Here is a 72,089-nt window from a genome sequence, read left to right as displayed (position 1 = left end):
CGACTACGGTTTGCAGTTTCTTAACACACCTCTTTTTGTTGATAATGAGGCCGCTATAAATATAACAAAGAATCCAGTACATCACGCTAAAACTAAACATATAGAAATTCGACATCACTTCATCCGAGATTGCTTCGAGAAGAAGTTGATTCGAATAGAGAAAATCCACACTGTCGAACAGAAAGCTGATTTACATACCAAAGCTTTTGATAAAACAAGTTTTAAATATCTATTAAAACTGAACGGTATGAAGCTTCTTTCAGTGTCGGATGGAATTGTTGGCGTTGATGAGAATATTGTTGTGGATGAAGATGAGAAACAATCTGCAATGGTTTGTCGATTTTTTACCTGTTTTGGTATTTAGGGAGTAGATATAGATGTAGATAGATTTTCAGAAAAATACAAAAACAGTAAAAATTCAAAAATACAAAAACAATATAAAATCTGAAAAAGAGTTTGTGTATATAGGGAAAATGATAGTACATCCGGTTTGACAGTTACTGTACGCTAAAGATTTGTAAAGTACAAAGAGTTAAACAGTCTCACTGATAATGTGTCGATAGGTTTTCGCACATTTAGTAGATTTATTCGGGATATAAACCTAAAATTTCAAAACGAAACTTATTTCGTGGGGAACACTACTTGGATATATAGGTACCCTTGAAATCTCGTTTGAAAGGTCCCTCTTTCTGAAATACTAGGTCTTTATACTCAGTGATATCTGGGGTATTATTCCAGGACTTCTGCTGAATGGAAGTTCTGACCTAGTCCCCGAATAATACTTTCCGCAAATGCTTGAAACATAGCATCGCCCTCAGCTACTTGATTAAACAATAAAATTGATAATCAGTGCTGTTGAAACAAAAGATCCTCTAAAGGGGACACACCGAAAAGTCGAAGCCGTCATCTCTCTGCGTATACGGAAGTATCGACCTGAGCTCTCACGGCCCTCACATTTAACCCCTTACAGATATCAGCTGTGGTATACTCACCTGTAAGACTGAATATTGGGATTCTGGATACGGGAGTATATTCAAGAGGTGGGACACATGAATGAGTTAAGTTCCTAAAACATCTAAATCATATCCTGAATGAATTGAAATGTGTGTGAGAATTTAAAGTGGATCAGTATATCGACAATTTGCATGAATTGTTTAATTCTGAGTATGAATTAAAGCTTAACGGTACTGGTAACTTGTCTGATAAGCTGATATGATTCCCTGACACGCTCACCAAAAATAAGTTTGTAAATAGTTCATTTTTGTTTACTATTCTACAATTTAAGATTCTGTATTTCATTTCCTAGTTTAGAAACTTTATTAAAAATCCAAAAAGATTTTATTTCTGCTTTATTTTCTGACAAACCAAAGTGGAGAGTTGATTGTTGGATTCTCGAAAGTTGAAGAAGATGCAGGAGAAGTTCTGGACTGGAGAATGAGGAGAGCTTATCTTGATGAAGTTTGGGTTATTGAAAAGTAAAAAACAAGTTCATTAACTTGATACTTGTTATTTTTAGAAAAAGTTTGAAAGTGATGATCTAAATCAGTTTGTTTTGTCTGAAATCAACCAAGGTCATTAAGTTGAACTTGGTAGATTAATTGAGTAATCAGGGTCATTAACTTGGACCTGAATACTTGAGTGGATTTCTAAGCTGATAGATTTTGTGATTTATTGTTAAAATCAATAGTTTGTAATGTTATTGGTTGAGTAACAGGTTGTAGATTCTATCATCTTCGAGGATCAAAAAGTCAAAGTTTAAACCAGACAAAGATCTTAGATTCCAGCATTCCGAGAGGGGGAGTCTGTGAAAGGGGGAGTCTAGAGTTCTGGATCAACAGTTTAAGGGGAGATTGAAGATAGAGACAGGGAGAGTTCCTGAACCTGAGAAGACAGAGTTGGAGAAAAGACCAAGACTGAAGACTCGACGCCGAAGACTTCGTCAACATCCAAGGGGGAGTCATCTGTTGGTGCATTATATGTCTGTTAACTACGTCTGTATCGAGTCTTAGGTCTAGATAGGTTAGATTGGAGCACGGAAATGAAGAGATAGGTTTTAGTTTGTTAATTTCGCTCCAAATGACACTTGTGTCATTTGAAGCGAAATCAGAACATTGCTATTTCGCTCCAAAACGTATTAGTTGGTGATTTCGCTCCTAGGGTATTTAGGGGTTTCGCTCCAAAGCTTATTCATGGGGTTTCGCTCCTAATGTGATTATGCTCCTGTCGTTTGGAGCGAAATCAGGAGCCTATAAATATCGGACTTGTAATTTCATTTGTAACGTTTGGAGCGAAATTAGGTCTTGTGCTAGGTGTCGAAACGCTGTTAAAATTTACTCAGAAAGCATTAATAGAGAAGGAAATTGAAAGGAAAAGCTGTTGTGACTTTGTTTACATTGATTCCGCCTCTGTACACGAAGATGAACTGCCTTAAACTGACTATTTAGGGTCGGACACGGTCCAACATGAGTCCGCTGAGTGGACCATGAGGTGACTATGTGCCTGACGCCAAAATCTGCTAGGTTTGAGTCTTCCTGCATCACTTCACACATATCAATGGCTTTGCAAACCATTGGTGATCTCTTTTTCCTTATTGCTACATACCAGGGACATACATACATACTTAACGGATCTTGTAGGATTCTCAAGAAATTCTTCGATTTCTTCCGGAAGCATATGATTAATCATCTGCTTCTCACGTTCCGTGAATAGCCGGGACTTGTTTCTCGAGAAGAGATGGGAAACATGCTCAATATAATTTGATTGAATAGTTGACCCAGCCCCTTGTTGTTTGAAAAAACCCTCCACTTCAATTGGTATTTTTTTTCACGAAAAGCAGACATTAGATAACAAATCCAGTGTTTCACTAAGATTTCGAATAGTGGTCCCGAATTCAAGTTGATTCTATTTTGCCTCTTCCTCAGAGAAAGACGATCAAAAAATTCCCAACCATGGTCCTTGCGGATCGGATCATCCCTATAATATACAAAGACAAACTCCAGATATTTGAGATCTTTCTTTTTGAATAATATCTCAATTCCAGCGACGGTTTCATTAGATATCTTACAACTAGAATCGCTCTTTTTTCCGATCCAGTCCCTCCACCACCGCGAACCCCAGTTAGATTCAGGCATGCTACACTTTTTAGTTATTGGGAGAACCTAAGGACACTCTTTCGGATTCAGGAAAGAACTCTCATAGATCTTTTTTCCTTTTGGAAGATACAGGAGCGAAACAATCAACCTATTGATATTGGAAGACCCAACGGATTCTTCCAATGTATCATTTCTCGGTCCAGTGGAATTCATAGGTATAGGAAGAAGCCCTATCAAATAGAGATTTTTTCTTTCGACCATATTTCGATTGTTAATATGATATATAAGGACCGCTACTCTAAAGAGTATTACACCCTTGATCGTGAAATATCGATTGCTTGTTGAACCCTGTGAATTGTGTGAAAGTAGGATACTCCAAATTCGGGAGTCAAAAAGTTTTATAAAACGTTCTTGGTGGGATAAAAATGTGAATGAAAGATCCCACTGAATTGAATTGGGTCCAGGAATCTGAGAAATAGTGAGAATTCTTGATCTCTCTCAATATCTCTCTCAATTCTAAAATCCAGGACTTGAATTCATGTCCTGTCATTAAATTCCTCCTGATTTATTAGAACTAAAAGAATTCCATTTAAGCATCTCATTGCTTTAGTTGAAAGATTCCATTTGAATTGGAATCTGGTCATTCACTATGACTCGCTAAGCATCCTTGGCTGAATGGTTAAAGCACCCAACTCATAATTGGCGAATTCGTAGGTTCAATTCCTACTGGATGCACGCCAATGGGACCATCCAATAAGTCTATTGGAATTAGCTCTGTATCAATGAAATCTCATCATCCATACATAACGAATTGATGTGGTATATTCATATCATACTATATGAACAGTAAGAATTGGTAGTCTTATTAAGACTAGAACTCATAGGGAATCAAATCGATTTATGGATGGAATCAGGTATATACATACACACAAACGAACACATGAACTCGCTCAACTTTTGTTGACGTTTTTCAAACTACATGTATTTCAGGAAATTTTAATGGATCTGGAGGGCGTTGGAAGTTTTTAGGCTGCGTTAAGAATAAAGATGTCATCCATGGTCTTTAAGTTTGGACGGTATGTCTTATTCCTGGACAAGACATGTCTTCCAAACCTTGGTATTATTCAATATCTTTTGACGAGTCTTAAATGAACTCATAAACACTTTGTACGATTTGTAAAACTAGAATTTGTAATCTACGTTTTAAAACGATGTTGTTATGTTTTAAACTTATTTAATGGATGACAAACCTATGGTTTTATCATATAGTTGATGTTATGATTGAATGCAATGATATTAAGAAAGTCACACCATAATCACGCTTCCGCAAATGTCAGGGTGTGACGGCTTGGTATCAGAGCTTCGATCGTAGCGAACTAGGATTCTTTCTTGAGTCTAGACTACGATCATTAGGGCTCTCACGAAAATGTTTTCACAACATGTTTTCATTGCATACACAAAACACCCAGATACAGGGAACAAACATTTTTACAAACAAAAGACACAAATCACATTTCAAAGGATTCATATTTATAATTCAGTCTTAGAGACTGAGGGAGGATCAGTCTTAGAGGCTGAGGGAGGATCAGTCTTAGAGGCTAAGGGAGGATCAGTCTTAGAGACTGAGGGAGGATCAGTCTTAGAGACTGAGGGAGGATCAGCCTTAGAGGCTGGGGATAATTTGTCTTAGAGACTAGGAGGATTGGTCTTAGAGGCCAGGGAGTTGGTCTTAGAGACCAGAGAATTAGTCTTAGAGACTGGGATTTGGTCTTAGAGACCAGGGAATTAGTCTTAGAGACTGGGAGTTGAACTTAGAGACCAGGGAATTAGTCTTAGAGACTGGGAGTTGGTCTTAGAGACCAGGGAATTAGTCTTAGAGACTGGGAAGGGTTGGTCTTAGAGGCCAGGGAGTTAGTCTTAGAGACTAGGGAGTTCAGTCTTAGAGACTGGGGAGGTTTAGTCTGAGAGACGGGATGTGTTAGTCTGAGAGACTGGGTGGTTTAGTCTGAGAGACTGGGAGATTTGTCTGATAGACTAGGAAAGATAATGTGAATACATGACTACGTGATAAATTACTCTTATTTGCATACGCTGATTTCTAATGATTATTATGGATATACGTGCTATGACTACTATGTACCGGCACCCACGTCACCTTCCTCAGGGAACGAATTGCCAGATAATGATGACCCTACGGCCACCGCCACAGATGATGAGACTATGCCTGCGCCGGAGATATCTACGACAGACACTGAGAGTGACCCTGATATGCTGACCAAGGACGAGGACAATTTCCAACCGTCCGCGCTGCCAGACTTTGGTGATGAATTACCCTTGCTGATGGTTTCCTTGACGAAAGTCTTCCTGTCATTTTTTATTCAGTCCACGACCGCCTTACCATTTGGACACTTCGGTGGAGAGCACCTCTTGACTCCAAACCTCGACAATGCGCCTCCTGTTGACATTCCTTCCGAAGGTTGGCTACTCAACAAATAATTGATGATGACATTGGCATATTATTGATGACCCTTCTGATAACACCTATGATGATGGGAAGTTTGACGAGCACGTTGTTACTAAGTTCACTTTTTGAGACCCCTGTTAACAAGCTATCCTCTGATTCTAGCATACATTCGATTTCAGACTCCTTTGAGCCTGTGACATCCGCAGCCTTACAGACAACCAGATTACAGTTTTCTACTATTGACGCAGACGACGACGCCACTCGAGGCACCACACCGTCACACGACCCAGAACCTGCTTCTGAGACATCCCTGTTTCTTTTGGGGTTAGCCTGATGTTGTACCTGCTGAACCTGCACCCTTACTTGATCAGGACCATGTTTCTTTGGACTTACCAGACAATGCATCCCTTATACCCGACCCAGTACCTGCACCTAATGATCTTCCTATTAGTAGAGACGTTTGTACCTGCACCTTCACCCGCTGATGTGTCTCTTGTGAAGACCGACGTCCATTGCGCCAACGTGCCTATCGCTTCCTTTCAAAACATACCCGCACCCCGGGAAGGTACTCCAGGCCAGCACCCGCGTAACGAATCCTTTTGTCACAGCAGCATTTACTATGACCTCGCAGGCCGCACCGTTCGCTACTTTCAACTCTACCGCGCTGAACATGCCATTTCGATGGTTCCTATAATACACTATGCTGATTTTAGACCCTTACCATCCCTCACTTTGTGGAGACTACACACGGGACAAGTACACCTGTAACGTTAGCTACAGTTTGAGGATATAGTTCGCAGAGTTTTGGAGCTTGTGCTACACCACGTCCTCCACCCTGTCTATGCCAGTATACTTTGACCCCCCCCCCACATTCATCACTATCTTCTTTGGCACACTCACCTGCTGCTATTACACCCTCTTGGTTATTAAGTCTCGTTCCTTTACTGTCAAGCAGCAGATCAGTTAATTACTTCGACGAATATGCAAGCTCGAGGAGGAATTCAAGTTAACAGTTTACTTTTCTTTCCTTCTCCACCTCAGTCACCAGTATAGTTGGTTTCTGGATTATGCGGATTGCATTACATTTGGGTAGGACATTAATGATAAGCCGAGATTGTGGAGACTTTTGAAGACCACTTCTAACTACGTACTTTCGACACACTAACATATTTAATGGACAAGGGTAGGGTGACCCTGTGTTCCTGTTGATGTGATACATGTTGGAAGACAACACAATTGTGGCCAGGGAATAATGAGAAGCCAATCATCATTAAGCATGCGACAATACTTTGTGACCAATGACCAACGAAAGCTCAGTCGCTATGTCTTCATTAAGCGCGTTATTGACCTACATGTGTGTGCTATAATTATAATGCTACGTGCTTACTTGCTATAAATATAATTACCAAGTTGCTTGGTTATACTATGATTATACTATTGCTTGATTGGTTGGTAACCTATTATGTGTACGTTGATGTGCGTGTAGTGTAATATATTTTTGGTGTATATTTTAAGCCCTTTTTACACTTTTTAGCCAAGTTTTAAATTTATAAAACACGATATTTACTAACACTAAACACACATATGGGCAAGTGCACCCATCGTGGACGTAGTATAGTGTTGGTAAGATACCGAGGTCGTCCAAGGACACAAGAGCTTTTAGTACCGGTTTATCCTCAGCGTCTAATCAAATCAAAATGTTAGAAAAGATTTTTAAACTAAGAAAATAAAACTAACTAAATGCTGAAAAATAAAATAAAAATAAAAACATGATAGACAAGAAGAATCACTTGGATCCGACTCGTGTATTAGTATAACCTTTGATTATTCTCGCACTTTTGCACTTGTTTAAGAGATTATCTTAGTTATTGTAGTAGGCCCCTCTTTTGAAGGCGACGTTACCCTCAACCCAGTAGTTTGAGTCAGCAAGGATACAATCCTAAAGGGTCGGATTATTGAAAGATAATGAATTAAGTTATTAATGCAAATTATGGTAGGCCCCTCTTTTGGAGGTGACGTTACCCTCGACTAAGTAGTCTGAGTCAGCAGGGATACAGTCCTAAATAGCCGGGTAATAGTATTAATAGTAGTTAACTTATGAGGGGGTCAAAGAGTTTGGATCCCCGCCATCCAATACCTTTGGGTATTGAAGGAGATCCTTCTAAAATTGACCTAGGTCCCTTGCAGGACCTCTAAACGCTGAACAAGGGCAAGACCCTTACCAAACCGTTCCCTTAACCCCCGACCAGGTAGCCAACATACCTCCATATAGACCATGGAGATATGAATGATGAAAATATTTTATTTTATATAGACAGTAAAATAATGCCAAGACACCACGGACAAACGATAAGGAAAATTCACCTTCAACATAAGCAACTAGTTATAAAGTCATTAATACAAAACCAAATAAAAAGTGCAAAAGATTAAAAATAAAAAGTATTATACTAAACACTTGTCTTCACCAAGTGATGTAAGAGACTTAGGCAAACATGGCCTTGATTGTCAAGAACTCTTACGATCAATCTTGGATCCTGAGACGACTCACACACTCTATGATGGACAATGGATGATGGTGGTGGATGATGGTGTTGTGATGGTGGTGGGTGGTGGATGAAGTGTGAGAGAGGTGGTGTGCCAAGGGATAAGTTGCAATGAAGCCAAGCACTCCTATTTATAGGCTGAACAGAGGCCTGGGCACGGCCCCGTGTCCGCTGGGCACGGCCCCGTGCCTGTCTGAGACTATCTCTCCTCATTAATTGTAATTCGCAATTACAATTAATGTGCCTGCAGTACTTTGGGCACGCCCCTGTGGTGGGCAATAGAAGCTTCTACAGGTTTGTTTTTTCTGCTGCTTCTTGGGCACGGCCCCGTGCTCGCTGAGCACGGGGCATGTTCAGTCTTCTGCCTTCTCTGTTTTGCTTGGGAGGATGCTGTCGAGGGGTCGGGCAATCCACTTTTGTTCCTTTTCTTGTATTTATGTTAGATTTAGCTGCCTTTTTGCTTCTTTTGTTAATTTGAGCTCATTTAATCCTGAAAATACAAAAGGAAGACAAAAACACACTTTTTCCAACATTAGTACTTAAAAAGGGTTAGTTTTATGCCTCATTTGACGTAATTTATATGTTGCATTTTACACACATCAAATATCCCCACACGTGAACTTTTGCTTGTCCTCAAGCAAAACTCTTTAATATGTGGCTTACACTCCCAAATGGAATGGGTAGAAAATAAGATTTTGGCTTGTCATAGAGTGTCGGGAATCCAAGATCTTTATTGGGTTTTATTTTTATTTATTTACAATCCTATTCGTCATGATTTATTAAAAACTTTTCATAAGGTAAATTATTTATTAAGGCATAACATACCTTTCTAAAATTCCATTTATATACAAGTTCACATACCTCACGGGAGAAATCACTCACACTCGGCCGAAGGTGTATTTTTAGTGAATCACTCGAGAGCAGCATGGAACTTATTCCTACCATAAGCTTGCCAAGCAATCAATCCTCCTCCTTTTTAACTTTATACCTTTGTAAATATCAAGAGGACTTTTTGGGTGAAGGGTTAGGCTTGGGCTAAAGGTGGGTAGTTGGGTTAGTGGTTAGTAGAAAAGGGCGAAAGTCGTAAAAAGCGTCGGTTTTCGTAAAACATTTTGTTTTTGTGACTTTTTTATTTTTAATGAAGTATTTCTTCAAACAAGCTTTTGTTTGAGGAGCTTTGTTTGTTTATTTCTAACTTCATTGAATATATATATATATATATATTTTAGTCACACGAAAACCGAGCTTGTTACTAAAATAAAAGGTAAAAATAAAAAGGTTTTTTTTGGTGGGTAAAAAGGGTTTGGGTTAAGAAATGAAAAGGTTTAGGCTCAAAGGGGCTAACTAGGGGGAGTTTTTGGGTAGGTGAAAAGCAAAACAAAAATAATGGTGTTGAAAGAAAAAGGGTTAGTCCTAATGCCTCCATCATTTACTTACTTGGGTTTAAGTTGGTAAGGGCCGGGAATGAATTGTCGTGGCAAGTTCTAGAGTCGTAAGAACCAAGCGGCTATTCACACAAGAAACGAAAAATGAGCATTTAGCGTAAAGATGTATATTTGTATGCTCAATAAAGGCTCAAAACTCACTTTTGTGGAAATGGGTTTTTATGTGATCAAGTATATATAATCGAATTTTAACTAGGCCTGTCATGCCGTTTCATAATTTTCTTATGTTGGTTCTTTTTATCACGACGCTATCGGTTGTAAACTTGTAAAAATATAACCTTGTTAGTCTTAGAATTCCCAACTTAAACTTTAGACAAGTAGAAAAAATGAAATTTTTTTTTGAAAAAATTTGGGGTCATTAGCGGTTCCAATAGAGTGTTGTGTAAGGCTTGTTATTAGGACTTGCAAAATTCAAGGTTTTAGAATCCCCCCCACACTTAAATTACACATTGTCCTCAATGTCTCCCAAAAATAGATTTTTAGGTTGATTGAATGTGTAACATTGTGTTAAAAGCAAAAATTTATGTTACTGGCAGTCTGGACACGACCCCGTGGGGACCGGGCACAACCCCGTGTTCAGGTGCCAGTAACAATAATTAAAGAAAAGAAACAGAAGCCTGGACACGGGGGCGTGTTCGGTGAACACGGCCTGTGTCCAGTTACCTGAATTGGGCATTTGTCTGCAGGGTGTTCAGCACGGGGCCGTGTTGGCTGGGCATGGCCCGTGCTGAACTTACTGTAATGGAGAAATTGTTGTCGGATGGCCTTGTTTTTGTGCATGGGGCCATGTTTCTCGTTTCCCTTGTCATCCTTGACCACCATGAGTGTGTTTTATTCATTATGACACCATTCAAGCTTTAAAACCATCATTCCATTAAAATCATAGGGAGATACATAGTCCTAAAATAATATTAATCTAGATAAGAAAACACGAGAAACATTAAACCATGGAGTTCTAGCCTACAAGTTATTTTAATTAGCAAAATTTCCAAGAAGCTAGTAGTCTTGGTTAGATGTGGCCTTATAGAACTCCTTCTTCCGGGTGTGGTTTCCTCACATGTCGGCGAGCCACTCCTCTACCTCCCTTGGGAGGAGAAAAGAGGGTTCGTTAGCGTTAGTTTGAGGAGTTGCGATTTCCACCGGGATCTCTTGTTGGTGTTCCACGGGAGGTTCCGCCAGAATGTCGTCCCACCCGGTAGGGTTGTTAACTTCAAGCGCTAGGTTCCAATCCTCTTGAGGGAGGATCGGTTCCATCGGGGGTGTTACAAGAATATTTAACCTCTGGTGCAAGTAGTTAATTTCTTGGAAGCTATTCTCAAGTCCCACCGTAAGATAGTTGATACGGTCGATTAGGACCTCCTCCACTGACGTCATTTCGTCGAGAGCCTCCCTTAATGCTACGACATAGTGTACAAGTGTAGCTTCAATGGAGGGTCTCTTCCCTCTTCGACAGTTTGATGAATGCACGGAAGATGTCTCGCTGTTTTCACTCGACATTCTACGAAAACTGAAAATAGTTTATTTGCTGAAATAGTAATCTGGACACGGCCCCGTGCTCGTTGAGCACGGCCCCGTGTTCATCTTTCTGCAGAGTTTTGAAACAAGGAAACTTGAAGTTTTAAGTTATTTTCTAAACTCGTGGGGTCTTCTTAAACATTAGTAACTTAAAACAATGTTATACAACTTATTTTTAACAAGTTTTCCTTAACAAAACTCAATAATCCCCACCACAAAGCTTGAAATTTCAAACTTTAATGGAGGTTCTTGGAGAAAGATGAAGAAGAAGGAAATGGTTAAAAGAGGAAAGGACAAGATGGTTTGTTGGAACCTTCTTTTAGAACATACCTAGGATAGTTGAGAGAAGATTCCTTCAAATCTGTGTCCCAAGATGGTCCAAATGTGCAGAATTCTTGGCTGCATTTATAGAAAACGACAGCATCCTGGACACGGCCCCGTGTCCAATGGGCACGGCCCCGTGTGCAGATAGAATTCTGACACAGCTTGTTCGTATTCTGACGTAAAGGTCAGAAGGGAATCTTTTGGTGGGCACGGGGGCGTGTTGGCTGGACACGGCCCCGTGTCGAGAGGCTAATTATGAAGTTTGTCGAAATTTTTTTAAGGAACTTAATTGTATCGGGTGGTTCCTTACTGGTTGGAACAACCCCAAAGTGCCTAAGATACCTTAATTGTCCTAGACTAAGGCGAGAATGCAAGAGGTTGTCGGTGAGGGTAATTCCTATTTTTATTCTAGGTGGACAAGTCCAACCCTTTCCCGGGCTCTCGTTAAAGAAGGTATATGCCGAATCGCTCAGGTCTATGTATGCACCGAACGAAGTCGATGGAGAGTCCTTCACGGCACAACCGGCACAGGGACGACTATCGTCCAAGTCTTCGCTTGAACTGAAGGTATTTTTGGGAGCAACGAGGTTGTTGGAATGCGACCCCAACATTTCTTCATGGTCGTCGTCTTGGGATGGATTAATGAAATCCTTCCTAAGCTCTTTTAACCAATTTAAAATTAGATTTTCTAGTTGAAATAACTCGTCAAGGAGCATTTCTTCCAGAATATCTGGCTGGGCGCATTCGAGGGAGAGATAGTGATAATTTTTACTTTCGCCCCTCTTAAGGTTATAGGGAGACGGTGGGTCTATATAGTGAGGCTTATAATTTAGAAAGTAACATTCTAATTCTTTATGTTTGCCTCCACATAATTGACACCACGTACCATAAGAGTGCCGAAAGTAAAAAGAATTACCATCACTCATGTTCATGTCAGAAATTACCAACCGCCATGATCTAACGGTTCTGTTTTCAGTAACTGAATCTTGGGCACGGGTGCGTGTTGAGTGAGCACGGCCCCGTGTTCAGCTTACTGTCTGACTTAAAACAAGATTGCCAGTTCCAATGATTGAGCACGGGGGCGTGTTCAGCAGGCACGGCCCGTTCTGAGCTCTACAGAGGCTGAAAAACTAAGAAAATGCTAAAAAATTAAAAAGAAAATAAAAAAATGATTAGGCCGTTGATTCCTAACTTTCTTAAAATCCTTGTGTCCCCGGCAGCGGCGCCAAAAACTTGATGTGCGTGTAGTGTAATATATTTTTGGTGTATATTTTAAGCCCTTTTTACACTTTTTAGCCAAGTTTTAAATTTATAAAACACGATATTTACTAACACTAAACACACATGTGGGCAAGTGCACCCATCGTGGACGTAGTATAGTGTTGGTAAGATACCGAGGTCATCCAAGGACACAAGAGCTTTTAGTACCGATTTATCCTCAACGTCTAATCAAATCAAAATGTCAGAAAAGATTTTTAAACTAAGAAAATAAAACTAACTAAATGCTGAAAAATAAAATAAAAATAAAAACATGATAGACAAGATGAATCACTTGGATCCGACTCGTGTATTAGTATAACCTTTGATTATTCTCGCACTTTTGCACTTGTTTAAGAGATTATCTTAGTTATTGTAGTAGGCCCCTCTTTTGAAGGCGACGATACCCTCAACCCAGTAGTTTGAGTCAACAAGGATACAATCCTAAAGGGTCGGATTATTGAAAGATAATGAATTAAGTTATTAATGCAAATTATGGTAGGCCCCTCTTTTGGAGGTGACGTTACCCTCGACTAAGTAGTCTGAGTCAGCAGGGATACAGTCCTAAATAGCCGGGTTATAGTATTAATAGTAGTTAACTTATGAGGGGGTCAATGAGTTTGGATCTCCGCCATCCAATACCTTTGGGTATTGAAGGAGATCCTACTAAAATTGACCCAGGTCCCTTGCAGGACCACTAAACGCCGAACAAGGGCAAGACCCTTACCAAACCGTTCCGTTAACCCCCGACCAGGTAGCCAACATACCTCCATATAGACCGTGGAGATATGAATGATGAAAATCTTTTATTTTATATAGATAGTAAAATAATGCCAAGACACCACGGACAAACGATAAGGAAAAGTCACCTTCAACATAAGCAACTAGTTATTAAAGTCATTAATACAAAACCAAATAAAAAGTGCAAAAGATTAAAAATAAAAAGTATTATACTAAACACTTGTCTTCACCAAGTGATGTAAGAGACTTAGGCAAACATGGCCTTGATTGTCAAGAACTCTTACGATCAATCTTGGATCCCGAGACGACTCACACACTCTATGATAGACAATGGATGATGGTGGTGGATGATGGTGGTGGATGATGGTGGTGGATGATGGTGTTGCGATGGTGGTGGGTGGTGGGTGGTGGATGAAGTGTGAGAGAGGTGGTGTGCCAAGGGATAAGTTGCAATGAAGCCAAGCACTCCTATTTATAGGCTGAACAGAGGCCTGGGCACGGCCCCGTGCCTGTCTGACACTATCTCTCCTCATTAATTGTAATTCGCAATTACAATTAATGCGCCTGCAGTACTTTGGGCACGCCCCCGTGTTCATTGGGCACGCCCCCGTGGTGGGAAATAGAAGCTTCTATAGGTTTGTCTTTTCTGCTGCTTCTTGGGCACGGCCCCGTGCTCGCTGAGCGCGGGGAGTGTTCAGTCTTCTGCCTTCTCTGTTTTGCTTGGGAGGATGCTGTCGAGGGGTCGGGCAATCCACTTTTGTTCCTTTTCTTGTATTTATGTTAGATTTAGCTGCCTTTTTGCTTCTTTTGTTAATTTGAGCTCATTTAATCCTGAAAATACAAAAGGAAGACAAAAACACACTTTTTCCAACATTAGTACTTAAAAAGGGTTAGTTTTATGCCTCATTTGACGTAATTTATATGTTGCATTTACACACATCATACGTGCATATGATCTCTAAACAACTGTATGCACTCCCCGAACGAATAAGACCTGACCTGACCTGACCAATCTTCTTCTCAGAAGATGTCGATACAAGGGAACGTCGATACCAACAACCCTCTGCCGACAACAGCAGAGTCGGAACTGCATGGGCGCATCTCACAGGCCATCGCACAACTCGAGGCCCTTCGCTCCATACACGGAGGAGGTACCTCAGGAAATAACCCACCCAGCGGCTGCACTTACGAGCAGTTCTTGAACCACAAACCTCGAGAATTCGACGGCACTGGGGTGCCTTAGCTTTTGTGCGTTGGGGAGAGAAGACGAATTCTGTCTTACGCTTGAGCAAATGTGCCCCAGAACATCAGGTCACGTACGTAGCTGGACTATTTGTAGATGGGGCTCTGTCTTGGTGGAACCTTCAGGTTCAAGTAATGGGCGAGACTACTCATATGCTTTGATGTGGGACGAACTGAAGGAACTAATGCGCAAAAGATAGTGCTCTAGGGCAGAAGTCCAGAAGTTGGAAACTAAATTGTGGAACTTGAAAATGGAAGGTCGAAAGATAGCTGAATATGTGCAGAGAATTGGCGAATTATCACAAGTTGCATGGCGTTTGGTGGAACCAGAATCTAGGAAGATCGAACGTTTCATCGGGGGATTGGCACCTCAGATTCTAAGCCTGGTAACAACATCTAAACATTCAACGATCACCGAGGCTATCAGCATAAGCGTAGCACTCACAGAAAAAGCAATTAAACAAGAAAAATTTTCCAGTTTGGAAGAGAAAGAGGAGACTCCTGTAGAGTCATCTGGAGATAACAAGAGAAAGCTCGCAAATTTCAAAATGATTACTCGGGCGAGTAACAAGAAGAAGGCCAAAAAGGGAAAAGACTACATGGGTATCCTACCTAAGTGCGACAATTGTCTACGTTATCATGTCGGGCGATGTAAATATGGAAAATGCGATAACTGTGGTAAGAGGGCGCATCCCAAGGAGACTTGTAGACAAGGTATTGAAATTGGAAATAAAGGTCAAGATGATAGCGAGAATCACAGAGGAAAAAACGACAACGACGAAGGCAGGACGAGTGACAAACAAAAACGTGCTGAAGGTTGTCTTAACTGTGGGAGCAAGAAACATTTCAGAAAATACTGCCCTAAGAAGAACCAAGCACAAGGATAAAAGCTCAGTAGCAGAGCTAGGGGAGCATGCCAAGAATTCAAGCATAAATATCGGTACGTCCCATATTACTCAACGCTATGCATTTGCACTGCTAGATACTGTTGCAAATTTTAGCTTCGCATCTCTAGGGTTTGAGAGAATACTTGGTTTAGTAGTAAGTAAGTTAAATAACCCGCACTCGATAGAACTAGCTAATGGGAAGCTAGTAGAAGCCAACGAAGTAAATGGGACATGGCAAGATAGGACCCGGAGAGTGTGAGTTCACGCTTGATCTACTTCCAGTGAATTGGGAGACTTCAACAAGGTAGTTGGATGGATTGGTTGACAAATGATCAATAGGAGATTGATATCCGCACCGCGATGGCGAACGAAGAAACAATCTTGACTCATGAAGCGGGATACGCCTCTGCAAATTACTAATTGCTTGAAGGCACGAAAGTTGTTTGCGAATAGGATGTGTTGTTTTCTTGACTCATGTTGTGGACAAAGGAGTCGAAGAACCAAAGCACGAAGATCTTCCGATGATAAGGAAATATCCTAAGGTCTTCCTCGAAGACTGCCAGAAATACCTCCTCAACGGCAAGTCAAATATCACATCGATTCGATTCCAGGAGCCGCGTCCGTAGATAATGCACTCTAGAGACATACACCTTCGGAAATGCAAGGATTGACAGTGTAGTTTCAGTAGTGGATGGAGAAGGAAGATAACAGACCAAAATTTCCGTTTTGGGTAACCCTAGTTCTGCTTGTCAAGAGGAAGGACGGTGACTCTCAAATGAACATCAAACTACCAGGAGCCGGACGAGCTAGCCAACAAGAGTCAGCGACTCTTGCTAAGGATTGGCGAACTACTTATTTGACTAACTGCGAGGATCCAACCAGTATTTCCCGACTGATCGATGATCGAGTAGCTGTAAATTTAGAAAGAAGTATACCGGGAGAATTGTGGGACAATAACTTGTTTTAAACGTACACAAGAATGGCATTTCCTACATGATGCACAGAACGATTCTACACCGAATACGAAACTCTGAGAATCTAGGAAACCTGTACTCAGGACCATTAGGAACCAGGTCCAAACTCACAAAGGTTGTTACTTAGGAACCGCATCCGTTAACTCAAGCAGACACCATTAACCTGACATATATGCCAATTCCGTTGACCAAACCGAAAGTACTTGAATTTCTTTTACTTCTAGCAAGTAGACGTTTGCATCTCTACTCCCCTTAATGGTAGTTGCATCGCGTTAATTTTCTTCGCAAAGAGCGAACACACATTTTTTTCGATACTTGGTCATTTCTTCATTTTAGCAAGTACTCATTGTTTTAGTACTCGGAAACTTTCATTACATACATGCATCATTTGCTACGCATGTGGTTTCGTTTCAAACAAACACTTCATTGAAATTTGAATATTATTTTGCTAAACCTAATTACTGATTCATGTTTCGAATAACCTACATTATTGTTATTGTTGGCTCTTTTGATACCAAGTCAACACACTATCTTGAAACTGCTTTCTTTCAAGTTACGTTCATAGTTCATCATCGTTTATTATCGGATTACGCCAGAACCAAGTTCAATTGCTTGAACTTATTCATTTCGCATATTCATTTTAAGACATCATATGATGTATTGAGAGCATCATATTCAAATCATTGGCAAAGATTCTTTTGTTTCTTGTCGTAGTAGACTTGATAGGTCTACGGCTTCACTGAATCGTTGTTGGTTACGTCACTTTGTGGGGATACTTTCACAAAATTGAAGCTTGCGCTAAGTTGGTTACGCACCTCACGGATTTAATTGTTTATTTATTCACTTGCTCTAAATCCATTTGTTTATCACCATCAAAGTGGTCTCAACACAGTTATGTGTGAAGACAAGGGTAGATAGATTCATTTCATAGCACGATGTACCTCCTAACGATTCTTTCGTTATAAATTTAATACCTTGCAGTATTATTACTTTTTCATCTTCAATCAAAAACAGTAGCTCTTTGATATTCCTTGTTCAACTGGAAACCTTATGACATTGTGTAAATCAAATCTTCAGCCCGTCTCAGTACACTTCTGTTTGATTTCAGGCACGGTGAACTTGTTCAGTCACCATTATTATTGAATTATGTCATTGCGACACCTTGTGGTGTCATTACAAACTTGTAGCTCGTGCTAATCAGGGTCAACCGTTTCACGCAAAACTGCATATACTTTCGTTTGACTTGTCATTTAGACATTTCTGATGCAACTACGAATCACGACAATGATACACCAGATTTGCTTGTATTTCATTCGGTGTACTTTTGAAATTTAAGAATGTAAACACACTAAACCTTACCATCCAGATTACTCGGGAGTTAGCAGACCATTTTACTATTACATTGAGTTGTTGATTTTGAATTCATATAGCGGATGATATGGGTTGTGGAAAACTCGTTTGCATATTCCGATCGACCGTTGAGACTCTTATTAGTCAAAACTCCTCTTTTGTGGAACCCCCCTGCTAGCTGGATTACACTAGACTATACGTCAATTACGTCTTGTACCTTTGACATCAAAGGCCAAAAGTACCTACCTTTTAACCATAGGATTCGGATTGTTATATATTCTTGGACACACCTGAGGTGAGTAAGGTTTAATGCGGTTCAGTGATTATTTACCTCGGTATTATTCATATGCTCACACGTGTGACGTAACCATAAGGAGTTAAGGTAGTACAAATTTCGAGGACGAAATTTTCTTAACAGGGGGAGAATGTGACAACCCTCACATTTACAGGTATCTGTACAACTAATTAATATTTAATTTGTGCTTAATGATTGTGCTTGATTTCAACTGTGATTAAACTGCTTTCTGTTTTCTGTTACATACATACATGTGCATCACACTTTATACTGTCACTCCAATTATTTCATACAAACGTTAGCGACAAACTTCATGCACAAAGCACAGTTAGCACACTAAACGGATAACCCAGATACATGCTGACAATGCCAGCACATAGACATACAATATTTTGAGGCCCAGTATGAGTCGGAGATAAAGTATCAAACTAGGGTAGTGTGTAGGGAAGCGAGGACCATAAAACTGCGTCACTAGGTGATAGTTAAAGTGTCGGGAAGTGCCTAAAACACACTTTAACTGCAAAATTCTGCACTTAATAACAAAATTCAGCATTTAATCATACTAGTTACTTGCAAAAATATGGCAGAGTAGTCCTGTAACTTTCCTAAGTGCCAGGAATTAAATGTGTCACTAAAAGTATTATAAAAGACACTTTAAAGACTAATTTAGCACTTTAACGGACAACACCTAACCGAACAACCAGACTTTACCCGGAACACAAAAATATTGCCAAACACATTGTTTTTACTTTTCTGAGCTAGTTAGGGTCCCTGAACACCCTAACACACTTTATAATTAACAACACACCTTCATGCACTAACTAAACATTTAAATCCTAACTAAATTGTAACTTTATCATTAGAAACCAACCCCATACCCCCCCTCGAACCGGTTGTGTGGAGTGGGGACACTCCGATGATTTTTTTTATTATTTTATTTGATGTTGTTGTTGGATAAAAGAACACTATATACAATGGTTAATGTTGATTAGTGGTGTATAAGAAAGACTTGAGGATCATGATCATTTCATTCACAACATCAAACTTCACTCATCTTCTCTCCTCCTTCTCCTTGTTCGGCCGCCACCTTACCACCACCATACCACCACCTTCAAGTTTCCTTCAAGCAATCCATACATACCCAAAGGTGTTAGATATCCTACAAGTAAGCTTGGTGTGTTCGGAAGCTCAAGGACCGCTCTAGTTTTCTTTTATCCATCACTTTTACGCTCTTGAACTCCCCTAGCCTTGTGCTAGTAGTAAGTGCCTTAGATCTTCATCTTGTTCATATTTTTGTTGGTTAATAGCAAAAAGAATGGTGAAATGTTAAGAACTCTAAAGAACATAAATAAAGTCTTGAAATATAAACTAACAAGTAATGAAAAATGGTTAAAGTGATGATGAAATCATGTTGTTCTTGTGTTGTTCTGCTTGTTGAATGTTATTTGTTAGTAGAAATGTTATGGTTCATCACATAGGCTTGCTAGATCATGTTTAAAGACATGAACTAGCAAGATGTGAAAGTTAAAGATGTGTAGGATGATGAAACCATCCACACATAAGCTATGAACTTGATTACATACATGTTTTCTTGAAAAAATAAAGATCAAAATGGGTTGTAAACTTGTAGATCTAAAGATCTATGAGTGGTTTTTCAAAAGAACCAAGTGAAAAATATTAGTTTTGATAACAATTGGATCTTACATAAAATTTACGCATTTTTAAGGGATAAACAAGTGTAGGAACACTTGTGTAAAAAGAGAATTTCACAAAGAAATATTGTTAGAAATTATGACTAGAAGTTGTAAATGTTCAAATCCTTTAAAAATAAAGTTTTTAAGAAACTAATCACATTTTTAAAGGTAACAAGACTCACTAATTATGCTAGTAAGTTACTACTTGCTTTTATAATTTTTTCATGTTCATAAGTTTATGGTTTATGCTTATTTTTGTCAAGATTGGTGATTAGAGATTGTATATTGTTGGTTGATGATTGATTGAATGATTTTACAAAAGAAAATGATATGCTAGTAAGCATGGACGCCTCCATTTACAAAGGAAACTCTGGCGAAATTTTTCTAGAATGTCAACACTTAGAAAATATTTTTCTAACAAGTGTTTACAAATATACCTTTGACTTGGTTTTCAAAATAAACTTCGCCATGATTTTTATTACAAAATTACTAAGTGTTGGAGGTTGATTTTCGTAAATAAAATTTGTTAAATATATATTTAGAATATATATTTTATACTAAAACTCTTGTGTGATTGTTTGTTTATTTTGCGAACTAGATATATTATTTTTAGGGTTAAAATAATATAACTTATAACGCCATGATATTACGACTCCAAAATAATACTAAAAATCTCACAAAATAAATATTTAAGTTACGCATTTGTTAAAACAATACGGAACGCTAAAACGTGACTTATGTAGTATTTCGGAAAAATATTCTTATACGTATATTTTTGGTAAAAGATTATATTGGAAAATCTATAAAGTAAAATATAATATTTTTGGGAAAATATATATTTTTTGGAATTAAGATGTTTTAGACAAGTGAATAAAATATATTTTCTAAGTGGGACTTAATATATATATATATATATATATATATATATATATATATTTGGAATTACGAGTGTACATGTATAAAAACCTCCATCCTTGGGAAGGAATATACTTATAAAATAATTAAGAAGTGTGAATACGAAATAGTTGCCTAACTATTTTTCCAAAAATGTTAAACCCTAAGCCAAGGCACGACCCATCCATCTAATAGGCATTAGTACGTGTAGGTCGTCGCGTAGCAGACCGAGTTTGGATTGACGACTATTTCAGGAGACGCACTTCTGTGAGTTCATGCCCCCCCCCCTTTTCTCTTTACTGTTTTCAGTTTTATACTTCGGGGGTGAAATACATGCGACAATTGTTACAAACTTTTACTTACATGGTATGGTTAGCGTAGGGAGGGTTTTTACTACTTAGATCATGTGAGTGGGTAAGTGGAACTTAAGGCCATTAATCCTCGTTGTAGGACCGAGGGACATGAGTGATAGATCTATTCGGGTGTAGCGAGCCCCACTCCTGAGTCCGCTGAGTGGACCATGAGGTGACTATGTGTCTGACGCCAAAATCTGCTAGGTTTGAGTCTTCCCGCATCACTTAACACATAGCAATGGCTTTGCAAACCATTGGTGATCTCTTTTTCCTTATTGCTACATACCAGGGACTTACATACATACTTACAACATTTTTCAAAGGTTTATACATACACACAAACGAACACATGAACTCGCTCAACTTTTGTTGATGTTTTTCAAACTACATGTATTTCGGGAAATTTTAATGGATCTGGCAGGAGTTAGAAGTTTTTAGGCTGCGTTAAGAATAAAGATGTCATCCATGGTCTTTAAGTTTGGACGGTATGTCTTATTCCTGGACGAGACATGTCTTCCAAACCTTGGTATTATTCAATATCTTTTGACGAGTCTTAAATGAACTCATAAACACTTTGTACGATTTGTAAAACTAGAATTTGTAATCTACGTTTTAAAACGATGTTGTTATGTTTTAAACTTATTTAATGGATGACAAACCTATGGTTTTATCATATAGTTGATGTTATGGTTGAATGCAATGATATTAAGAAAGTCACACCATAATCACGCTTCCGCAAAAGTCAGGGTGTGACACCCGGGTTTTTACTTACGGGTTGTTTATGGACATTTTTGCAGGTCCTTACAACTGGCACCAGAAATAAAATGTTTGATCAGTTCTGTTTGAACATAATGGAAAACATGAAAACATACCTTTGATTGCATCAGCACAGGTCAGCGGAGAATCCAAATGGAGACGCAGCAACAGTGTTTGACATGATTGTCAGCTTGGCCTGGTTCCTCCTTAGGGTACAATCTAATGATGGCGATGAGAAAACTGATAAAGGGTAATCGGTTGAGGAGAGGAGGTCGATTGATGTTATGAGAGTAATTAGGTTATGTGTCTAACCTTAGAACCTCTACATAAGTCTCCTTATATATGCACCCAAGAGGAAACCCTAATTAGTTAATAATGGTAATAAGGCCCATCAACAATTACCAACTAATTATTTAATAGGATTGTTATATATTTTGATCCATATAATGTAAATGATTATAATGGCTACTAGATTAAATATAACATAAAATATATTTAATCTTACATTCTCCCACTTAGCCGAGTAATCATTTACTATGAGTATTAGATAAGCCTGATCAGGATATTGATGGCAATGGGTCGGGTTTGGGACGGGTTTAGGTAATTCCAAACCCAAACCCGATTAGATAAGCTTGTCCCAAACCCGTCCCAAAACCCGTCGGGTTTCTAGCGGGTAAATTCCCATCGGGTATCGGGTATACCCGCGGGTTTCGGGTAAACCCGTTAATTTAAAAAGATTATTCGTTGGGTATACTCATCTCAAAACCCATTGGGTATCTATCGGGTAACTACTAACCGGTTACATTTTGTATTGTTATTATAAAAATATATATCAAATAACTACAATGTATACGGAATAGAATACCTATATGTGTAAAAAATGGATGTATCATATATATACATACTAATAATATAAAAGAAATTATATCGGGTATACAATCGGGTAAACGGATACACTTTATCGGGTAATTGGGTCGGGTAAATGGGTATATCACTAAATCCCAAACCCGTCCCAAACCCGCGAAAAAAATAAAAACTATTCCCAAACCCGTCCCAAACCCGATTAACCGACCCCAAACCCGTCCCAAATGTGTCGGGTTTCGGGTTTACCCATCGGGTTCGGGTTTGATTGCCATCCCTAGATCAGGAGTTAACACTCATTTTAGCCTTAAACAAGAACTATAGCAGAGAAATACAGCCGTTGAATCATTATGCGACTCAGGACCCCCATTAGTTATACTATAGCCTTAATTTAAAACCTAATCGTCATGATCAAAATACGCATAAGCCCTTTGTTTGATTTGTAACTTTATTTGTCTATATGCCATTATGTCGACTTGACATATTCTTAGAGACATACAAAATCAAACTGATGAGGAAAATTAACTAATACTTAGTCATTCATAGTACGATATGCAATTGCGCATGACCATTAATTAATACTCATCTATGAGGTCTCTTAATAAGACTTATGGGTAATAGCCCTTCGGTTATAGGATCCTTAAGCATATCATGAATGTATTCGATACAAAACTTAGTTTCCTCAATTCGTTCATAAACGAATAATTAATTGCGTATCGAAATTTAATGCATCACCTCTTGAACTGTTACTGTTCAAGGAGTCATGGTAGCTGACTTTATCACACTAAGTCTTCAAAACATTAATTATATGGAGTTAATAAACAGATTTTTTAGGGCTTTTGATCAGAACGATGATACGAGTCAATTGATGTAAAACTTACTTCGAAATGATGCTCCAAGTGAATTGATTTTGGTTAATTGGAAATTTAAACATCTGGATTGAAGCGTCGTTTTCATCGTTTGGAGCACCGTTTCGAGACAAGTTTTACATCAATAGACTCGTATCATCGTTCTAAACAAAAGCCCTAAAAATTCTATTTGTAATTTGGAAAAAAGCTTAACTCTGTTAAGTTTTTTTAACGGGGGACAATTGTAGGAAAAATAGGTGAAAGGTGGGACTGGTGGGGGAATATTCTGAGGTGGGATTATTAACGGCCAATAAGGTCTAGGTGGGATTATTACAGGCCAATTTCCCTTTATAAAATTTAAAACATCCTTCGCTTTAATAGAAAAAATTAACTGAGTTAGTGGTTTGATGAAAATTTATAAAAAAATATGTGACAAAACTGTTTTTTATATAAAAATTACATGTATATTCTTTTTTATTATACATGTGACAAAATTAATTAAATAAAAAAATTAAAAAGAGTTTGAGCAAATTGCCAAAATCGTCCCCTTGGTTTTATATTTGCTAGTTTCATCAAAATATCCTTCAACTTAACAAATAAAGTAAATTAAGTTAGTGGTTTGAATGAAAGTGACAAACAATGCCACATGTGAAGGGTTGTTTGGCATAACCAAATCATTTTGGATGAAACTTGCAAATAGGCCTAAACCTCATGGATGATTTTTGCAATTTTCTCTTTCTGTTAACTTCTCCCCCATTTTGTCATTTTCCTCATTTAATTAAATTATATTATGACAATTAGGAAAAACAACAAAAAGTGGAGAGGTTAACAGAAAATTACAACCCATTTTGCCAATAGGATGAAAATGGTAACAAAAATGAAACCTTAGGAATCCAGATATAAAAAGTTTCATTTTTGAAATAAAGCGACAAAACTGACATAAACTTAGGAACAATTTTAACATTTTATTTAAAAATATAAGGGATGAATACTGAGTTGTAAGTATATGCATTGATTGTAGCTTTTCTTATAACTTTGTGGATTAGGAATAAAAAATAGGAAACCTAATGTAAAAGTATAAGTGAACATTTTTTTCATGTTTTGCTTATAATTTTAAAATAAGAACAAGAATAAAGACTCAAATGTAAATGGTTTTATATCTAACAAAATTCTGAGTAAGAGGAAATGAGCATGGTGACCTGTTTATATAGAATCAATTTTAAGTAAAATATCGAATAATGCATTTGATAGTGCTTGAAATCGTAAGAATAAATATATTTATATATGTTCATCGTTATCATTTATCTATTATATCAATATTAGAGTAGTTGGTAGTTACTTGACGGACCTAATTACCCTAATTATTTAATTAGGAGTTTCTCCTTTAGTGTGTATATAGAGAGATAATTAGAGAGATTAGAATAAATTATTATTTTAGTCCTTGAGGTTTGGTCCAAATTTTTATTTTAGTCCAAATAGTTTTTTTCTCCTCTGGATCCCTGACTTTTCCATTTTCTTGCTATTGCCTAACTCAGTCTAAAAATCTGGTTATAACCAGTGGTATTTTTGGCATAACTGTTGTGTAGTGATAACCAGGGGTAGTTTACAACATAATTTATAAACATCATAATAATTTAATGCCAAAAATACCCCTAATTATAACCTTGTTTTTTAGACTAAGTTAGGCAATGTGATCAAAATGACAAGAAAAAAGAAAAGTCAGGGACCCAGAGGAGAAAAAAAACTATTTGGACTAAAATGACAATTTGGACAAAAACTCGAGGACTAAAATGGCAATTTACTCGAGAGATAACATATTATGCAATTACATAACATCAACAACTCTCAAATCCGCCCCCTCTCTCTCTCTCACACACAAAACCGTGTTCCTCAAGAACACATAAACCCATCAGAAACTATAAATCCTAAACGGAAACTCGACCAAGCTAACAACGATATTCGTCTACTTCCATCTCTGTTGTAGTAACTGGACTGGGTCTGACATAATATTTATTAATCTTTTTATTATGTTTTCTATTAGTTTTTACAGAATTGGTCAATAGAAAGATGTAACGAGAGTGAGAAAGAAAAAGAAGTATGGGTTGCATTACATATATGTATTATGCATCACATTTAAGACAAAATGTACAAGTGTTTCACAATTAAAATTTGTTCTGTCATGAACATGTCTGGTATTTATGTACACTGGACATCTGAAAAATAACTTGTATATATGTGTCCTAAGACTATGAAGATTTTTTTTTTTGGTGTCGAGGACATGAGATTGATTATCGTTAAGAACTTATAAAATACTAATTAGGTGTAAGCTTGTTTAAAAGCTCAGTAATAAGAGCGTCCCGTTTCTCGGCTCTAGCTTCCTCTCTAACCCTTCTTTGGTCTTCTCTTTCTCTCCATTGCTCATCAAGCATTAATCTCTCCTTCTCCATTTCTTCCATTGTTTTCCTCCACGCCATCTCCTTCATCCTCCTCTCCTCTTCCTTCGCCTCATACATCTTCATCAATTGCATTTCAGTTTGCATTTGTTGTATTTTATACTTCTCTAATATCTCATGTAACTTACCACTCTCAACCTTCTTTCTCTTCTTGTTATTGCCACTTGCTTTCTCCGCATTGCGGCTCTCCTCATCGTCTGAAGATACCTCCATTGCTCTTTTCCGCAGTCCACTCGGTTCCATCCACAATAGTCTTTGCATCCGATTTGCGAAAAACGTTTGCAACTCACTGTAGAATGGGAACTGTTGCATCATATAACCTTCTTGCTCCATCGTCTCGCACCCCTAGCCATATTCCAAGAAACCCACGTTAAGTTTCTTCATTTCATGCACAAGAAATTAAACATAAAACATATTCATGCAAACGAATTTAGATCTTCTTTTTTTTAAAGCATTTGCATTACAAGGGTTCAAGAATCTTGTTGACCTTGTAACAAGTAACAAGAGTCTTCCACTTGCTTTTGCACTGTTCGACACTACGATTATAACCCCTTTCCTTCATCTTTGTTGAGATAAATTCCCAGAGAAGCTTTTTGTCTTTCGATTCCATGAATGTTGAATCAAGTTCTGCCCTTATCATCAGTAAATCTCTGGTTTCTTGTATACTCCATTGCGGAAACCTATCAACGCCACTGCCGCCGCCACCGCTGGTATCACCACCTTCACTGATATGATCATGAAGGAATCTGGGATCCATATATTGATCAAACAAATGGGTTTGGTCATGGAAAAAAAGAATGAAGGAGAATTTGCTTAATTTATAGGATGGAAAGTCAAAGTTTGATGGAGAATAATAAAAGAAAAGGGACGATTTGCTATGTGCTTGAATGACAAATCAAAGCATGTAGTAAATTGGTGGTTGAAACCGTGTAAAATTAGGTCTTAGGTAACATGGAGTAAATTGATATTCTGTGATCATAAATATTAAAAATATAAAATATATTAATAACTCCATCAAATCATAAATATTAAAAATATAAAATACTAGTAACTCAATCAAATTTCAAAGCATTAAATCATAATTAATATGAATATAAAATAATACAATGCAGGAAATGATATAAGGACCATTAGGTGGATTCCCACAACAAGGTTTTTTACAGATTTATTAGATTTCTTCTGAATTGGTGTGTATGTGTTATTGTCTAGTAGAGATTGCTATAATTCGATAGTTTCGCTGGTGACACTGATTTTCTAATGGTACGTCAGTGATCCAAATTTACCGTTCAAACGAAATATATATGTTGTAATAATATCCGAAAAATGTTTGACCAATTGTTGAGACTTGATTAACTTTATTGTTTTTTTTTTTTTGTTTTTTTTTTTTAGACTTTATTGTCTTAACTCATAAAGCAATTTGTCTCTTCTTTGTTTGTCAAAGTCAAAGACAGACCCCAGCCCAACTCATACCTTGGTTGACAAAATCAATAAAGATATGCTTCTTTAAACCAAGTTTACCTTGCCAAAGCCTGGCTGGTCTATAATCACAAACTCAAATTTATATCTATAGGTTGGTCTATAACCACAAACTATTTTTTTTTTGAACGGCAAACACACTTTATATATATATATAAAGAGTCAGCAAGAAGCTGCGGACAAAACAAAACCGAAACAGACAAACAAACACAACGAAAGAGAATTACAAGAGATCAACGACATCAAAGGACTTCCATTTTTCCCAGGTTAGGCTCTTGAGCTTGGACCTGTTGCAAATCCACAAATACGCTTCTTCTTTGATGAGCTCCACCGTCTTGCTCACCGGAATAAAGACATCATTGAAAGCTTTTTCGTTCCGTGCGCTCCACAATCTCCAAACAGTGGAGATAGCCACTGTGTAGACTAATTTCTTCCAAACTTTGTCACCCGGGCTGTGCTTGATTCGAGAGACAAGATCATTCAAGCTATGACAGAAGACGAAGGGGATCCGAAGCCATGCTAAAACATTCCACCAGACGCAAACGGCCCAAAGGCAATTAACGAAAATGTGATTAGGATCTTCCTCATGTAATCCACATCGAGGGCAAAGACTATCGGCAAGAGATATACCCCTTCGGACCAAACCAGATTTAGACGCAATCCTCCCTAAAGTCGCTCTCCACAACAGGAAGTTTGCTTTGGGAGTTGCCCAACTGTTCCATTCGAAAGCAGGTCTTCCGTCATCATTTACTGCCGAGGCGTTGTCGATATCCAACCTTAACTGTTTGACCGAAAAAGCTCCACCAGGATCAGTCCGCCACTTCCATTGAGTACCATCCATAATCAAATTGTCTTTAATTTGAATACCGATTTTAGCCAAGGCACGTTCCACCGAACCGATATCTTTCCAAACTCCGGTGACGGACTTATTAACAGGAATAATCTGATCAGCACTAGAAGAAAAGTTACCTCCATGAATCGCCTTAACTACCTCAGCCCAAAGATGGTTTGGAAAAGCTTTGAGTCTCCACCACCATTTGGTTAGCATGGCATAGTTAAAACTTTGAACATTTCCTAACCCCATGCCTCCAATTTTCCTAGCTAGCATTAACAGATCCCACTTTATCCACCTAATCTTATGCCCATTGATCGATTTTCCCCATATGAAGTCTCTCCTTATCTTCTCTAATTTTTTAATCACTCCTTTAGGGGCAGCAAAAAGCGAGAGGTAATACGACGGAAGACTCCCGAGAACCGATTTAGCAAGAGTCATACGCCCCGCAAACGATAAGTGTCTTGCCTTCCATTTAGAGAGACGAGAAGCGAACTTGTCAATCACCGGTTTCCAAAACTTAGCACGCTTCATGTTCGCTCCAATCGGGATACCCAAATACGTGAACGGGAAGCTACCGGGCTCGCACTTAACAATATTAGCTAGACGTCCAACTTCTTGATCGTCCACACCTATGCCAAATAGCATACTTTTTTGGCGATTTACCTTGAGGCCCGTCACAAGATTCAACCACCTCAAAAGGCGGTTTAAGGTGATCACGTTTTCTTCCGACCAAAGCCCAACAAAGACCACATCATCCGCGTACCCAAGATGGGTTATATTAGGCCCCCCATTTGGGAGTTTGCACCCGTGATATAATCCCGACGCACAGGCCCGGTTAATGAAGAGAGTGATGACTTCCATAGCTATAATGAATAGGAACGGGGATAAAGGATCGCCTTGTCTTAAACCCCGCTTGAACCTAAACTCTTTCGATGGTGACCCATTCACTAGAACCGATCCCCTACCTGAGACGAGACACCCTTTAATCCAAGAAATCCATTTTAACGGAAAATCCATATTTTCCATCATCCGAAAGAGGAATTTCCAGTTCAAAGAGTCGTAAGCTTTTTCGAAATCGACTTTAAAAACCAGAATCTTGTTCTTCGATTTTTTAGCCCAAGCCACTACTTCGCTTAAAATGAGAGGATTATCGAGAATATTACGGCCTCCGACAAAAGCGGATTGAAGCGGAGAGGAAATCTCACTCATAACCAACCTGAGTCTGTTAGCTAGAACCTTAGCGATCAATTTGTAAATTGACCCCACCAACGAAATCGGCCGAAAATTAGAGATGTATTGTGGGTCTTTCATTTTTGGGATTAGAGCCACGAACGAGGAATTACAACCTTCGCTGATCAGACCACTGTGGTGAAACTCTTTAAAAACCTCCAGCCAAAAGAATTTAAGTTTCACCCAAAAAACTTTAAAAAATTTAAACGAAAACCCGTCCGGACCCGGAGCTTTATTGCCGTCACACCCTTTAAGAGCTGAAAAGATTTCCTTCTCCGTAAACTGCTCACATAGCATGCTCCTACTATTCGACGATAATCGGGGTAGACCATCCTTAATAAACTCCGGCCTCCGCCTTATCGGTTCAGCAAAGAGTTTTTTAAACCAGCCCATTATCTCCTCTTTTAACTCCAATGGGTCCTCCACCATCCTATTATTGAAAATCAAACCATGAATCCTTTTGTTAGCCGAATTTATCGCAATGGCCTTGTGGAAATACGAGCTATTTTCGTCGCCGAATTTTATCCAATTAGCCCGAGCTTTTTGGTGTAAATCAGTGGCTTTATTCATTTCCAACTTGTTTAACTTAACCCGGAGGTCAATTCTGTCTTTTTTTTCCTCTTCGGTCAACGGCCCGCTAATTGCTTTATGTTCAATTTCCTGTATCCGGTTCTCCAATACATTAAGCTCCTTTTTTTCATGCAACCTAACCTCTGATCTCCACTTTTTAATTTCCTGTTTGAATCTCTTAAGGATGCCGGCAAAAATCAAATCCTTATTGCCCACTTCCCCACAAGAACTTGTACCACTCTCCACTATAGCGGCTAACTTCGGCTCACCAATCCAAGAATTGAAAAATTTGAAGGGTATGGGTCCGAAGTCAGCTGCCAAACAAGAAAGGGATAACGGGCAATGGTCTGAAAGGCCCCTTTTGTGAACCATCAACCTCGCATAAGGCCAGCGGCTTAGAAAGGCGTCATTAACTAGAAATCTATCTAGTTTACTCATCTTGACCTCACTATGACCCGAAATGAAAGTGAATTTACCTCCGGCCATAGCATATTCAAGAAGCCCAGTGCTTGAGATAAAGCCGTTAAAAGCGTCGCTAGATCCGCGATCGAACCGAGAGTTCACCCTTTCATCTTCCGAACGCACCTCGTTGAAGTCTCCTAACAAAACCCACAAACCACTGTGAGCTGAAATCAGACCCGAAATCTCATCCCAAAAAATTCTTCTCCTCCCAATCTCATTAGGAGCGTGTAAATTGAGAATATTAATTCGATCGACCACCGCTCCCGAAATAACTCCTGAAGTTAGAAGAAATTTCTGACTCTTAACCACCGAATCAACCGAGAAGACGTCCGGGTTCCAAAAGGAGACCAGCCCACCCGATCTGCCTACTGCATCCACCGACACAACTTCAAGATTAGAATTATCCCAGAATTTGCGGGCCACCAGATCATCGATTCCTCCTTGGTGAGATTCTTGAATACCGATAAAATCAGCCTTGACACCACTTTTGAGATTTTTCACCCAAAGACCTTTCCGAGAGTCGGAAATCCCATTTAAATTAATCGAGATAAAATTCATTGAGCAGCGCTAGCGTCCATTTCCCCACTAACCAGTTTCCTGACATGATTTTCAAAACCCTCTACACCAATGCCCAGACGAGCACCCAACTCTAAGGTCTGAATCACTTCATTCTCGTATTGTCTTATGGTCTCATCTTCGATCTGACTTCCCTTGTTCAAATTTGTCGACAAGACAGGATCCCCGGAAGAGCTACCTTCGGCCAATCCCTCAACAGAAGTCCTCCTGTTCTGAGCATCCACCGAGATATTTCGGGTAACTGCTCCTGAATCCGGAATGTCAGCATTCCTCCGATCATCAAGAAAACCCCCTTCTTTTTCCAGCCGGAATATTTCGTTGATATTGAAAGGGTCGGAGTTGTTTGAAAACTCTGCCTCCTTATTGAGATCTGGAACATTAATATGACGGGCCTTTAACCTGGACTCTCCCACCCTTTTGGGCCTGATTGTTATAAAGCTGGGCCTTGGGGAAGATGGCGTGGACACCCTATCTGGGCTTCCCTCATTATCCAATCTTAACTCAGGCCCATCACCTTCTCTCACCTCTGGGGAACCTTCATCCTGACAGTTCTGTCCCCCACTAGCCGCCCACTTAGAAACATTTTCCAAGACATTGGGAGATGGAACGTCAACATTATTACCCATGCAAAAGGAGCCGTCCATGCACCCCTTCAACTCTCCGGCACCTACCACCGGAGACTCCTCAAATTCCGACTGAAATCCGAGAGACTCCCCGTCCGATTCCGTAGGCTCCAGAAATGACGGAACCCACTTCCCCGAAATCTCCTCTACCCATACTTGAACCGGCTGGTTTTTCCAAAAGACGGTAAATTCTTCAGCGACTCTCTTCCCAGTGTGAACGATAATAGCCAATCTCTCTTCTGCCATATTTCCATCGATGGCCTCTACTTCTGATTTCACGATTAATCTGCCGCATCTTTCCCCAATATTATTAAAGACTTGCCTGTCCCAAAGGGAAACAGGGACTCCTAAAACTTTAACCCATGCTACCCTCTCGAATATCGGAGGAGTACCATCCCAAATGTATAACCTTGAAAACCACTGCTCCCACTCCTCTGATCTGTGAACACGAAACTCTTCCGCTTCCTCAGCACTACTAAAACAAAGCAGAACCTTGAGGCCTCCTAAGTATCTTAGCTCAATACCAGCTTCCATAAGACCCGATAAATGTTCCTTGAGATTATTTAGGATATCAATATCCTTGACTTCTCCAATCAACGACTTAAATTCCCACCTTTTTTTTGTATCGGAATTCATCGGAGGTAATTCGATGCGATGTTTCTGGCTATTTGCGTTCACCACTGAGCTATATGACCTGTGATCTCTGTTGTTAAAGGAGCCCGTCCCGGTGCCCCTGGCCTCCTTTGTCTTAACCGGACCCGAGTTAAGTCTGTCAAACACCGACACTCTTACTCCCGAGGAGTGCGCTTCAATCTTGGAACCGTCTCTATCGAACTTGGCTAAATTAACGTCGATCACTGCTCCTTCAATACGAACTTGCTTGAGATCCTCAATCCAGCCGGCGGGGTCACTAACATTTGACAACTTTAAGAAACCAAATTTATTACCTGCTCTATCCTTCTTAAATGGCACGAAGACATCCTCCAGATTTTCCAGATGACCAAAAGCCGACCATAAAGTGGAACGAGTGCAAGAGTCAGGCAGGTTAGAAATGAAGAACGAGGTCGCATTACGAAGCCGGAGTTCTCTCTTAGCAAAACTTTTCTCCTGCCTGACTTGTTTCTTGCTAAGAACTGTATTCCAACCGTCATCTTTAGGAGGCCAACCATTGCGGCCCTTACCAGGGTTACCTCGATTGCCCCCGCGAGCCATAACCAACTACTTCTCCAAGAAAACAAAAGAGCAGAGTTACCACAGCCGATAGAGGTGTTAATGGGATTCGAACCAGTCTAGCTTAACTATACTCAGATAGCCGCGACCAGTATCAGACCCACTAAGCCCTCCGGGAAGCTGAGAAAAACTCTGTGGGAAAGGAGAAATAGGAGAACGTGCACCAGCAAGAAAGGAGAAGAGAATTCGACTCAAACACGAGGGAAGGATTGCCAGCCGAGATAGGGAGAACGGTACAACCGGATCGATCGACGACTTCACCGGGACCCTTCACAATATTCCGGCGAAGCAAAAACTCCGACGCTTGGATATAACCACAAACTATTGAATTAACATTCTATTTCATATCTAATGTTTAATTATTACGTTATTTATTGGTTACAATTTGAAATTTAAAAATATTGTAAGAATTCAAATGTAGTTAGAAAATGATCTACAATATAATACGAAATTGAATTTCCATTTTAGAGTATATCAATTATTATCAAAGATTGTAACTTAAAATTTAAATGACTTAACAATTGTTTCTTAATTCTTATTTTGATATTTATACTACAATATAATACTAACAAAAATTAAAGTCAACAACTTTATTGTTGCATTAATACTAAAATTTAAATTTAATCTTTCAATGTTAACTATTTATTGATTAGAATTTGGATTTTGAAAATAGTGTAAGAGCGTCCATAGTGGGGCGTCATCACAAGGCAAGGCAAAACAGGGCATAGCGTCCCACAGCGCCGCTATTATAAAAGATACCAAAACTCGTATTATAAAAGATTTTAAATTTAATGCAAAATTTTCATTAACAAACAAAACATACCAAAACTAGTATTATAAAAGATTATTAAGTTAACTGTCATTTTCGTCCCTGTGGTTTGGTCACTTTGGCCATTTCAGTCCATTTTTCAAAAATGCGTCATTTTCGTCCCCCACGTTCTGGAAAGGTGCCATTTCAGTCCAAAAATCATAACCCAGTTAAGTCAGTTAGTAAATAAGGACTGATTGTGTAAATTTGTAACATAAAGGACTGATTGTGTAAATTTGTAACACCACCACCACTAGCCCTGCCACCACCATCACTCCGCTGCCACCACCACCACCACCGCCACCACCGCCACCACAGCCACACCGCCACCACCGCCACCACAGCCACCACCGCCACCACAGCCACTGCCACCACCACCACCACCGCCACCACAGCCACTGCCACCACCGCCACCACTGCGACTACGGGATCTTGTGCGATTATCTTTGGCTTGTGCGATCAAGAGTTCATCATCATCGTCAATCATCACGTTGATCATCATCAACAGTTCTTCGAACCACCATTCCGTACATAACCCGACCTGCAACCATGACTGAAAGAATTGAAATGGTGAAGATGGAGGTTTCAAAACGGAAGATGGAGGTGAACGGAGATGATGGTAAGATAACGGAGAAGTGAAGTTGCAAGTTTCGATGACGGATACATGAAGTTGCAGATTCCGGAAACACTTCAGATTCATAACGGCTACCACAGCCCTGCCACCACCACCACTCCGCTGCCACCACCACCACTGCCATCACCACCACCACCACACACTCTCTGCTTCTGTCGATCTGGGTCGAATTGAACAGACATCTGAAGTTCCTTAGATCCCCACAAACATTTTACACCCATCACAATGCTCAAACACATCGATTTTAGCCGGAACCGAACCTGCAACTTCGCCGGAATCTTCACAGTGGCCGGAATCAGTCAACACGTCGTTCCAACCGTTAACGGTTCGTTTTTCTTGTTCCGGTTCATTCGTTTATACTTGTACAATGTTTGCACCAGGTTAATTGGAATATAACCTGATTTTGGTCGTTAATTTGAGCCATTGACTTTCCTGTTTGACCTTCTGTTGACCGATTTGGGGGAGATGACACTGTTGACATCTGTGAGAGTGGTGGTGGCAGCGGAGTGGTGGTGGTGGCAGGGCTGTGGTGGCGGTGGTGGCAGGGCTGTGGCGGTGGTGGCAGGGCTGTGGTGGTGGTGGTGGCAGGGCTGTGGTGGTGGTGGTGGCAGGGCTGTGGTGGGGTGGTGGCAGGGCTGTGGTGGCGGTGGCGGTGGTGGCAGCGGAATGGTGGTGGTGGCAGGGCTGTGGTGGTGGTGGTGGCGGTGGTGGTGGCGGTGGTGGTGGTCGCAGCGGAGTGGTGGTGGTGGCAGGGCTAGTGGTGGTGGTGTTTAATATTTACTTAAATGGTCCTTTATGTTACAAATTTACACAATCAGTCCTTATTTACTAACTGACTTAACTGGGTTATGATTTTTGGACTGAAATGGCACCTTTCCAGAACATGGGGGACGAAAATGGCGCATTTTTGAAAAATGGACTGAAATGGCCAAAGTGACCAAACCACAGGGACGAAAATGGCAGTTAACTCAAGATTATTCTTAATCTGGGCCTACTTGTTTGTGTGCATCGGGTATAATTAGCTGTTGTATATCGGATATACTCATTAGTTTATTAAAAAACCAGTTGGGTATATTGACATAAAACTCGCCTGATATCTTTCGAGTAACTATTAATCAATTATATTCTACAAGTTGTGTATTAGAAAAAAAAAATCATGCAAATTCGAAATTCTAATAACTTATTCAAAAATAACCTTTGATTTCACTCAAATGTAAAAAGAATGGATCATACACCTTTATCTTTTCGGGGATAATAATTTTGAGTACATATGGATTAAATTAGTCATACATGTAAGAGTTAAATGCCTCTTTGCTTTCTGTGGTTTGTAAATATAGCAGACTTGGTTCTAGTGGTAAATTACGAAGTTGGTCCCAGTAGTTGTAATTTTTGCACTTGGGTGGTCCTTCACTACGTCAAATGTGACCTACGGCCACACCTTTTCAAAAACCGCCTTGCCACATTTTCAAATAAATGTGTGGCTAAAGGTCATTAATGACATTTCAAAACATTCTAGTCTACTTTTAGCCACTCATTTTATTTATTTATGTGACCATTGTATAAAAATTTAAAACTTTTAGCCACACTTTAAAAAAAAGGTGACAAGTCACACTTGAAAATGTGGCAAAATATGACCAACCGCTATGGTATTTGTTTGATTTTTTTATTTATGTGACCAAAAACACTTCTTTTCGAAACCTTTAGCCACACTTTTACATAAAAATGTGACATTTTATGGCCACGGTCAGAAAGTGTGGCCAAATGTAACCAACTGTCATGGTATTTTTTTAATAATATGGCTAAAAGCTAACACATATAGCCACTTATATTAGTTTGTGTGACTAAAGAATAGTGTTTGGTAGCCACTTAGTAAAAGAAACAAAACTAGTAACTATGTGTATTTTATAGTCACGGTTAAAATTTTTATGTGTGGCTAAAAGTAATCAATTGTCATTGCAAAACAAAAAACATGTGACTACTAGGAGTCTATGGTCACAATTAAACATTTTATGTGTGACTATAAGAAATCAATGGTCACGGATATGTTGCTAAAACATTTTATGTTTGATTTTCCTTGGTGAATGTTCTTCACCGCCCTTCACCATCTAAATCATCTCTAAACCCCCAGACTTCCTTATCACCAACTGACAATAAAACAATGGAAAAGAACTACCGTGATTGGTCCGCCGAATGTTTATGAAGAAAAACTCAACGGAAGTGCAAGCCATATGTAGCCATTGTTCCGGTGTTGAGGCGGCAACGAGTGTGGAAGCGAGGTTCGTGTATTTCGTTTTGAGCATCTGTCGTGTATTCCAAAGGTAGATCGTGTCGTCTAGTGGTGAGTTAGGGGCTAGACTGGGAACCGATTTGGGGTAATATCCGCTGATGAAGGCGGCAACAGGAGATGTACTGCGGTACACACCGAGGGCTTCGGTCGGCGGCCGTAAGTGCCAATTTATGGCAAGAAGCGGCTGAAACAGGTATATATGGGCGGCGGTAACCGGTGCGTTTGAATCGGTGAGTGCATGCCCAATTTGATCAAGTAGGTTTGAGAGTGTTGGAAGGATTTTTAAGTAGAATTTTAGTATGATTGTGAGGTATGTAGATAATGAGGCCATTTATCTTATTAATTGGATGATGTTTATGAACGTTATTATGTTTTCTTCATGGAAATTGCTGAGAATTTGGTGTGTATTACACTTTCTATACTCATACCGTTAATGTTGTGTTACTTGTTTAACTTTCCTGTATGAAATATATTTGTTGGCTGCAGTGGTCTCTAACGGACTTAGGAAGCAGCTCTGTATGAGAACATGTCCTCGGCTTGCTAGCATTACTCGTGTAGCTGAACCGAGCCATGACAACTCAGGTGTGACTAAGAGAGATCACCGAGCCTATGTTTCCCTTTTCCGAGCCATCACAACATTTCAACTAAATTATTGTGTTGCTAGTCCTGTGAGTAGGGCTGTAAACGAACCGAACAAACACGAACAAGGCTTTATTCATGTTCGTTCGTTAAGGAAATAATGTGTTCACGAACGGTTCATGAACACTTACCGAACGAGATTTTATGTTCGTGTTCGTTCATTAAGGATATGAACGTGTTCACGAACGGTTCACGAACACACATAAAATCAACGTAGACGGTGGATGCTAGAAATGTATGGCCAAAGGAGCAGCGCTAGTGCTTAAATAACTAATAATAGAACAAATGTCAGTGTATTTATTGATGTGAATAATGAGGAAGAATGGGAACGATGCAAAAACAAGGTGAGAATATTGTTAGGGTGTTAAATTAAAGAATATAAATGTTTAAATAAAATAAATAAATGTAAAAAATCATTCATGAACAACATAAACAAAAGGACATGAATGATTGTAAATGAACAACCGTTCATGAACACCTTACCGAACGTTCACGAACACAATTGAACGAACGAGACCTTTGTTCGTGTTCGTTCATTTAACTAATCGAATGAAATTTCCTGTTCATGTTCGTTCAATTATTAAACGAACGAACAACATAAACGAACTTTCCGCCGAACGGTTCACGAACTGTTCGCTGAAGGTTCAGTTCGTTTACAGCCCTACCTGTGAGTGCCTTGAGCACCAGTGACTACCCAGAAGAAAGCATCAATAATACTGAAGATCCAAAAATCGAACAAGGCCGGAGCCTGCAAATGGGGGTTTGGATCTTGTAGGAGATTAGAACCTTCACCTGCAAAACAATAAACCGTTAGGCTCGTCGCAGAGATGGGAGGGCCCCTCTGCGACCACCCTCTGGCGTGAGGATAAGTATTGTAGATCCCAAAACGTATCCGGATCACAGTGGTTGGTTGTTTTAACCCATAACACCTATTGATTAGGTGCTTGAGATATGAAAAGTTAAGAAAGATCAAAGATGAAGGGAAGCTAATGGATTAATGAATACAACAAGTGTTGTATTGAATCCAAACAATAAGATATATCAATAAACAACCTTGGATATCAGATTTGAGCACTAGATCAACAAGAGAAAGTAACAACACCAATATTCATTCAAGAGCCAAAAGCTTCAGTTTGTTACAAGGCATGAGCTATATATAGTGTCTGACTTGCCAGCAAATTTATAAATTTGCTGGAATCTTAACTACACCAAGTCAGATTTGCCACCATCAAACTATTACAATATTAGCCCCTAGACTTTACAAAGTCTAATAAACTTAACCAAAACAATCCATAACCATCTAAAGCAAGTACCAACGGTCTCATATGACCTAACAATATTCCCCATAGACCATTGCGTACTTGATCGTTCTTCATTCTTGTTTAGCGTTTTAGACCCTAATCGACTCAAGTACCTACGGTCTCAAAATGGTCTAACAATATTCCCCCTAGACCGTTGCGTACTTGAGCGTCTTCATTCCTTGACTCTGGTGACAGGATTTGTTGCGTCTTTTCCCATGATGTGCTGTGATGGAGTTTGCTTGTTATCAACTTCACTTGCATCCTTCAATGTGACATTGTATGTGGATGACATTGGAGATTTAATTTCTCGGAATTCTGATTCTAATGAAAGAAGCTTGTCTTTTGAAGCAAGCGATTGATGATAACTTCTTTCTTCTCTCGAGCTTTGTCACACTCTTTCTTTTCTTCAATTTTTGAATAACATCTCCATCATCTCAGTCTTTCTTTCTCTCACCTTTCTCACAGCTCACGCGTATCCCTTCGCGGGTAAAGTTGGCATCTCAAGATCAGCTTGTAGCACCGAATCACCCCGCCTTTTCTTTCGCTTGTATCTGCTTTATGCAACCTGTTGGGGATCTTCTTCAATATCCTGTTCTTCGTTTTAGTGTGAGAAACTTCAAATAAAACATTTGCAGAATATATCTTCAATCCTGCATCATTCCGTTTCTCTTGATCTCGTTTCTAACAGTTCTTGTATTCTGAAACATACAAACGAGCTAAGTAAGATCTGGATTGCAAAGTGCTATAATGTGTATTTGCAGAGGGTAGAAGTAGTAATAAAAGAAGTAAAAATATTTACAAAGGCGCAATCAAATATGCAGGTAAGAACACTACATATTTTTGACATTTAGACAATTACGCCGGTCAGATACAAATTTCAAACTTTCTCGAAAAACATGCCCATTTTTTTTGTTTAAAATAGCATAACTTATGAAATATTTATAAACCAGAGAAAGTTTGGGCCATTCTGACACCGAACTTCGAATTTTCAGCTCAGGGGAGGGGTTCCATTTGATGCGGACGTTCGACGCTCGTCGACTTACCTGCAGAAGATCATATTGCCAACACTTTCCAAATTCTTATTTATAATTATTATTATTATAATTAACCAGGGGACAAGAAAAACTGCCAGTATGTTTGTCCGCTTAAATCCATGCATCCTTCTTTCAACATGCCTTTGGAGAGCGCTTTTATCATGTTTTTGGTAATATTGACAAGTCTTCGATGGCCCCCACACAAGCTATTGAGAATAGAATCATTACGCCCCCGTGAATCCCACATCAGGACATACCCCCGCGATCAAGGTATGCACAAAGATTCCTCATAACAGGTGAGTATATTGGTTTCATTCTCTTCAACGATAGAACAGAGATCAGGTCTGTACTTTCGTACAACAGAGATCCCAAGAGTTATCGAGGACTAGGACAGATAGTTTGGTGAACAGGTCAGTACCACCGTACAGCAGAGTTACCAAACTAATCTGTCTGAGGATTTTGGCCAAAGATGGCGCTTATTATAGGTTTTGGCCAAAAATGGCACTTATTAGAAAGGGTTTGGCTTTTTTTTTTAAGGCACTTATTATTAAGAGAATATCATAGCGTCTAGGTCAGCATGTATCTGGATGCAGCAGAAGAACAACTATGATATCCTCCGAATGAAATACCAATATAAAGACCCGAAATCTCAGACTTTGGCAATCTGTCAACGCAAGATTCAAGACCATTAAGCCATATGCCGCAACGTGTTACCCACTGAGATGCGTAATGCCTGAGAAAAGCCAGAATTCTTATGTAGACATTATGTTTTGCTCCCTAACAGCAGTTTACTCGTCGGTGTTGCTGAATCTACCGATACGTCGTTGCTTGGTACCCCGATTTCTTTTTGTTTTCTGTTTTGCAAGAAATGACAAAGTGTTAGCAATTTTCTATCATTTCTTCTAACAGGAGTCAGACACAAGCATCTAATATTGGATTTTCTGGAATACCCCCCCCCCCCTAAAATCTTTATTTTCGAAAGTCCGTTGCCTGAAAATAAAATTTTAAAAGTTAGAAAATCTTTTTGGTGGGCGACGCTTCACGATACTTGTTTTTCTTTCAACAAACGTTTTTTTTAATATAGACAAAAGATAGAGTATTTACAAATGATTTTGGATCACAAGATTCATTTCCACTCAAGGAAATCAACCATTTCCAACCAGGTTACCAGCTGGTTGAATCGGGTTTTATCATTTGTCTTAGCATTTTTCATGTCGAGCACGTATGTGTTGTTTTATCATGTAACAGTGAGCATGATCATTTCTGCAGGAACGACATATTCAGGCTTGAGAAACAAACATTCCATGTCGTTGAAAAGCACCGCTATTCCTTTATCAATGACTTGTGATACGCTCATGAGATTGTAGCACAATTCTGGAACATAGTTGACATTTTCCAAAGTAAGTGCTTCAGATACAGCATCTCCTATTCCAACGATCTTCCCTCCCTTTTAATCTCCAGTGAATGACACGTAATCACCATCAATAAAACAAAAATTCTTCAGAAGTTCCTTTAAGCCTGTCTTGTGTCTTGACCATCCGCTGTCGACATGCCAGATATATTTCATGAGCATTCGAATCCATTTCTGGAGTTTATTTTGAAATACAAGTATATACACAAATCAGTTTGATTTGGGAACCCAGATTTGTTTCACTTTGGATCTATCATGGTTTTGACCCACGATGTCCTCTTTTTGCTTCCAAAAATAAGTTGTTGAATTAACCAGATTTTTAACAGATTTCTTAAGAAAATCAAGCTGATTTGTGAAATCTTTAACAAAATCATATTCTAGTTTAGAAAAATTCTTGGTTTTACAATGTTTCGCTGTATGTCCTAAATGATCACAGCGAAAACATCGTTTACGTCTGGGCTTTTTGGTGTTAGAAGATGATGTAAGTGATGAGTGTCTTGAGCTTTTTGAAGAATCTTTTGATGCGGTGTATCTTGAACTCTCGGCTTTCTTCATTTTCTTGTCAACTCTGCTTTCATCTTCTGAGCATTCTTCATCACTGTCGGAATCGGATGAATTTTCAGACGTTTGGTATTCACTTGAGTTTTGCTCTTCACTTGCTTCGTAACTTGAATCATTGCAGCTTTGATCTTCGCCTGAACTTTCTGAATCTTGGTCTTCAATTGTTTCAACACTTGAGCCTTCGGAGCTTTCATCATTTGTTGTTTGATCTTCACTTGTGGTTTTCGAGGTTTCTTCACTTGAAAATTCAGGGCTTTCACCATCTGTTGTTCGACCTTCGCTTGATGTTTCTGATTTTTGCTCATCCTTAGGACTTGAAGTCTCCTTTTCCTCTTCTGAGGCAGCACCGCTTGAGTCTTCATTGCAGTGATCTTCAATGATTTTCTTTTCTGACTCTGTCATACCTGTTCTAAATGGAACAAATTCTGGAACTTCCTCTGTGAGGAATTTTCCAAAGCTATTCTTTTTCAATTCTGGCATAAATACAGGAGATTCACAAACAATTTTATCATTACAAAAAGCAGAATTTAAATCATGACATTCAGACATAACATGTTCACGATCACGGGTCTCAAATGTAGGCACATGGCCCTTACAGTCATCCGAAGATTTAAATTTAGGCACACGGCCATTACAGTCATCCCGAATATTGTTTTTCTTAGAACAGTTCCAGGCGAACCAGTTAACAGTGGAATAACTGTCGCCTGAATAACCTATTCCTATTTTTGAACCACCACAGTCTACATCCTCATCGCACACATCTTCTTTACACACAATTGGATCTGCATTACTTTTAGAAAAGTTAGCGGTTGTTTTATTTTCACAAGATTCGTTTTGTTCTACAGAGGCCTTTTCATCAATTAGATCGTTTTCGGGATGAGGAGTTGGCATAGGCACATAGTTTTTGCTATATGGTGGAAAGAAGAGTTTTCTTTCATTTCCTTGCCTGTCCTTATACCCGATCCCGTCTTTCACATACGTTGGTCGTTGGCAGTTTTTGATGTCAGTAAAGGCCTTTTGACTGACATTCCATTTGTCTATGACGATTTGCAACTTGTTCTTTTCGTTTAAAGCCTTTTCTAGTCTATCTGTGAGATCGTTAATGATAAAATCTTTTCTAAACACAAATTCTTTTAGAGTTTGCATTTCAGCTAAAGTTAAATTCAACTTTCTCTGATATGCGGCCTCGTTCTGTTTAAGCTCTTTGTTAAATTTTAAAGCGTTGTCTTTTTGTCTCTCAAATTCTAGATTTAGAGACTTGTAATGTGCCACGACATCAACGCATGCTGGTGTGCATAACTTTACTTTAAAGTTATGTGGAATGCTATTTACCAAATCCTTGTCTGCCTTTTCTTTTGAGGATTCGGTTTTCATGGCCACAGCTGAGGCTTTCGCTTTCTCTTCCTTCACAGAAGTTGTTTCTTTCTGAACCTGCTCTGTGGCCTTCACAGCTTCTTCAACCTTCTTGTCTTTCTCAGGCTCGGAGAAATTGAGAATACTCTTCAGACCCTTGTCGGTAGCATCATCTCCTTTTGGGATTCCCGTAGCCTGTTTCTCGGTAGGTTTTGACGATGAAGATAAAGAATCGCTCGAGATTTTTGCCATGAGTGCTCTGTGAACTTGTTCCTCTGCTTCAGCATTCTCTTTAGCTTGAGTGTCACCGAGCACAACTGTCTTTTCATTGGACCGTGGAGCCTTTGATGCGCTTGTGGAAGCGTTGAAGTAAGTTGTGTCTGAAGCTTGTTGACTGACACCTTCAGATGCAAGAAGTGCCACGTTCTTCAATCCTGCAGAAGTCTGAGCAGGCTTTGGGGTGTAACCAGTCGTATTCATTTCTTGTTTGTTAACATCCATTTCAAAATCCTTCAAAGTGTTGATCAAATCGGTTAGAGTGACAGGATTTGGATTGTTGAGGAAATCCCTTTTGATCATCATGCACTTTAGGCTCCATTCCTTTGTAAGTGAGTCCAAAAGCTTCTTTATGGCAGCACGGTTAGTGATATGATTTCCTGCCTTCTTCATCTTGGTTATCATATTTCGAAAGCGACTGATATGATCGGAAAGGCTTTCTCCACGAATTCCACAAAACAGGTCGTATTGCTTCTGAACCATGATTCTTTTGCTCTCAATCAGCTCTTCGTTTCCCTCGTAATATTCGATCAAAGCGCGCCAGAGTTCATTTGCTGTTCTGTATTTTTCAAACATGTTACAGTCATCAGTTGACACAGCCATGGTTAAGGCGGCATGTGCACGACAGTCCCGTTGGATTAGGGCCTTGTCTTCATCAGTGAAGGTAGTTGCATCATTGTTGGCAACTACCGCATCTCCTCGAACAACCGTTGGAATGTGGGGTCTAGCGGTGACAGAGAGCCACAGATTGTAGTGCGTGTATTCGAAGAACGACTGGATACGAGTCTTCCAAGTACCGAAATCTTCTGCTCCTTTCAACTTTGGTGGTTTAGTGGTGGTTCCGGTCTCATGTTCTGCTTGAGCAATTGGACTTAGTTGATTCAACGACATCTTGACTTGTTTTTGACTTAAGAAAGCTGATCAGACAATAATTTCGCTGGAAGATGATTCTGAGAATAATTTCGCAGAACTATTTCGCCGATAACTTCGCCAATGCAATAACTTCGCCGGATAGAGGATGGATCCTGCACGAGTGAAGATAGCTAATTTCGCTGAGACAATTAACAAACACGTTAGTTTGGCTAAATTCGCTGATCACCGTGATAAAAACGTTGTGGTTCTTTATCACTGTCCTCGAAGTCGCCTTCGATAAATTCGCTACAGGGTCAATGACGCTATTTCGCTGGTAATTAACAATTTTGCTTGTGTTTGATCGGCGAAACTGTTAATTTTGCGATATTCAAGTTAAATTTGCTGATTCAAACTAAATTTGCTGACTTCAAAATAATTTCGCTGGCTTCAAAAATAATTTCGCTGGATTCAAAATAATTTTGCTAGCTTCAAAGTAATTTCGCTGGCTTCAAAATAATTTCGCTGGCTTCAAAATAATTTCGCTGGCTTCAAAAATAATTTCGCTGGATTCAAAATAATTTTGCTGGCTTCAAAATAATTTCGCTGGCTTCAAAATAATTTCGCTGGCTTCAAAAATAATTTCGCTGCGTTCAAAAATTGTTCGCTGACTTCAAGCTAACTTCGCTGAGCAGAGGGTTTAACACGAACTTAAACCCTCTAATCACCCAAATACAGCTCAAAAACCATGTTTTGATACATCAAAATGTCCAAAATGACTCCCTAATCATATATTAACAACAACCTATCAATTAAACACACCAAATCAATCCATTTGAGGTCCAAAAATTTGAAAACTTTGAAACTTTTGAAAAACCTTCAAAACTATGAAAAATCTCAACAAAAACACAACAACCAAGAGCACTAAGGCTCTGACACCAAATTGTAGATCCCAAAACGTATCCGGATCACAGTGGTTGGTTGTTTTAACCCATAACACCTATTGATTAGGTGCTTGAGATATGAAAAGTTAAGAAAGATCAAAGATGAAGGGAAGCTAATGGATTAATGAATACAACAAGTGTTGTATTGAATCCAAACAATAAGATATATCAATAAACAACCTTGGATATCAGATTTGAGCACTAGATCAACAAGAGAAAGTAACAACACCAATATTCATTCAAGAGCCAAAAGCTTCAGTTTGTTACAAGGCATGAGCTATATATAGTGTCTGACTTGCCAGCAAATTTATAAATTTGCTGGAATCTTAACTACACCAAGTCAGATTTGCCACTATCAAAATATTACAATATTAGCCCCTAGACTTTACAAAGTCTAATAAACTTAACCAAAACAATCCATAACCATCTAAAGCAAGTACCAACGGTCTTATATGACCTAACAAGTATTGGTAGAGAGAGAAAATAGAGAGAGAAAGTAAGGACGAAGGTTCAGAAAATCATACTTGACAATGTACTTGAACTGGGTATTTATAATGGTCAACTGAGACGACGTCATTCATCCAGACGCACTTAAACGGATGTCCGTCCTCGGCGATATGGGTACGAAGGCCTTTAAAGTGTTCGTCCATATGTGATCCGGTCCGTCCCTAAGGATGAGGTCCGGATCCGGATATGTATCTTCAAATACTATGGTTGTGAAAAAGTCAATCATCCGTTGGGGTTATTATTGGTCAAGTAAAGGAAGTGATGATCCGGGAACACCTTATAAATTAACTTCTGCATTTTGTGTTGTAACTGATATATAGTTGCATCCATTTCAAGGTTTGTTTTTTACCTGTCATGTTCTATATTTCTTTTTATGCACAGTTACTATCTAACTAACATTCATATACACAGGTCTGTTTGAGTTGGATTTCCCAACCTGCTCATCTGGAGATATGCGATTCCAAACGGGTCATCCAAAATCTTGGAAAGAGTTAAATTGTGATTTCATTGCGGCACAAGAATGTGCAGATGACAAGTTCATTTGGGCATATACGTCACCAATGTTACCTGTGTCACAAGTGAGTCCGTTTTCCATTTATTATTACTCTCAGAAAGGCGAGAAGATACACGTAAAAATCATTTTCGAGTATTAAAAAGGGTAATCTGCAAATTGCGTCTTTTGGTAATATATTTCATCAACATTCCTTATGGAAACAAGAAAATCGTTTACAAAGGTTCACGCTGCCTGAGCCAATAGTCTGTATGTTATCTGCTACAGTCGGCATGTCACTGCATATCTGAGTCACTATATGAACGGAAATAGATGCCCTTGAAGGTCAATTTTCTTGAGTGGCGCCTGTTTTTGGGAAGACTGCCAACTCGTGTGGCGCTGCAAAGAAGAGGGATAGCTGTCCAGGATGTTAGGTGCCCATTATGCGGGGACTTAGATGAAACTGTAGACCATGTGTTCGGCTCCTGCAGTTTTGCTCAGATTGTATGGCAGTTCATGGTGGATTGGTGCAGGCTCCACTCTTTCATTTTGTTTGACAGATTGAACTTGTTCAATTACCATTCCTTTGCAAACGGGTCCAGTAGGTGGAAGAAAACAATCCAAGCACTGATACTTAAATGGTACAGCCTAACAGGGTCAAAATGATTGAGGAACTCAAGCACTATGGCTTCTTATGGCTGAAAAATCGAGCGAAGTGGCGCTGCTTGGAATGGAGCCAGTGGTGCGAGTTTAACATAAATGCAATGGGGCTGTAATGTATGTATTTTTCTGGAGCTTTTTTGCAGTTTTGTTCAGCTATTTTCTGTTTGTAGCTGGTGTAAACATTGTATTTTGGTGGCACTAACACCTTGTCAGTATAATGGAAATTTTGTTGGCTGTTCAAAGAAAAAAAGAAAGGCTTAAACACTCAAGAGAACAAACAAGCACTTGGTTCACCTTCAATAAACTTTATCTAATATATTCTCTATAATATTTATGGGCATGATCATGGTTGTAAAACAAGGTTTTCAGTACCGAAAAAACCGGGAAAAATGGGTACCAGTACAGTAAACAGAACATAATACATATAATTTGGTTACATATGTCTATTTTTTAACAAGTCTATCTATGTCCACATTCTGTATTTTATATTTGTGCCATGTAAGCAATAAAAGGCTATTATAAATTGTCTATGGAAATATGTAAAAATTGAGTTAAGAGTTAAAACATGTTGTTTTCCTTTTTGGAAATATGTAGTTACATGATGCTAGAAATGTATAGTGCAGTTGGTAAGCACCATGGGTGTAAACGAGCCGGGCCGAGCCGGAGCTCGACCATGCTCGAGCTCGGCTCGTTAGGTTTTTATGAAGCTCGAGCTCAAGCTCGGCTCGGTTCGAGCATACTTAATTAATACTGATTGCAATGTTCTATTAGGTGAATTCATTAGCTCCATTGATTACATTATATCATCAGTTTAAATTTAATGACACATAACATGGACCTTAGTGTGTGATCTTACTCTATCAGGTTGTCTGGTTATCCATGATGGTGGGATAAGAGAGATCATATGTTTGATGACTCATACTGTCATGTGGTAACCAGAAGCTGTAAGTTTTTTCTTGTTTTACAACACATTGTTTTACTCACCCATATGGTTAGTTTGATCCTCTTATTTTGAAGCATATCGTCTTGTATTTTGTAGTAATTATCCCTGATAATGGTTAGTAATAATGATACCTCAGAATTAAGATGAACAAATTCAGAGCTTTTACATAAATAATATTTCTCTTTGCTTAAATCTCATAAGTTTATGTGCACTAATTTCATGAACAATGCTATAATCATCATAGTAAGTGCCCATTTCTTTGCATCCCCAGGAATTTTTGACCTTTAGTTATACTCTTGTCATATCTTTTATCAGGAAGAAGACTTGAAACAATTCTTTCAACGGGGAAGCAAAACTCCGGATCTTCCCGAGAATTTTGAAACTCCTGGTGTTGAGGTTACCACTGGTTAGTACTCGTATACGTTTAAACACTACACAATCATGATGAAATCTTTTTGAGTTTAAACAGTTATTTGTTGTTATCAGGATTCAGGTCCTCTTGGTCAAGGTATTGCATGTTGGTTTGGTTCTTGTTGAGAAGCATTTGGCCGCTCGTTACAACAAACCTGATGCTTAGATTGTCAACCCCTACACGTAAGAATTCATAGTTTTTTTGGGGTTATTTGATGTATTTGTTTTTAAAGAGGGACTATGACTGTGGTTCGCTCTCCCTCTTGTTTTACTTGCTTCTTTTTTTGCTGTTAATGCTCTCTTTTTATGAGGTGGAATACCACTGTTTCATTGGTGGCTTGTCATGGTCAACATCTGATAGAGCTCTGAAAGATGATATTTCAAAGTTTGGTCATCCGAAATAGTCACTGTTGGTTTATTGTTTTTAGTTTGTTCATAATCTGAAGGAGTTAGTATAGATTATATTGTTTATAGGCTAATGACTCAGATAAGATATCATATTTTGTGGGTACAAGATATAATTGATATGCAATACTTTCTACAATTATTAAGCAGTTGTTTGTATTCACATGTGCACATGATTAATTCAATTTTTCTATGCTCTAGTATGTTCCATATTTTCTCACCGTTATATATGCATATTATAACTATGTTTTCATTGTGTTATTTATATCTGCATAATGATGTTTGTACTATTGTGGGGTCCCCTGAAGACATTAGCCCTATGTTTAAATTTCAAAGAAATAAACCATTCCTTCAGTTTGTGTGCGTACTCTGGTCCAAATTTTGTGTGCATCTTGTTCTGTTTATTTATGTTAACCTCACAAAATTGTAGGCTTATATTTATATTACTTTTAGAAAGTATTTCAAGCGTATATTCATTCATCTATTGTTTTGTAAATGTTTAACGAAGAACCTAAGCAGAATACCAAGTTTAAATCATCATCAAGACCGTCAAGACCGCCGAAATGGAATTCTATATGACTCGAGCTTTCAAAGGCCAGAATGGAACAATATTTTATTATTTTATTTTGATTCATGGTTCAAGTAGGGCCTGAATGGAACACTGTTTTATTTTTCATTGTGCTCTATCTTTGTTTGTTGTAGTCGTGGAAGAGATATTCCAACAAGTTTTTTGGTTTGTAATCTTCGTCTTGATTGGCGGTATGTTCCTGATGAGTTCATGTTCATTTTGATGAAAGTACATACTTAGTTACTTATGTGCAATTATTGGTATACAATTGGATGTTATACTTTTGGCATTATATCACTTAATGTGTATTAGGAAAACAAAGTTGTTACAGTTGTAAGAAACTGATCAACAGACTAAAATGATCACAAAAAGTTGTTACAATTTAAATCTAACCTTTTTTGTAATGAATTAATAGTACACTTTGGGTAGCTTTCAACCCGCTAAGAAAAATGATAACCTGAATCGACACCTATAAAAAGAAAAATAATTTAGAACCTAGACTAATTTTAAATTTCCATGTTTTGTTCGATTTGGTTTTATAGTTTGTTACTCTGGGATGATTTTTGTTCACCCCTAGTACATAGTTCACAGACTTATTATAGCATGAGTGATATACCTATCTGTGTGTTTTTAGTACTTAGTAAAAAGTCTATTCTCCATGCTTCTCAAGATGAAACTCTAATTATTGTGTACCTGTATTTCCCTTAAAATATTTGTATGCTTCAATGCCTATGCATATCATTTAGTAATAGCATGGCTATGGTGATCATTAAAGATCATATTTTTTCACACATAAGTCTTTATATCTTGAATTGAATGCCATTATCAAACATATTGATAAATTAATTATATTTTCATTTCATGTTAAATGCAGTTCCTAGAGGGGATTCAGCCCTAAGAGCACCACCAGCAAGTAGGGAAGTGGTTGACCAAGATGGGAGCAAATGCCAAATGTGCCATTTGCATGAACCAAAATTTCTGATTCACCTTAAATTGCTACCTTGCATCCAGAAAATGATCTGTAGATTTACTTTTTCTAGAGCTTGATCCCCAGGTTAGGAGCAAACATTTAATTCAGATAAGCCTAAAAAGTCTAGACTATGTTTTGTGATATACAAGAAGCATATTACAACTACGTTTAGAGATTGATCCCGAAACTTAAACAACGTAAATGTGCAGATTTTGCAAAGCCAAAGGGTTTCCATATGGTCTATACACTCCACAAATGGCTATGTAATACCTTTTTCGCCCACTTATTTGATGACCATGAACGCAATGCTGTCATATCTCATGAAGATTGTAGAGGTTCATAAATGCAAGTGGGTTTGTTGTTGTAAGTGCTACTAGGAGTGATGCGGGTTCCATTGTAATTGCTACATCATTTCTAGATATCTTTTGTTTAGAAGTTCTGTAGCTTTAATACTCTAATTGAGAACTTATGTATGAATTTTGGTATGTTATTATTAATATCATTTGGGTTTTAAGTTTTTTCATGTATAATGTTCTTTCTATTTAACAAAAAAATGAAAATAAAATGGATATTACATGAAAATAGCTGTGACCAAAGATAAGACATAGTCACACTTAAAATTCTAAAATTTCATGTGGCTTTATATTAACCATTAGTCACATCATCTCCACTTTGATTTTTCTTTGTGTGACGGAATGATACCAGATGTCATGGGAAACAAAATAAGTGTGGCTGAAAGTTAGACAATAGGCACACTTAAAATTATAAAATTTTAGGTGGCTATACATAATCACTAGCCACATGATCATCACTTTATTTTATTTTGTGTGACTAAATGATGGTAAATGTCATGGAGAAAAAAAATATGTGACCAAAGATTAAAAGTCACGCTGAAAATTACAAGTTCATGTGGCTATACATAATCATTAGCTACATAATTCTTAGTTTGTTATATTTTGTGTGACAAAATGATAGCATATGTCATGAAAGAAAAAAATATGTGGGACCAAAGGTTAGAGTATTGCCACACTTAAAGTTACAAAATTTCAAGTGGCTATATAACCATTAGCCACACCATTGTTACATTGTTTTATTTTGTGTGACGAAATGATAGCAAATGTCATGGAAGAAAAAATATGTGTGACCAAATGTTATTTTGTGTGACGGAAGGATAGCATGTCATGAAAGAAAAAAATATGTGTTACCAAAGGTAAGACAATAGCCATAATTAAAAAATATGTGTGACCAAAGGCTATACATAACCATTGGACAATAGTTTTTAGCCACACTTACAAAAAGTACATGTGACTATATAATAGACACAACCACATATACAGTACATTCATGTGGCATTTGCTACCCTTTAGCCACACTTAATGGACAGAACGCTTGATTATAACTTTTTTGCCACACTTTTATTTAACCGATGTGGCTAAAACAAGTTTCTTTGGTAAATTCATGTGACTATATCACAGAAACTGTCACACATAAACTTAATTCAAGTGGCTGTTGCTACCATTTAGCCACACTTAGTGGAGGGCATGCTTGATTCCAACAAAAATGTTGATACCCTTTAGCCACATTTTTAATACCTTTAGCCACTAGACAATGCATGTGGCCGTATGATACCTATGATGACTGGACCTTTGGTCACACTTGACCGGAAAAAAATTGGTGTGGCGAAAGGCATACGACCACACTTTTTTGGTGTGGTCGTAGCCTATTTTTGACGTAGTGCTTATCACTAACCCATGTTAGATTTTTCAGTTAAATATGTGTAAAATGACATAAATGCCCCTGCACAATTAAGAAAACTAAAAATGTATTATAATTATTAATAAATTCAAGTCGGTCCCATTTCCTACCCCTACCCCTCCCCCACCTTCTGCTTCTTCACCCCATCTCTCTCTCCCTTTAAAAAACTCAGCCACCCCCACCTCTTCCACCCTCACAACCCACCACAACCTGCAACCACCACCACCAACGACTTTACCCATAGGCACGCTTGCCTGAATACCTATGGGGCCATGCAGGAACAACATCGGTCGATGATGGATATTGGGCGTGTCCCAACTCCACAGCAAGCAAGCAACGCCCCTATAGGCAGATTCCACCTGCTTGAACTAGCAATTGCGGGCTGGCTGTGCTGCCGGAACGTTACCTTAAAGCAAGCATCCTTGTGCTATCATCTCGTCCAGATGATAATACCCAACATGGTTGACAAGCTCAAGCGACTTTTCCCATAGGCACGCTTGCCTGAATGCCTGGTGGTCCTTATCACTAACCCATGTTAGATTTTTCAGTTAAATATGTGTAAAATGACATAAATGCCCCTGAACAATTAAGAAAACTAAAAATATATTATAATTATTAATAAATTCAAGTCGGTCCCATTTCCTACCCCTACCCCTCCCCATCCTTCTGCTTCTTCACCCCATCTCTCTCTCCCTTTAAAAAAACTCAGCCACCACCACCTCTTCCACCCTCACAACCCACCACAACCTGCAACCACCACCACCACTTTCACAAACCACCTCCAGATATCCACCTTCACAAACCACCACCACTTTCACAAATTAAACCCACCACCAATGGAAGCATCTTCGGCGACGACGACCAACCACCGGCAGTAGCAATTCAGGGTTTAAAAGGATTAGGGTTCGTGTGGGTTCTTTATCACCCCCAAAATTTCTCTAAAACTACCAGGAGCTTCTCTCTTCCTCTCTCTATCTATAACGATACTTTGCCCGAAATTTCATCCCATTTTTATAATTGATATCATCAATTAAGGTAGTGTTACTGGACACAATGATATACCTTTAACATCAATATCATCGTCTTCATCTAATTTGACGGTTTCTCATCTTCATGTCTTGAAACCCTAATGCCTAATTTTTATAAAATTTTGAATAGGGTTTTAGTTGCGATGTACAGATAAACACATTGATTAAGATTTTGGCATGTATTGAGCATCGATTTGGAATTATAACTGTTTTAGGATGTGTGTTTTGATTGAAACCCTTATCTAGCCGCTTAGTTAAAATAGGTGTTGTTGATAGTGTATTTCATTAAAATTGGACATTAAATGTCAAGATTCGGCGATAATGAAAATAGAGTAAATGATCTTTGACACAAAATACTTAGTTAAGAAGATTGGTAATTTCAAAAAATTGAATGACAGTAAAAAATGAACAGTTGGACACGAACAGGAACAGGTAAAAGTGGTGGGGTCGTCGTCACCCGAGATGCTTCCATCGGTGGTGGGTTTATTTTGTGAAAGTGGTGGTGGTTTGTGAAGGTGGGGATGTGGAGGTGGTTTGTGAAAGTGGTGGTGATCAGATAGCGAAGGTGGTGGTGGTGGTGGTGAAGGTGGTTGCAGGTTGTGGTGGGTTGTGAGGGTGGAGGAGGTGGTGGTGGCTGAGTTTTTTTAAAGGGAGAGAGATAGGGTGAAGAAATAGAAGGTGGGGAGGGTTAAGGGTAGGAAATGGGACCCACTTTAATTTATAAATAATTATAATTTATATATTTTTAGTTTTCTGAATTGTTCAGGGGCATTCATGTCATTTTACACATATTTAACTGAAAAATCTAACATGGGTTTGTGATAAGGACCGCCCGAGTGCAAAAATTACAACTGTCGGGACCAACTTTGTAATTATTAAACCATTAGGACCAAGTCTGCAATATTTGCAAACCACAGGGACCAACCAGACATTTAACTCTACATCTAATTATTAATATGCAAGCTTTTATTAGTGTTGATTAAATCATACAAAATAGATATAATTCAAAAAATAAGAACAAAATGTTATCTTATCTTATATCTTATATCTTATATATATATAGGATAAAGATCCGTCAGTTACCACCATTTATTGTGAGAACCATGAGAACCAATGCGAACACAACCAAAAATACCTTAAAAAGCTAAAAACACACAAAAAAAAAATAAAAAAAAAATTTAAAAAATCGCTATTAATCGATTAACAATTATCTATGCATATGTATCATTTCTTTGACAAATTTCGTAATACATTACTGGTAGTAGACAATTGCACTCTCATTTACACTACCATCCGTAATACAATATTTTTTACATTACCAATATTAATAATGCACATGTGTATCTATATGTATGAACATGATATAACGTGTTTTTGGTACACTATATTGAATACACTTTTCTTTTCATCTATCATACCATCCATAATATACCACCATTACCTCCTACTATCCATAATACACTACCATTACCATTACCAATATGTATAATATTTTCACTTTATGCACATGTACATCAAATAAATTACAGCCCAAAATAATAAGGTTATTACCCAAATAAATTACAGCCCAAAATAATAAGGTTTTATCCACAAAGATTTTGTTACGCATGATTATGCTTCAACCTTCCCGTGAACGTCTCCAATGAGAAAGCGGTTTAATAGTGTTCAGTTCTTCGCGTGCTTGGTCGCCCACCCAGTTCTCGCCTTTGCAAAAGCCCATCATAAACACCAAAAACAATTATTGTTTAAGTTAATGGTCAAACACATTAAAAAATAACAAAGAAAACATTTTTGCCGATACAGGGTGCCCCCGCACATCACATCTAATTTTATTCTTTAGAGATTTATTCCTCTACAATCCAATTCACATCCAATTTGGTCCAGACCCAATTTATTCTTTAGAGGTTTATTTCTCTACATTTTTAAACTACGAACTCACTACCTGATCCCATATCCCTTGAGTTTTTCGCTCCTACTATTCGGTTTGGATTTATTACCCAACCGAACCGTTAGGAGGCATTATGCGTTCTAGCTCATGCCTCCTACTTCTTACCACTTTTTCATCATTTCTTCCAACCATAATCTCAAGTATGGATGGTTACTCTAGGCAAAACCTTAACAATCCCATATTACCTTCCGGTATGACGTTTTACCTAAATGACCCGTTATTAGACTTTAAGCCTTTTTAGTTCAAGTCTCCCATATATAATTATCGGAAGGATCACTCGAACATACGACTCCTTATATGTAGGCAGCCTTCAATCTTGGTAGTCTTGTTCAAAGCAGACTCTTGTGTTATGTGTATCTTGCGGTTTATTGTTTGGATGGTCGGGTGTGGTTTATTTTGACTCCTGTACCTGGTGTGTTGTATTTTGTGGCTAGTAACCTGCTAGTGCTAGCTGATGTTTGGTGGAATAAAATTTATTTACTTGGCCATTAAATAAAATCCGTAAGCTTATCGTAATTATGATATCAACTAGAGTTGGTAGATTCAACCCATTTAATTCCTGCTGAGTTGATTGAATTAGCAAAAAGCATTTTCAATCCATAGATTAGAACCTTCTACATCACCTATTCAGGAAAAAAAGGGTATTATTAAAATTTTAAAGTTTTGTTATCATATCTAACAAAAAGGAAATTAAAAAACTTTGGAACTCAGGACAAAAGTCCACAAAAAAACGAGTTTCTAGTCAACCCGACCTTACCGGTACAAAAATTAAGCGTTTTACCTAATCCCATAACCTGCTTGTTTTGCCTACTTCATTTGCAAGTATTAGTATTATGCTTGAACTCTATACCTTTCGGAAAACATGCAGCATTCCAGGCTTAGGTAAAGAGTTTCAGCATTACCTTGAAACATGAAAATCGTAGCATTCCAAATACAAGTACCTGCAAAAGTTACTTCCTGCCAAAAATGAGATCCTATTGAAGGTTTGCTACAGGGCAGAGAGTTTGTGTTGCGACCGATAGACAGTTTATACTGAAAATAAAGATAATGATATGGAGCATCCTCACTCCACTTGACTAAGAAATGCATGCTTTGGGCCTGTTTGGCAACATCTGAATGGTTAAGTGCTGAACCAGTAAAAGGTCTGAACTATTAAGTGCTAAACCAGTAAGAGGTCTGAACCATTAAGAGCCTGTATAATGCTTAACCGTTTAGAGGCAAATGTCTGACCAATTCAGATTAGAGGTCTTAACCATTCATACTCTGTATAAATCTTAACCATTCAGAGGCAAATGTCTGAACCATTCAGACATCTGCTCGTTAAACAAACATTCTGAACCATTAAGTGTTGAACCAGTAAGAGGTCTGAACCATTAAGAGACTCATTAAGAGGTAAACAAAGAGCCCCTTACTCTATGGATGGTTACTCTAGGCAAAACTTTAACAATCCCATATTACCTTCCGGAATGACGTTTTACCCAAACGACTCGTTATGAGACTTCAAGCCTTTTTAGTTCAAGCCTCCCATATATAATTACCGGAAGGATCACTTGAACATAGGACTCCTTATATAATCTACCCAAACTCATTATCCAAGGGTGTTTTACTCCGATTTAAGCCATTTCCCAAACCGGCGAATCTTTTAAAAATTTATATGAAAACTAGCTGGTACGTTTAGCTTGTTATCCCATCAAGATTAACTAATGGTTTAATATTAAAAGTTAATGTGGCATCTGTTTGCTCTCAATCTAGCTTTTGAAGCCTATTGGTTTGTTTACACCTGTTAACAACATATGACATGAGCCATAACTAAAATTAGAAGTGTGATTCTTGGATGTAATCGAGGATGTCTTTTTAACGTTGCTTGATAATAAATTGCTGAAAACTGCACTTAAAATTGTTGGCACAGTATGTTATTGAAACATCTGTTGTGTGTAGTTCTGCTTTACGGTATGAGTTAGATCTATGTTGGTTGTTGGTTGAAGTACGCGTATTGATTATTAACGCTCGTGCATTTTACGTTATTAACCAAGTAAAGTTCAAATGACAGGTTCATTTGCATATTTTGGTCACAGCTTCTAATGATCATAGGAAATGTTTTATTCTAAATTTGAAATGATTTGTATAGTCTATACTGGGGGGTTTGGGATATAGAGTTAGAAATGAATCCTTCAAGAGATTAGACCAATAAAGTATGTCATATCACACCATTCGCACAAAAATTGAAAATATCTCATTTTTGCTTTTTATATCTTATAGTTTAGTTGAAAAACGCAAGCATATTAACGTTATTTAAATATAATAACAGATTCGAAGTGATGTCCATAGTGGATCTAGCCTCTGATTCTCACATCGATGGCAATGGGTCGGGTTTGGGACGGGTTTAGGTAATCCCAACCCCAACCCCAAACCCGATTAAATAAGCTTATTCTAAACCCGTCGGGTTTCTTGCGGGTAAATACCCATCAGGTATCGGGTATACCCGCGGCTATCGGGTAACCCATTAATTTTAAAAAGTTTACCCGTTGGGTATACCCGACCCAAAACCCATTGAGTAACTACTACATTTAGTATTATCACTAAAGAAATATATATCAAATAACTATAATGTATACGGGATAAAATACCTATGTGTATAGAAAAAATGATGTATTATATATTTACGTATTTAAAAATATAAAAGAAATTATATCAGGTATACAGTCGGGTAAACGGGATTACTCTATCGGGTAATTGGGTCGGGTAAACAGGTATATCACCAAATCCCAAACCCGTGAAAAAAAAAATAAAAACAAGTCCCATACCCGATTAACAGACCCCAAACCCGTCCCAGATGTGTCGGGTTCCGGGTTTACCCATCTGTTTTATTTTCTATGGAAAGCACTGTTAATTTTTTTTTTCTATTTGGATCAAGAATCATATATCTGAACACTACCTGCCTTATATATAGTTTTATCCTTTAATTAGATTTTCTTATTTCTTAAATTTTGAGAAAAAACCCTTTGATTGTTGGCAAGAGAAACCATACATATTTTCTGTCCCCTGTTTGTGGGGTCGTTGTGTGTCGAGAAGCGTATTCATCTGGAAGAGATGACAGAAACACAGATCTCTAAAGCACTAGAGGACCTTGTGAAAGCTGGGGCATCCCTTAAATCCTAAAGTATCTGCACTTAAACTGTGTTTATTTTCTTGAAAGCAATAAGCCTAAGACCAATGGGTGTCGCTCAGGTGATATGAACATGATTTTTCGTTGCATTGCACCATTTACACTGGTGCATGATCCAGTGAAGTGGGTAGTCTCACTTAACTCGCCCTGTATCGTATTAAAAATTGCTGTTTTGATTTGAGCTCGTTATCCAATCTTTCTAATGCTTAGACACGCGCTTATAACTAGAAGCCATGAATGTTATCTATTGCCTTGACTAGACGTGAAGATGTCTCTTTAAGTTTGAATTGAGACAAGCATCAAGGCTTCTGCTTTTCAGTTTTCACACACTCGGTTAGAAAAGCTCAACCGTCTAAATGAGTTGAGCTCGCATTTTATTACACTTTTACGCACTTTGTCATCTTAAACTCAAATTATTCAGCTCAGTTGTAGAATTCAAACCTTAACCATTAATTAAGAAGCGATGGGAATGATGGAACCTGTGAATTCAAAAGATTTTCCCAAACTGGCGAACCTATTATTCTAGAAGGATACATTTCAGTTTGGTTTTGTCCTAAATCAGATTCATATCATGTTTTAACCTAAGCATTTTGACAATCGTTAACATATGTAACGGTCCGGATATGCAATTCATCATATCGGTAAAATAATCAATCAGATTTTGCTAGTAATAGTATCCGCAGCAAGAAGTACTATCAACCTTTGTGACATGAAAATGTTCTTGAGTGCATCCATAACATTAGATCATTGGGGATAATAATCTATCTATATTTCAATGGGGGTAAATATTCAGACATTTAAACCATTCTAAATTCATCATTGTTGATATTCTACCTCAACTTTTTAATAGAACAATTGAACATTTAATCATGTATATCTAATTCATACCCATACACACATTTAAACCAAATGTCTTTACACCAACAAATTCAAAAACAAAATCAAAACAAAACATAGATCGGATCAAACCGGATTAGGCACGGGCTGCAGCAGCAACAACCGGGGCCGCGGCATTAGTGGCGGCGCCGCTAAGGAAAGATAGGAATCCAGTGGAAGCACCAGGCTCTTGCTCATCAAGAAACAAATCCTCAGGAGTCCTAAACGCACCATGAGCAGCAACAACCGCCGTTCCAAGAAGCAACGCGGAGATCAACACAGATCCAACACTCGTCAGAAAGATCACCACAATGCTCGACACAATCAACAGCCCTAGGGTTTCACGCTCGGAGAACGTACGGCCCAGGATCACCAGCGGCGGATCCGACGGACGGAACAGGTATAGAAACAGCCAGGCGGCAAGAAGACCCAGAAGGGTGATGAGAGAGAAAGGGTTTGTGAGGAGAGAGAAACCCAGAACAGCGGCGATGATGGTTAAGTAGTTGATGCGGAAGTAGGTGTAGTTCTTGCGGATCCGGCCGGCGGCGTCGGTGATGGAGTCGGGTTTGGAGAATGCTGAACGGTCGACGAGTTCGGACCATGGGCGGCGGGTGGAGAGGCCAGATCGGACGTTTTCGGTGATGTTGTTGATGAAGGCACGGAAGGCAGGGGTGGCTACAGGAGCCTGGGATTCAATGGTTTGGGGGTTTGAGATTGGGAGGATCGCCGGTGATGATGATGCCATTAGGAGTGATTACTGGTACTGCGGTTGATGGGAGGATTTGAGAGGATTTGTAGCCGGAGAATTTTGCTTGTGGGCTAAGGATTTTATTTGGTGTTGGTTGAGTCTTGAAAGGGGTTACGCGTCGGTGGATCTGATTTTGGTAGTCAGATCGTGCATCCAAGGTGGTACGTGATGCATTATAAACTGTACGATATGAAAACAATGGGAAATTACCTAAACCTATTTTAATTTTATCTTTAATTTATTTTTTCGAATGCAAGAAAAGGGTAACAATTCCACACGCTACTCTTTATTTAAAGGGTAACTTAGTGTTTAAGTCCTTTTTATAGTTTATTTATAATGTTTTGAGTCCAATTTATAACATTTGTGCTTTTAATTTTAAACTCAACTAGTTAAAATCACTAAAACACATGAACTCAAAAGGTTATAAAATGAGCGGTTAGAAACTCAGAACGTTAAACATTTTGATTTTGGACTTAACTGATTAAAACCACTAAAAAAAGAGACTCAAAAAGTAATTTACTCTTATTTAAATTAACTCAAAAGCACATGTAAGTGCCATGTTTTAAAAACCGGTAAATACCAGCCGGTTATACCGGTATTACCGTTTGCAGATGTAAATCCGGCACGAAACACCTCGGTAAATAAGTGAAACGGCATAAGGTTTGTACCGGCGGTAAAATCCGGTATACCGGTTTGAAACGTAATATCAGTACCGGCCCAGAATTATTTTAGCTTGGGTTGTTACTTATTTTTATTATATATGTTACTTATCTTATGTAATTTTTATATATTATGATTATTCGTAACTAAAAGTTCTTATTTAATATTGTATGAAACGAAAATAGGTATCCTCTAGTTGATGAGGATGACGATAATAGTGAATTTCATCTTTTATGCGATCGTGAACTTAATGTATTCAACACTCAAATGGCTTAAACATATCGTACACTTTTATTTAAAAGAGTTTGTCGGAAAATTGAATGATTTTCGATTATCGTTTGGATTTTTTTATTATGGATTTACTTTTGGGTCATCTTTTAATATGTAATCATGCATTTTTGGATTAACTTTTGAGTTGATGTTGTAATTTATGAAATTATAGAGTTAACTAGTCAACCCGGTTGAACCGCTCGGTACAACCTGGTTCAACCGGTTGAACCATTTTTCTGCCTAATCCGGTTTGATTTAAAAACCGGTTTTTAAAACATTGCGTAAGTGAGATAACTCTACAATGACTAATTTCTATAGTGAAAGTGCTTGATTCCCGTATTATTTTTGAGTGAAAGACCAACCTTTACCATTTAGGCTCCTTGCTATGTCACTCTTAGTTAAGGGTGCAATGCAAACAAACAGGGTCAAATCCGAGCTCAGCTATGTCACACCTCAACCGATGACGGAAACATCAAGGCATGACGAGAACGAGATTGCTAGAGACTTCATAACACTATTGCGACAATATTTAATTCAAAACTGATTTCATTTATTGATAGCAATTCAAGTTACAATAATTGAAATTCAAAGTACAACGTTGGAAGGAAAAAGTACAACATTTTTAAGACAAATACAACAAGTACAACAACATGATCTAGTATTTCTATATGTGTTTCTAAATCAGCCCTACTAGATTCCATGATCAACATCGACATCATCAACCAGCAATATGTTTTAAAGTATAGTTCAATACACAATGAATTAGCGAGTATACAAGTTTGGTAATATATAAAATGTTTAAACAAATCCACATGGCAATAATAGTTAACTAAATTAATGTAAACCTGGCATGCAACTATACAAGTCAATCCTCTGATTACCGTATGTTTTAAAGACTTAACATGACCACAAGACTACGGGTGGTGCGTTACTCCTATAGCGTTATACATGTTAAGGAGAGGCTCGTACGAAGTTAATTAAAAGTAAATCACATAAGAATGCTCCAAAGAATACAAATCAAGTATAACGTATCAAAGCATTCATGATTGGATTGTTTGTGTTTGTATAAAGTATAAGTGTGAATGTGTAATTTGATAATGTAAACATATTGCACCCAAAAGTGTAAACCGGAAAAAGGGCGTTCGAGTATGCTCACGGTTTTGCAAATCTTCGTTTGAAATCCCGCGAGTGAGTAGTTTGTCACACCCTGACTTTTGCGGAAGCGTGTTACGTGTGACTTGCTTAATATCATTGCATTCAACCATAACAAATAACTATATAATAGAAACCACGATGTTCATCCATAATTAAATTTCAAAATGATACAACCATCATTGTTTAACAGAAATCCACGACTTCAAGTTCATAATACAAACCAACCAATTGTTTTAAGTTCCATACTGGACTTCACAAAAGACACTAATAAAACGAGGCTTTGAACCATGTATCCTATCAAGGATAAAACACACGATTCAAACCCTTCAGTACTGGATGACATCATTTATTTGAAGACATAACTTGAAAATCCTTGTAAGCCGCCTAATCCATAATCAGTTTCCTGAAATACATGTAGTTTGAAAACATCAACAAAAGTTGAGCGAGTTCATGTGTTTTGTATGTGAGCTCGAAATAAACTTGTAATCACTGTAAGTATGTATTTGTAAACCCGGTATGTAAGCGTCTATGAACAGATCAATTAATGATTTGTAAGGTCATTAATATGTATGCAACGGCGTAAGAAGTCTCAAACCAGCAGATTTTGTACCGGGCTTCCGGGTAAAAGACATAGTCACCACCTTCGGCCACTTCCGGCCCAGGGGTGGGGCTCGCAACCCCCAAATAGATCTATCACTCATGTCCCTCAGTCCTTATACGAGGATTAATGGTCTTAAGTGTGCGCCTACCCATTCACATGATCTAACAGTTCAATCCTTAGCTAACCATACCATTTATAAACGTTTGTAAAATTTGTAACATGCATTTCACCCCCGAAGTTATAAAACTGAAAAAACAGTTAAAAGAAAAGGGGGACATGAACTCACAAGCTTGCGTCTCGAAATCTGGTGTAACTCAAGGATGCTTCTCGATCGCACGACTACCTACAAACGTGTTATGGTTTATTAGACGGAGGGGTCGTGCCTTGACTTTTAGTCTTAATTAGTATCTTTGAGTTACATTTCTTGATGTCATAAACATTATTCCAAAGTATATAATTATTTGTTAAAATAATAATATTTTAACTTAAATTATATTTTCTAATTATTGGAATATTTGTTAAAATAATATATTTTAACTTGATACATCATGTATTTATACATGTATATTTTCCCCAAGGATGGGTATATTTATACTCGTATTCTTAGACTTGTGTATTTTGCCAAGTATTGGTGGCGTATTCCGGTGTTTATTTATACGTACGAGAATACGTATTTTTATTGTATTTATTAAGTATTCTTATACTTAATTTTGTATTTTAAATTTCCGGAATATTATTTTCAACCAATAAAATCACCAATATATATTCTTAAAATATATAAATATTTTAAGAAAACTTGTATAGAAAATTATTTATATTTCTTCTTTGGCAAAAATATTTATATTTTCATATAAATCTCAAAAATAACATATTTTCAAGATTAACTTAGAAAATATTTATAAATCCATTTTTCAAGAAAACATATATATTTTTCTTTACTCAAAAATAAGGAACAACTCTAGACAAATCATGAAATCTCTGCACATACTCAGCCACCTTTGGACCTTCCATTTTCAAGTTCCAAAATTTAGTTTCCAACTTCTGGATCTCTGCTCGAGAACAATACTTTTTACGCATCAATTCTTTCAGTTCATTCCACGTCAAAGCATACGCAGCAGCCTCACCCAACGTCTGAACCTGAAGGTTCCACCATGACAGAGCCCCGTCTAGAAACAGTCCAGAAATGTACATGACCTGTTGCTCTGGAGTATATTTACTCATTCTCAAAACAGAATCCGTCTTCTCTACCAAGCGCACAAAGGCTACGGCACCCCAAGTGCCATCAAAGTTCAGGGGCTTGCAGTCCAAAAACTACTTATAGGTACATCGTGTACACAAGCAACATCATTCACATAAAGCATTAGCAAAGCACACTTGGAAATGTCCGAACGTATTGTAATGTGTCTTAGGGTACTAAACATTACCCTTGGGTGGGTTATTCCCTGAGGTACCTCCGTTGTGTTCGGAGCGAAGGGCCTCGTGCTGTGCGATGGCCTGTGAGATGCGCTCTTGTAATTCCGTCTCTGTCGTCGGCAGAGGATTATTGGTATCGGTATTCCTTCGTGGCGGCATCTTTCTTCTAAGAAGAAGATCGGATAGGTCAGGTCTTATTCGTTAGATAAATAAATAGTTGTCTAGAGGTCGTATGTACATATACATATAAGCAATCATCATAGCAAGCAATCATGCAACAACACAATCATAACACAAACATGTAAATCAACAATGTATTTAATGAGAACATGACAATTGAGCTTCCATTTAAGACCAAGCACAAGTTACATTGTTTCCACATTGTATCGTATCTAAAGGGACATAGGGTCACACCACCCTTGTCAAATAAGTCTATCAATGTACAAAAGTAATGATCAAAATATGGTCTTCGTATCTTCACTGTCTCGGCTCAATTGTAATGCTCTCACCAAAAGTAATGCATCTGCATAAGACCAAAAACCTACTGGACTGATGCCAGAGGAGGAGGAGGATGGAAGAAAAGCAAACTGCGGACATGTGCGAGCTCCTCCTCGAGCTCATACACACGGCGAAGCAAATAACTAATCTGTTGCTCAACAGTAAGGAAACGGGCATCAAAACCCTGAATATGTGCGGGAGCAGCAGGTGGATGTGCAAAAGGTGATGACGTTGAATGTGGAGGGACTAAAGTAGACTGACAGGGACAAGGTGGAGGACATGAAGGAGTCAGCTCGAGCTCCAGAACTCTGCGACTCAAGATCTCAAACTACAACTGTAAAGACAAAAGTAACTCATCCCGAGTGTATCCAACAAAATGCGAGGGATGATAGGGGTCGGAAATGGGCATAGTATATGGCGGGAACCATCGGAATGGCTCGTCAAGCGGTGTAGAAGTAACGGAGTAAATGGTGTAGTCTGAGGAATCGGAGGGAAAGCTACTGAAGCAAATGGGTCGTAACTCGGGGGCTGGCCCGAAGTACCCTCCCCTGGTCGGGGTGCAGGAATGTCCTGGAGGAAAACAATAAGTAGGTTCGTACGATGAACATCAGACTCAACAGGGGGTAGGGGAGCAACATCAGCGGGTGGAGGTGGAGGAATGAATGGCTCAACATGTGGAAGCTCAGGTGGTGCAGGAATCGGATCGACAAGTGGGAGATCAAACGGAGCAGGAACCGGCTCCGGGATGAGAGGTGCGATATCTGGTAATCCAAAAGGGACAGGATCCGGCTCAGGGACAGGCTCTGGATTGTGTGGAGGTGTGGGGACATGAGCAGGAGACACTGGTGCAACAGACATTGCGGTGTCATCATTAAAATCGGTAGCATAAAGCTGCAGTCCTGCCGCCTGCAGGGCTGAGGAAGTCGCAAACTCAAAGGAGTCTGAAACCGAATGCAAACTGGAGTAAGAGGATAACTCGATATCTGGAATAGCAGGAGGAGGTGCAACAACAACATCATCATCAATCTCCCCGTCGCCCTGGGCGTCAGCTAGGGGACCGTCCACAAATAAATCGACATCATCACCAAACAAGTCATCGAAGGGCCAATCCTCGGGAGGAATGACCACAAGAGGAACAGCGTCGAGGATCGGTGCCACAATGTACTTACCATCAGGGTGACCAATGATGACATGATCGTGAACAGGAGCAGGAATATCATGATCAGGAATATCGTTTTGTGTATGCAATGAAAAATATGCTGTAAAAATATTTTCGTGAGAGAGCCCTAATGATTGTAGTCTAGACTCGAGAAGGAATCCTAGTTCACTACAATCGAAGCTCTGATACCAAACTGTCACACCCTGACTTTTGCGGAAGCGTGCTACGTGTGACTTGCTTAATATCATTGCATTCAACCATAACAAACAACTATATGATAGAAACCACGATGTTCATCCATAATTAAGTTTCAAAATGATACAACCATCATTGTTTAACAGAAATCCACGACTTCAAGTTCATAATACAAACCAACCAATTGTTTTAAGTTCTATACCGGACTTCACAAAAGACACTAATAAAACGAGGCTTTGAACCATGTATCCTATCAAGGATAAAACACACGATTCAAACCCTTCAGTACTGGATGACATCATTTATTTGAAGACACAACTTGAAAATCCTTGTACGCCGCCAGATCCATAATCAGTTTCCTGAAATACATGTAGTTTGAAAACGTCAACAAAAGTTGAGCGAGTTCATGTGTTTTGTATGTGAGCTCGAAATAAACTTTTAATCACTGTAAGTATGTATTTGTAAACCCGGTATGTAAGCGTCTATGAACAGATCAATTAATGATTTGCAAGGTTATTAATATGTGTGCAACGGCGTAGGAAGGCTCAAACCTAGTAGATTTTGTACCGGGCTTCCGGCTGAAAGACATAGTCACCACCTTCGGCCACTTCCGGCCCAGGGGTGGGGCTCGCAACACCCAAATAGATCTCACTCATGTCCCTCGGTCCTTATACGAGGATTAATGGTCTTAAGTGTGTGCCAATCCATTCACATGATCTAACAGTTCTTTCCTTAGCTAACCATACCATTTATAAACGTTTGTAAACATTTGTAACATGCATTTCACCCCCGAAGTTATAAAACTGAAAATAGTTAAAAGAAAAGGGGGACATGAACTCACAAGCTTGCGTCTCGAAATCCGGTGTAACTCAAGGATGCTTCTCGATCGCACGACTACCTACAAACGTGCTATGGTTTATTAGACGGAGGGGTCGTGCCTTGACTTTTAGTCTTAATTAGTATCTTTGAGTTACATTTCTTGATTCCATAAATATTATTCCAAAGTATATAATTATTTGTTAAAATAATAATATTTTAACTTAAATTATATTTATTAATTATTGGAATATTTGTTAAAATAATATATTTTAACTTGATACATCATGTATTTATACATGTATATTTCCCGAAGGATGGGTATATTTATACTCGTATTCTTAGACTTGTGTATTTTGCCAAGTATTGATGGCTTATTCCGGTGTTTATTTATACGTACGAGAATACATATTTTTATTGTATTTATTAAGTATTCTTATACTTAATTTTGTATTTTAAATTTCCAGAATATTATTTTCAATCAATAAAATCACCAATATATATTCTTAAAATATATAAATATTTTAAGAAAACTTGTATAGAAAGTTATTTATATTTCTTCTGTTGCAAAAATATTTATATTTTCATATAAATCACAAAAATAACATATTTCCAAGATTAACTTAGAAAATATTTTAAATCCAATTTTCACCCCAAAAATAATTTATTCTAAATTTGTTTAAGAAAATATATATTTTCTTCAAAAATAATATATTTTGATAGTAATTCAAGAAAACATATATATTTTTCTTTACTCGAAAATAATATATTTTCTTCTTGTCAAAAATATTATATATTTTTGTAACACTTGTAGAAATCATATTTTCGTTCTCTTGTTTTCCAAAATACCGTTTATCAAAATATACTTATAAATTTAATTCCGGAATATTTTTGTAGTTCACATTCCTTGTTCGGTTTGTCCAAATTTTGGGTATAAATTATATATTTATTTCTTGAAATTTTGGTAATATTTGTATTATAATTCTTGGGTATTTTGGTGAGTTAAATTATTTCAAGTCCTAAAATAATATAACTAATACACATAATATACAAGTAATCACACAAATTGTGACATCTACATATATATTTTCCTAGATACATATTTAGTCACTTTTATTTATCAAAACCAACCTCCAATATTTGAAATTTTGTAACAAAAATTATGGCAAATTTTTGCATGAAAAATCATAGTTAAAATACACTTGTAAACCCTAGTTTAAAAAAATATTTTCCTAAGTGTTTAATTTCTAGGCAAATTTTGCCATAGTTTCCCCTTAAAAATGGAGGTTTCCATGCTTTCAAAGCATATCATTTTATTTTAAAATCATCACAATTCATCAACAAATCAAACAACACTTACCATAAGCCAAAATCATGCCATTTACACTACTTCATGAACTTGAAATTTTTTGTAAAAGCTTGTAGTAACTTACCATGTTAATAAGTAGACTTAGTTACCCTTTAAAGTGTGGTTATTTGTTTAAAAACATCATTCTTGAGAAAGTTAGTCTTTCACAACTTGTAAATTGATTTTCTAAAAATATTTCTTCTTGAATTTTTCTTGTCATTAACATGTTTCTACACTTGATTAATCACTAAAAATGTGATTGGTTTCTTTAAAACTCATGTTTATGTAAATCTTGTAAGTAAACTTAGTTTCTTGAGAAAACTAGTTTTGAAATCATCCATGTAATAGACTAATAACATGTATTCATAATCATCTTCCACAAAATCATCTTTGTTTTCAAGTTCATGATGAACATAAAGGATGATCATCTTGACTTTTCACAAGATCATCCTCTCATCTTGCTAGATCATGTGTTTAATCACAATCTAGCAAGTTTCATATGATGTTTAACATCATAAACACAAACAATCAAAAATCAAGAAGCATACATACACTTAAACAACATAGATTATTATGATTTTGAGCTTTATGTTAGAGATTATGTTCTTGATTCTTTATGTTCTTTATGATTAGTCTTTTACATACACTTTTAACCAACATAAAGAGAAGTAAACTAAGATTAGGAGGGTCTTACTACTAGCACAAGGCTAGGGAAAAGGTTCAAGATGAAGATGATGATAAACTTGATGGTTAATAGCACTAGAGAAAGGTCCATCAAGTTTCAAGGTCACCAAGCTTCTTATCCTAGCTCCTTACACCTTATGATCACTTGAAATTGGATGAAGATGAGGTGAAGATGATGGTTGTGGTGGCTCTTGTTCTCGGCCGTGAATGGAGGAGAGGAGAGAAGAGGGAGAGATGAAAGTGTGAAGTGTTGTGAGAAAATGAAAGAGAATGGGACTTGTGGTTAATTATATAATCTTCCAACACAACATAAACTCTTTGGTAATATGCTTACTAAAGCACCCAACATGATCAAATAAAATATGTAAAGAAAATCAAGGGTGGGGGCCACCCTTGAACCGTGAACATGAGGGGGGGGGGCTTGGTTAGTTTGTAATGGAAAGTTAGAATTCTAGTTAGGTTATAATGAGATTAGTTAGGGTGTTATGTGTATTATATGTTTATAGGATATGTTATGATGTTTGGGGACCATAACTAGCTCGGAAATGATAAAACAATGCTTCTAGTGAAAATTTGGTGTTTCGGGTAGTGTCCGGTTGTTCGGTTGGTTACCGGTTCGTTAAGGTGCTAAACTACGCAGTTTAGTGTGCTTTATGTTACCTTTTGTGACAGTTTTGATTCCCAACACTTGGGAAAGTATTCTGGACCATTAAACCACAATTTTGTATAATATTTAGTTGTTTAAATGCTGATTTTTGCTTAATTTTGCTGAATTCTGCAGTTTATGTGAGTTTTAGGCACTTTCCGGCACTTAAACTATCACTAGGAAGGCAGTTTTATGATCCTTACTTTCCTACACACTATACTAGTGTAACTCTTGGTTTCTAGCTGTAACACCCCGTGATTTCGAATGTCAAAGTCAAAGTCAAAGTCCAAGTCAAGTTTGACTTCTTTGACTGTAAATAGTCTATCTTATGTGTTGTATTATGTGGAGTAAGTGTTGTTATCAAAAGAATCGAAGTAATCGAATGTTTAATCGATGCGAAACGATTTACGACTGTGAATAGTAGGAAGTAACAATGTGATAAAGTTAATCAATCAATAATCAAGCAAATCGAATCATCAATCGAACTCGAGACTCGAATTATGCAGCTTTGGTGTTATTATACGTGTGTGTGTGCCTTATGTGTTATCTGTGCGTGTTTACTTTATGATATGTGTGGTGATTAATCGAATCAATCAAATCGAAACTCGAAACTCAATCAAACTCAATCGAAATCGAAATCGAATATGGAATGTAGATGCTTGTATGTAGATATAGTGGTTGGGATTAAAAGTAATTTGAATAAGAAACTCTATCGTATTCGTATCTGTAACACCCCGAAAACGGGTTTAGTAATAAAACCTCGTTAATAGTGATGAACGGGTAAAATACCGTTAGTGGTAAAATTTAACCCGGTAAATATTAGGACTTAAATAAATAAACCTAATATTAATTAAAAGGGGAAATAAATACTTTGAGAAAACAAAGTGTATAAAAAGCCCAAATTAACGGGACTTAAAATATAACGGGTTATAACTTCCCGAACACGTTAAAGTAACTAGGAATAATTAACCTAGTTAGTAGCATTTAATTAAGTGACTAATGGTGAGTTACAGCTTCATTTGATCAAAATAAAACATGAGGGACTAATGTTGCCATGTGGGAAACTTGTTTTAATAAAACAAAAGTTAAAACACCAAAACACACACTTAAAGTGTGTGTTCTGGTCGACATGTTCACAGAGCCAAGAACTCTTGAACTCAAAAACCCTAAGAAGCACAAAATCAAGAAATTGGAAGGGCAAATCAAACCCAAATCGAAATTCAAGCACATATTAGTGATCACCTCAGTAAAAGGGATCAAAAGGTATGTAAATTTTGTAGAAAATTCTCATCTAAAATTTCTGGATGAACATAAGAATTCGAGTTTGATGTTGCATGTTGGTTGTTTGGAATGAAATAGCGCCTACGGATAAACCCTAGTTAATTACTTGTTGAAATTTGGCCTATTTCTTGTGAAACTCATAACTATCATTTAAGGTGATAAGTGGGTTTTGTAGAAACATGTTGAACACTAGGATTATAATGTTATCTTAGTGTAATTTGAGCTCTAGGAAGTGAATTCAGATTTTGTTAATGTGAAAATTGATAGGAACATGCTTAATTGATGTTAAGCTTGGCTAAATAACTAGTTATAAAAATTGATTGTTGATTTTATAGAATATGCTCACAAGGTGTTTGTTAAAATGCCTAAGTGAACGTTCATATGTTGAAATTTCGAAAGAAACGCGTAATTGGCTAACTTGACTAACTACGTGTAATAGGAAATAATACGGGTTCTAAACATGATGTTGGTTGAACTTATTGTGCGTGTAATATGATTGAAGTTGGTTGACTATTGAAAGTCAAATTAGCCAACGTTGAAGTCGAATAGTAGTTTCGACATAGAATTTGTAAGATGGAATAGTCGTATGCGATAATGACTAAACTAACCGTCTTACGAATTATGATGATAGTTGACGATCGACAAGCTAGGTGGAAGCTTGGGGAAAGAAGCCGGTTAAATGGAATAAATACGCCGAAAAAGAGCATAGCCGGATGCAAGGTAAGTATAACTTACGCCCCTTTTTCATTATTTGCGAAGTTACTAATTTCAGGTATTAATATGAATGCTACTAAATGGTTGGTACATGATATTTCGACTTGATTCAATGAGAGTCGGAATGATGGAAAATGGTATGAAATCATGACGATAGTAAAAGGAATAAAATGGTAAATTAGTCATGTAGTGACAAATAAATAAAAACGGCTCGAGTGAAACAACTTCAAAGGAAAACCTAAAAAGGGTAAAGGGGATGAAATGGTAATTAAATACCATCTCATACGGACAAATAGTCGGTTAGACTAAATGGGTCAAATGGTGTTGTTAACACCATTTGACAATAACATTTGACAATCACTTGTTGAGTTTTGTAATCACAAGAAATAACATAAGCTTGCACCGCTTTAACTAAAAGGATTTAAGGCAAAAGTTATGTAATGGGTCAATACTTTGACCCGAGCCAGGTATGTACAATTAAGTTTTTAGTTAAACATACAAATTGGTCAAATATTTAGCGAAAGTCCTTCGTCGTATAGTGAGGGACTAAAGTTGACCAAAATACCTTGAAGGGTATATTGGGTAAACGTCCCATAGGAGTTGTTTAGAAACTTACATTAAGATTATGGGATCATTAGACATGAATAAAGGTCATAGGAATGCACATCCGCGGGTCAAATGCTCAAAAGTGGTCAATTGCGTAAAATGATCAACCGATGGGTAAGATAGGGAAAAAGGGGTTTGTTATGATATATCCACCACAAAATAGTTGCGGTGGAATAATTGTAGTTGATTCGATATGTAATTTTGTAGCGACAAAAAGAAAAGGGTACAAGTTCTAGACAAAATGAGTAAATACCCTTAATGGGTCAAAATGGAAGTTTTAGCGAAATGGGTTAAGAATGTGTAATGACCCGTGAATTGAACCTTGTATAATAGGAAATAATTATAATAATATGTTTTATAGAAGAAACAAGGGTCATAACCATGTTTGATGAGGAAATCACAAACGGGTCAAAAGTTGGCAAAAAGGGTAATAAGCCGAAGACTTAAAAGTCTTAAATTTTGTTAAGCCGAATGTCGG

The 72,089-nt window shown here is 38.0% G+C and overlaps 3 protein-coding genes across 3 annotated transcripts; 1 reads left to right on the top strand and 2 right to left on the bottom strand.

The window, feature by feature from the left end:
• Positions 1 to 25,667: 25,667 nt before the first annotated feature.
• LOC110871255 (trihelix transcription factor GT-3b) lies at positions 25,668 to 26,745 on the bottom strand. The gene is made up of 2 exons (XM_022120119.2): positions 26,476 to 26,745; positions 25,668 to 26,333 (listed from the first exon to the last, which is right to left on the bottom strand). The coding sequence occupies exons 1-2, from the start codon at positions 26,743 to 26,745 to the stop codon at positions 25,848 to 25,850; spliced, it is 756 nt and encodes a 251-aa protein (XP_021975811.1). The 3' UTR covers positions 25,668 to 25,847.
• Positions 26,746 to 37,153: 10,408 nt separating this feature from the next.
• Positions 37,154 to 46,407, top strand: LOC110870257 (F-box protein At4g00755-like; the record flags this gene model as incomplete). Its single annotated transcript, XM_022119450.2, has 4 exons — positions 37,154 to 37,387; positions 43,878 to 44,024; positions 45,915 to 45,930; positions 46,006 to 46,407. Coding segments are annotated over 4 exons (639 nt in total), but the record flags the coding sequence as incomplete, so codon positions are not given.
• Positions 46,408 to 58,737: 12,330 nt separating this feature from the next.
• On the bottom strand, positions 58,738 to 59,676 carry LOC110873220 (PRA1 family protein B4). The gene has a single exon (XM_022122156.2). The coding sequence runs from the start codon at positions 59,560 to 59,562 to the stop codon at positions 58,915 to 58,917; it is 648 nt and encodes a 215-aa protein (XP_021977848.1). The 5' UTR covers positions 59,563 to 59,676; the 3' UTR covers positions 58,738 to 58,914.
• Positions 59,677 to 72,089: the final 12,413 nt, after the last annotated feature.

This window comes from Helianthus annuus, chromosome 1 (assembly GCF_002127325.2).
Source record: "Helianthus annuus cultivar XRQ/B chromosome 1, HanXRQr2.0-SUNRISE, whole genome shotgun sequence".
NCBI lineage: Eukaryota > Viridiplantae > Streptophyta > Magnoliopsida > Asterales > Asteraceae > Helianthus > Helianthus annuus.
This window is presented reverse-complemented; position numbering and strand designations above follow the sequence as displayed.

Coding starts and splice junctions, on each gene's coding strand:
- LOC110871255 (XM_022120119.2), bottom strand. CDS start 26,745: ATGGATCCCAGATTCCTTCATGATCATATCAGTGAAGGTGGTGATACC. Junction 26,334..26,475: donor CTCTTGTTACTTGTTACAAG/GTCAACAAGATT, acceptor GAATATGGCTAG/GGGTGCGAGACGATGGAGCA.
- LOC110873220 (XM_022122156.2), bottom strand. CDS start 59,562: ATGGCATCATCATCACCGGCGATCCTCCCAATCTCAAACCCCCAAACC.